This window comes from Triturus cristatus, chromosome 5_1, assembly GCF_964204655.1.
Source record: "Triturus cristatus chromosome 5_1, aTriCri1.1, whole genome shotgun sequence".
NCBI lineage: Eukaryota > Metazoa > Chordata > Amphibia > Caudata > Salamandridae > Triturus > Triturus cristatus.
Genome location: NC_140587.1, coordinates 776858821 through 776930909, shown reverse-complemented (window position 1 = coordinate 776930909; position 72089 = coordinate 776858821).

The window sequence follows — 72089 nt, the reverse complement described above, 5'->3', positions numbered from 1 at the left end:
ACAAAAGCAAATCAAGGCCTGAGCCAGGTCGTTGACTAAGGAATGCATACAATTTGAGTTATATCCTCTTCTATAGTTACAACGCTAACTATATTTCAAAATATTAGTAGAATACTGTACAGATCTCAGACTCATCAACAGAAAGAGCTTCGTTTTCGTCTGATGCCACTCAGAAAATCTCGGTGAAAACATCCCTATTATTCACAATTACTCATCCATAATTCTGCATGTTATGTATGGGTCCCAAAGCCATCCACTATCATGAACAGGCTTTTGGAAATCTGGGTATTTACTCACTGCCATTACATCAGATCAGAGAGAAAATAATCTTGTTTTGAACTTTGACCTCATTGTCTATCAGATGTCACTCGGAACCCTGCAGTGAAAAACATCCCCATTTTTTAGTAACCCATAAATAATTCTATATATTTCCCTATATTTGAAAAGCAGGTACATAGACCTCTAGCTCTTTGACACACTTTCAACATGAAGTTGAATCTCTCACCATGAAAAACATACAAAAGAATCAAACACTCCCTGGCTGCCCAATGCTCAGGTTTGTGCTTAGGAAACAATATTCACACGTGTGCAGATGCTGAGGAATTGTTTAGGAACAGATATAGCTGCATATAACTGAGTTGCAACAGTTGTTGAACTGAACATAAAATAAGTTATTTGTAAGGGTTAGGTGCAGCTGAACGGTACGCAGATGAGTTATAGGCTTCCTCAAGTATAATTTAAATATTGCACTTGAAATGGGTTTGTGTTTATTATATGTGATTGCAATATGTTTTTATTCTAAAAAGGATTACAGTAAAATGACCCACAGCAGTGAGAGATAAGTCAGTGAAATGTCCTTCTGGTCCTTTGATGCTAGGTTTGGAAAGGTAACCAGTTAACCTTGGTGTACTTTTTAAAACTAGGTTCAGATGTCGCTATTTGATAATCTACACAGAGAACACGGAGACTGGCATACCAGGCATGTTGATAATACACGAATGGCCTCATCCGAGTTGTTGGGGAAATGGGTGGTAATTAGTGCTCCCAGTAAATACTGACATTCGAGGATGTGGTATGTACTGGGTGCAGCAGTTGCCACCTCTTCAGTGATTCAGTGTTGGAATGACATATTACCTCCATGTTGGATCTTCCCTGTCACAGTACTAACGTTTTGAGCATTTCTGTATGTGAGATAACCTTTATAATAAGCAGAACAACATTTTCTCTCTGTTTATCCTTGTTATCTTTGCATCGAATAAACTTTTATTAGTCCTCTTTCTATTTTATCTATTTCCCCTACCCATAGTATAGATGTTTTAGTAGCTCGCTTTTTGAAAAAAAGATTCCTTTCACACAAGAGAGCAAATGCAGCAGGAGCAACTCAAACACCAAAACCATGACTGTACTGGGAAGGAGTGGTTACTTTGTTACTAGTGGGGGCACAAATAAAGCACTGGAGGAACAGGATTTCAGACGAGTGGGCGGTTCAAGTTGTAGAATAAGGATATCAGTTGGAATTCAGGTCCTCTCCTCCACTAAACCTTTACAGAGTGTCTCTCCCAAAAAGGAAGCTTAACTGAATGCAAAGGAAATTAGGATTCTATTCAATCCTGTATTCAGTAAAGAATCCCTCACGCAAATTAAGGCCAATGCTGGACTTCTGTAAATTGTACAAGGTTCTAAGGAAGACATGCACAGGCTTCCAGTCCCTGTCTGAGTGCCGAACCACAGCACTCAGACCAATCACGACGCTGCTTTCATGCTGGTGACAGCAGCGTCGTGATTGGCTTGGGGAACCTAGAAGCCTGTGTGCTTCCTGGCTGTTTCTACCAGTCGACCGAAGAGGACTGAGAGGCGGCAGCGGGCCAGAAGGTAAGTAATTATTTTTTCTTGTTGTCCCCCCACCCTGCCACCCCCGTTAAGTAGCAGACGCCAATGCTGATGACGCTTAAATATGAAGCAACAGGGCATAACCTGTCACATACCTTTACAAAGCACCTCAGATGTTGACATTCTGAGTCAGCCCGAACACAAAAGAGGAAGTTGCTTCATCACATAACATGTAAAAACCTTGTTTAGGAAGAGATAGGGGAAAGTCAAGTTCTTGTGAATTAGACATTCAAACCTAGGTTTGCATACCTAGATGAAGAAAATGTGACAATGAGATGGCCAACCCTTTCAAGGAAATTTCATCATTTCATTGCATGCATGGACAGGAGAGAGGAAGAGGTGGAAAGAAAGTAAGATATTTACAATGGCTCCTTTTACTAAACAAGCTGAACAAGGGTAAGCTAAAAATCCACTTTGCATACTTACATTTTCAAATCTGATTCACAGGTAGATGAATGCTTGAATTTTACAGGTGTTAAGTGAATTAAAGGGTCACAAATGAAGACATTATGTTAGAATCTTCACATGTGTAGATTTAGAGTTGGGGTGGATTTGTAAAGCATTCGGGGTAAGTCTGCTTTTAAAGGTAGTTGAACAATCAGAAACACGTAAACCTGTGGGTAATCACGTACCTCTAGCAGGTAATTTTTACCTTGCATTTGTATGCAAACATACTCCTGTATGGGAAAGAATAGGTGTGTGTCCAGAGTGGGGGTGGGAGCGAGCACCTCCCCACATAATTATTGCAGATGTAAGATGTTTCTGTAGCAGGAAAAATACTTTTGCTGCGGATAATCATAAAATAGTTAAATATGCACATATATTTTAGAAAAATAATTGTGTTGTTAATTTACAATTTTTCCAACTCTTTGCATAAACTGGCTCCTTGATCTTGTTCCCCCAATTAATGTTCTAACCGCATAAACGTTTTTTCAAACGTGGTTTGGCATGTATTTGCATCAAACGTATGCCAAATATATGCCTGAGCACATTTCCGTGTAGTGCAAATTGAGTATGAGTAAAGTTTGGCCATGTCAGTACTCCTGGGAGTAAGGAACTGTTGTAGATTCCTGGGAGAACTCTTCACTCTTCTTAAGGATTTCTATGAAAGTTGGATAATGTGTTCCAAAGGCTGAGTACTCAGGGAGAACTAAAGGCACATTTTTCAAAACCAAGGCTTTGTCTATTGACCAACAGGGGTCCTGCTTTAAAGTTGGGTGCTAATGAAAAGTTGTCCAATTTCTGTGAGAAGTGCTACATCTGCAGGTGATTCCACCTGTCAAATTTGCACCATGATCGGGATGGTATGGTGAAGGAAATCCCACCTGTGGATTCTTCCCCGGATTTAGTACCGCCTTCAGAAATCAGAGGATGTTTCTGTTACCAACAAATTTTAAATAGGCTCTAATTGTGTCATCAATATTGTGCTTATTTAGGCTCTATAGAATTTTTGTAATAGTGAAAAAAATCCTGCTTAGGGAATATTAAATTGAAGGCACAAAACCAAGAAAAATCCCTCTTGATGATAATCCAATTTAACACAAACATAAACTTAAATTTGTAACCTTGACGATCTAACAAAAATCCCAAGGAACAAGATATCGATACTCAGTGCTGCAGTGTGAATTCAAATATTAATTAAAAAATCACAAATCACCAGGCCATTCACAAAAGGAAGTGGTTGAAAAACATATTGGCTTAGTTAAAAATTACTAGATTGCAAATGTTTTATTTCAATTTCAGCTGCAGCTGATCATTTGCTATTAACAATTTATAATGCCGCAAGCTATGAGAAATGCACAGCGATTTCGGGAAAAAAGTAATCAGGCATAAAGCTGACGAAAATAAAAAGTCAAGGAGGAAGGGTGAGGATGGGTAATTTGTGAGGTGAAATGTTTAATTAGTTTAAAACAATATAAGCAGAAACGTGTGCAGACCAGCAGCAGAGGGCAGAAGGTCCATGGAAAAGAGATACATATGTGGCAGTTATATGAGGAGGGGGACCAGGTGGAAACTATTGGCGGAACAGGGCGTCAGGAAAAAATGGAAATAAAAAACAACATGTAGCCAGATACACAAAGATTTTGGGCCCAATTCACAATAGGTTTTGTATGAGGACACATGATTTACTCATATGGTACTTGTGGCTTTCCCCTACTCTACAGGACTATGCCACCTTACTTCTGGTTTACTCTGCAATTCAGAATTAAGCCAGGAGTACTCCAAGAATTTATCACAGCAAATGTTTTGAGAATCGCACCTCATGTATTTACTTAATGTTGTTGTTGTGGTTACTCCCTTGTTGCACCATGGAACACATGGACTAGCAGGTACGTTTTTCCAAATGAAATTTACTAGTGAAGATGAGTAGAAATCTGGAGCTCACCAGTCAGTTTCCTGCCCATGCATGTGCAAATCCACATCTCCAACTGAAACAAGTTGGAAATCTAGAATGAGATTATGGAAGCTGACCAGAAAAATGCATGAGGTATGTATACAACAATACATTTAAAACAGGATAAGAGAAATAAACACCAGAAAAAGCAATTGCATTTAAGAATACAACATATCCCTTCCTTAACTATATAAACAAAAATAGAATATGAACTTAATACCTCCTTTGCACAGTAAGGTTTTAAATTCATGCAAGTACGAGGTTTCTTGGACACAAGACCTACCTGGTGATAAAATCAATGATGTCGTTCTCACTAGCCTCACTCTCTAAACTGCTCCGAACCTGTACATTCAATTTGAGGCAACAAGCGGTGTAATGGTTCTGACGAACTTTGTGATAGTGAAAAATTAAGGAGGTTATTACGATGCTCGCCATACTGGCTTCCATGGTCCTTTCAGAGGCGGTTGTACTGCTGCGGTCTCGGAATCGGTCAGTCCAACCGCTGGATTGCGATGCATGCATCATGTACTCCTACCGACCGTTGACAGACCACTGACTCCGACAGCCTTCCTCCAAACGCTGAGATGGCGGTCAGAGAAAAAGCAGCAGCCATAGGGCAATGCAAGGATCTCCGACCACTGTCCGGATTACGATGTGGTTTTCTGGCGGACTGCCTCGAGTCATCGAAAACAAAAGTTATGGGGTGCATACTCACCCAATTCCATTTCTCCCCAGCAGTCTCCGCTGTGGATCCCTTACTCCAGGTCCCCCCTACACCTGAGCTGCTGCACCCCGATGTCTACAATCCTGTGGGGCCAGAATCCAGGTAAGTCCTTCTGTGGTATGAATCCCGATTGACTGGACTGTGCACATTCTGCCACTCTTCAGCAATGGGGTACATGAAGCACAAGGCATTTCCCCACATATGTCATGTATGTGTGTACAATCACATTTTTTCCGTGATTTTGTATGCCCGTTCAGCGACATATTCGGGGTTATTTGCACTGCCGTATATGAGACTGCTGCAGTAGCAGCGGTTGCATTGTAATACGGCAGGGGGAACTTTACCGGCCTCTGCGGTCGAAATTGGATTGCAGCTACGACGATGCGGAGAGTGCAATGTAAGTGGTTTTATTTATTTTTTCATTTCATTTTACCTATCCCGTCGCCTGTCGAATTCCCCTAACCCTCCCCTGCCCCACCCCACTGCCACACCGCTCTTACCTGTGCCAGCCGCCACTGCCATTAGAAATTAAATGAACACCATTATCCATAATAAGTTCCACTGTTTACCTTCCAAATAAAATACCCTAGATAAAAAAAAACTAAAGTTATTTGAGTACTCATTTCCCGGACAAAGGCATAAAATACCCACTTCGAAAAACAGTCAGTAAGAACTATTTAGTTAGGTCAGGTCGGAGAAATCTGCACATAAAAGGTAAGAGATACTGAAGCGTACACCTCTGAACAAAGGTATATGAATCTCATTTTGTAGTACTACTGCAGTTCTACTAAACATACTACAAAATGTAGTTTGTGAATAGACCCTACAGTGTAAAATTTGGTTGTTATCAAACTTTCAACACAAAGCACACTTTATGTGCACTCCCTGTCGCCCCTTGAATGAGATCTGCTGTTGTGTCATTTTAAGCATTTGTGGCGGAGAACTGCACCCTATTGAAAACTTTTTTAACATTAAGTACAATTTATTTTGAATTAGTTTAAATAATGTAATCACTGGCGTAACAAAACTTGCGGGGGCCTCCCTGCAAGACACGTGGAGGGGCCCCCTCCGGGCTCAATCAGGAGCTCTGCAGCCAGAGTGCTGTGCTGAGGGGGCCCCCTGGAGCTTGGGGGCCCCCCCGCACTGAGGGGGATGCGGGGGCCTGTGTTACGCCCCTGAAAGTAATTTATTTCAGTATTACTTCCTATGGGACCTTGTTTTAAGTCCCTACATCAATTATTTTTAATAGGATAGGATTGCAGTACCTTAGGCTGGCCATGTGTGATGTCAAATTTACAGCAGCTCTGAGATTGAGTATATTTATGACTGCTTGGGGTCCTTTTTGGCTGCAGTAACTATAGAAGGATGTTATGTGTATAGCACTAGGTTTACTTTTTAGTGGGTGGGTGCATGTGCTTTTCTAAACCCCTTCTAACCTTTCCTTAATACCTCTTTACTCCTCCCTTAACATCTCCCCTTTAGTAGCAAGTATTCCCCATTTTCCAGTCCCTCCCCTTAAAACGTATACTTATGTGTACGGAAATCTCTGCATCCAGGTCAGAGACCTCCACACATAAAAGATAGGAGAGACAGAGGCATACACCACCACCGTAGTGCAGCACATTACCAGTACTACAGTAGTACTACTAAATATACTGCAAAATACAGTTTGTTAATAGGCCTCATAGGTATGTGAGGAGAGTGACACTTTCACTTTAATGTACTTTTTTGGCAGTCACAAAACAGTCCCAGTGTTGCGCCGGGAAAGCTGCGCAGGGCTGGACTGGCCGTAGCGGGCACGGATCCGTTTTTGGGCCCCTGGGGGGCCGTTTTTGTTACCAGGCCAGTTTACTACTACTACTACTAACTTTACTACTCCTAAACCGAGAAAAATCCTAACTTTAAGAATTTCGGTATTCACAGAAGGCATTTAGGAGTCCTAAAGTTAGGACTCCTAACTTCTGTGAATACCGAAATGAGTAAGTGCCTTCTGTGAATACCAAAATGATTAAGTGCCTTCTGTGAATACCAAAATGGTAGTAAGTTTAGGATTTTGTCTTAAGTTAGTTCTGTGAATCGGGCCCACCTTGATCTACACACTCCCCATCCCCCTTTGCATGGCATTTACTATTGCTTAATTCTAAGCATTTGTGACGGAGAGTTATGGAGCAGTAAAACATTTTATGCCTGTCAGGAATCCTTGCTTGAATTCCTAACAGGTGGAAATGATGTTTCCGGTCACAAATCTATGTTTATGGCCCAAAAGTTCTTCATGAATCAGAGAGTCAGTGAGTGAGAGAGAGAGTGAGTGAGAGAGTGAGAGAGTCAGTCAATGGGAGAGAGAGTCAGTCAGTGAGAGAGAGAGAGAGAGTCAGAGAGTCAGTCAGTAAGTGAGAGAGTCAGTCAGTCAGTGAGACAGAGTGAGAGAGTTAGTCAGTGAGAGAGAGAGTCAGAGAGTCAGTCAGTGAGAAAGAGAGAGAGAGAGAGTCAGTCAGTGAGAGAGAGAGTCAGAGCGTCAGTCAGTCATTGAGAGAGTCAGTCAGTGAGAGAGAAAGACAGTGAGAGAGTGGAAGACCTGGGCTGGACTCTCTGGGTCACAGAACGGTCACAGCATCACAAACAAGATACATGGAGCATAACTTAATAATCTCCGTGCGACTTGGAGTCTCATTGTAAATAGCCCCAGGCAAACCAGTAATATTGCTCAAGAACCAAAGAAGAAACAAATACCACTACACCTGGGATGCAGTGTTGTGCTGTCATATACAGTGGGAAAACCAAGGTATATTTAGACACGGGTAGTCCACAAGGAATACAGAGCATAGTTGGAGACAAATATAACACGAACGACTGAGGGAACCGACAGACAAAACAATGAGGTAGAGGAAGCAAACTAGTAGGATAAGCGAGAGAGTGGTAAAAACCACCCCTGTTGCCAGACATCCATCCATATTTCAAGAGAACCTTAATAGGGATCCACAGCGGGAGGTACAATGAAAGAAACACAACTAGAAGGGAACTCACAACTAGATGAGAAATCATCAAAAGATGAATGAAACACATGATGGTTTGAAAACGATGTAAACATGCAAAAGCCTTGTTAACCCTAAAACGTGTGCCTCTTTGAGAGATGTGATGAAATTGGTGTTTATAGACTGTATAGAGGTTACAACGGGTAGAAAAGTGGACCGGCATGGGGGTTGCTTTTCTGTCTTTACTCTCCCTGCAATTCATGAACTGAAAGTAAAGGTCACACTGTTGGAATACATTGTCACTTTCAGCAAGCGCGGTCCGCGGTCCCTAAAGTGAAACCAGACCACGCTACAAAGAACAAACAAAGAAGAGTGTGAGGGGTACAAACATGGAGTGCAGGCTGCTAATTAGTAACCTGATCCACGACGAGAGAGGAATGCAGCTGCCAGACTGCGCGCCGCTGCTTGCGCCCGAGAACAAAACGCCATGGAGTGAATATTTGAAGAAGAGGTGGGACATTTGCGTGCTTTCGTTATTGAAAGACACACGCAAAGGCCAATCAGATGTGTGGGAGGAGTCCGACCCACACAAAGAAGTTTTGAGCCCTCACAATTAGCCTCCCATAGAGCAGCGCATGCGCGCTGCGCTAGGCCCGACCTAAAAATGCTTTTAGGACTTTAGAAACTGTACCTTCCTAAAATGTAAAAGGTTAGCCCAATTATTTGTATTATTGAATCAAATACCCATATAAGAGAAAACACTTTGTTCATCACCTGGCCGTTGAAGGTAAATGTTTTAGCTTTTGTGGACGACTTAGGCCCAAGAGATATTAGGTAATAGGACTTGGAAAAACTGGTTGTGAGGTCTAGATTTTACATGCAACTAACACATTTTTAGATTTTACATGCAACTAACACATTTTGAGCTATTTCCCATCCTAGACAGCCAGACGTCATCATCAGCATATAAAAGAACTGAAATAGAGTTTCAATTTAATCTGACCTGTCCAGCATCCCTCAAACAACACTCTAATTGGTAAGTGCAAAGCATGACCGAAAGAAGGAGCATAACAACTGTGGTTTACCTGGGATAAGGGGATAACGTTGAGAACAAAAGACTCAATTAGCATTACACAAATACCATTTGGCACACATAACATAGGGGTCGATTAGGATGGCGGTCGGAAAACCATTCAGACTGCCGTGGACGCGGAAATGAACCGTTCGCATGTACCGCGGAAACCCGGCGGTCCGATTAGGATCAACCACCAGAAAAATCCGACCGCAGCGGAACAATGCCACGAAAGACTGCCGGTAGCGTGCGGAGCAGGTGAAAATCCATCCGCGGCAGTCGGATTTGTGGCGGGAAAACCCAAAACCGCCGCACGGACAGCAGATTGACCGCACGTGAAATTAGGATACCATTGAGGTGACAGCGGAACGATCCGCTGCTTCCCACCGCCGTGATCGCACCCAGGGATGAATGGGAGAGCAGGCAGAATGGCGGTTGTATACCCACGGCCGCAGCTGCTCCGGAACAATTATGGCGGTCGACCAATGTAAAACACAACAAGGCCACCAAGTGTACCCATTAAAGTGTCTCAACCTCAAAAAACACCTAACATACCCCAATGACACATCCCCATGGCAACTAAAAAAATAAAAATCCCAGGTCAACCCACACAACATACCTGACAGCAATACTCCATTTTCACACACCCACATAGCTGAGTATAAAACCAGCCCCTTCCCTGACCAGAATTCTTTGCAATACTCCACCACTGAAGGAACCAAACCTACAGCACAAAGATGAGGCAAACCAACACACATCTCACCAGCACAACAACACACACACACACCATTTACATCACCACTACCACTCTCACACCTGCACCTTTAACCCTTTTGCACATCACACACCATGGCACAGAAGAAGATGCCAAAATTCACTGACAGTGAGTTGTCAGTCATGATAGATAAGGTAGTCAGAGTAGAACCACAATTGTTTGAACACTTGGTCCAACAGACACCATTAGCCACCAGAATTCAAATGTGAGGAATGATAGTCAGCAAAGTCAATGCAGTAGGGACTGTCCCGCGCACCAAGCAGGAGATTGTCAAGCGGTGGCATGACCTCAAGAGCAAGGTGAAAGAGAACAACAACAAGAACCGTCAGCTCGCTCAGAGGACGGGCGGTGGCCCTCCCATTCCACTAAGAACATTCACTGCATGGGAGGAGAAGGTGCTTGGCATACTGCATCTAGAGAGTCTCACAGGAATACCTGGGGGAGTGGAGGCTGGTAACTACCAACAAATGTCTACCATCACACTGCTATGTACTATCTTGCACAACTACAAAGCTACCCCTCCCAGGCCCAAATGCATTCATGTGCACCACACACTCCCCAACACGTCTCACAGATCCAACATTCACTCCCTCTGATTCATGATTCACCCCAAAGGTAGCTAGCAACATTACCATGGGGGCATGTGTACAGGCAGCCAGCACTACAACTCCCACCAGGCCCCCTTGTCCCACAGCTGAGTAAGATGGAGCACTCCCCCCCCACCCAGAAGCATGTGGCAGCTATTGTATTTCACTAACCAAACTTACAGGTAGGTAGCCATCTTCACAGGGAGGGGTGTTTGGGGGCTGGGAAGCCATCACTACCACTTCCACCAGGCCCCCTTGTCCCAAGGTTGAGCAAGATGGAGCACTCCCCCCACCCAGAAGCATGTGGCAGCCATTGTATTTTACCAACCAAACTTACAGGTAGGTAGCCATCTGAACAGGGAGGGGTGTTTGTGGGTGGGAGCTAGCACTACAACTCCCACCAGGCCCCCTTGTCTCACAGCTCAGCAAGATGGAGCACTCCACACACTCACAACCATGTGCCTGCCATTGTATTTCACTAACCAAACTTAAAGGTAGGTAGCCATCTTCACAGGGAGGGGTGTTTGGGGGCTGGGAAGCCAGCACTACTACTTGTTCCACAGCTGAGCAAGATGGAACACTCCACACACCCAGAAGCATGGGGCAGCCATTGCATTGCTTACCTTCACCTAACAGGTAGGTAGCCATCTTAACAGGCTGTGGTGTTTGGGGGCTGGGAAGCCAGCACTACAACTCCCACCAGCTCCCCTTGCCCCACAGCTGTGCAAGATGGAGCACTCCACACACCCAGAAGCATGTGACAGCCATTGCATTGCTCACCTTCACCTAACAGGTAGGTAGCTATCTTAATAGGGAGGGGTGTGTGGGGTCTGGGGAGCCAGCACTACTACTCCCACCAGGTACCCTTGTCTCAAAGGTGAGCAAGATGGAGCACACACCCCACCCAGAAGCATGTGGCAGCCATTGTATTTCACTAACCACACTTACAGGTAGGTAGCCATCTTCACAGGGAGGGGTGTTTGGGGGATGGGAAGCCAGCACTACAACTCCCACCAGGCCCCCTTGTCTCACAGCTCAGCAGGATGGAGCACTCACCCAACCCAGAAGTATGTGGCAGCCATTGTATTTCACTAACTAAAGTTACAGGTAGGTAGCCATCTTCACAGGGAGGGGTGTTTGTGGGTGGGAAGCCAGCACTACAACTCCCACCAGGCCCCCTTGTCCCACATCTGAGCAAGATGGAGCACTCCACACACCCAGAAGCATGTGGGAGCCATTGCATTGCTCACCTTCACCTAACGGGTAGGTAGCATCTTAACAGAGTCTGGTGTTTGGGGGCTGGGAAGCCAGCACTACAATTCCCACCAGGCCCCCTTGTCCCACAGCTGAGCAACATGGAGCACTCCACACACCCAGAAGCATGTGGTAGCCATTGCATTGCTCACCTTCACCTAATAGGTAGGTAGCCATCTTAACAGGGAGGGGTGTTTGGGGGCTGGAAAGCCAGCACTACTACGCCCACCAGGCCCCCTTGTCCCAAAGCTGAGCAAGATAGAGACCTCCCTCCACCCAGAAGCATGTGGCAGCCATTGTATTTCACTAACCAAACTTACAGGTAGATAGCCATCTTCACAGAGAGGGGTGTTTGGGGGCTGGGAAGCCAGCACTACAACTCCCACCAGGCTCCCTTGCCCCACAACTCAGCAGGATGGAGCATTCCCCCCCCCCACCCATAAGCATGTGGCAGCCATTGTATTTCACCAACCAAACTTACAGGTAGGTAGCCATCTTCACAGGGAGGGGTGTTTGTGGGTGGGAAGCCAGCACTACAACTCCCACCAGGCCCCCTTGTCCCACAGCTGAGCAAGATGGAGCACTCCACACACCCAGAAGCATGTGGCAGCCTTTGCATTGCTCACCTTCACATAACAGGTAGGTAGCCATCGTACAGGGAGGAGTGTTTGCGGGGCTGGGAAGCCAGCACTACTACTCCCACTAGACCCCCTTCTCCCAAAGCTGAGCAAGATAGAGCACTCCCCCACCCAGAAGCATGTGTCAGCCCTTGTATTTCACTAACCAAAGTTACAGGTAGGTAGCCATCTTCACAGAGAGGGTTGTTTGTGAGTGGGAAGCCAGCACTACAACTCTCACCAGGACCCTTGTCCCACAGCTGAGCATGATGGAGCACTCCCCCCACACCCAGAAACATGTGTCAGTAATTCCCCGCAACTGTGCCACAGAACAGGTAGGTAGACAGAGCATGCACCCTGATATTTCTCTAAAAAAACATGGAGTCATATGACCACACCAGCCTTCACATCCCACCCAACTTGGCATAGAACCAATAGCCACTTTCAGTGTGCAGACAGCTAAGCGTATGTAACCATCGCAAAAATGAAAGTTAGTTTGACTCACCAAATCACATGTTGAAGAAATTCAGGGCACAATCATGCACTGCAGTGAATGCTATCTGTAAGTGCCATGGGGGCAGAGCATCAAGGCCTATATGAAAACAAAACAAGGATGGTCAGTTGTAAAAAGAAAGCAAAGCACATGATATGACAGAGGGATGCATGAAAGAACAATGGCTAGTACATGCAATGAACGTCTTCCATGCAGAGTAAACAACAAAGACGCTTCACATAAAGTTGTTATGCTGCTAGTCGTTAGATGACGACATGTCCTTGTAATCACACAATCTGTACGTCGAGCATGGTGTCTATTGACATGTCACACCATGGACAAGTAATGTATGTACCTCCACATCTAGTCATGATGCTCAGTACCATGCAGCCATACAAAGTGATCTCAATGTAAACTGTGTGGTGTATAACATGTAACATCCAAACATCTAACACCAAGCTTGTGGGATGCACTTCAATGACCATTTCATCCCTGTCCTACAGGTGACCAAGAATTGACTGCTGTAGATGACAACACCAACCTGAAGAGCCAGTTCCCCCCCCCCCCCCCGGAACATGGACTCTCAGATGCAGACTCCCTAAATTCCTCGGATGCGGACCCAGGAGCTGGTCCATTAGGCCTGCCAGGGCGCACCAGGTCCCAGGCCCCCACTGTCCCCACCACCTCAACAACAACTACACTGACCCATGCTGTAACGAGCTATGCCGCCTCCACCACCACCACCACCAGTGCTGCCTGCAACACTGCCCCTGCCTCAGAGGATACCCACACCACCCCACAATCTGAGGAGGGCAGGGAGAGTCAGCGGGTGCATTGAGTGGTGATGCCACAGGTCCGGGACAGCAGGGCAGGTGGGAGGGCAACTGGGCGACAAATCCAACAGGACACTGGGACCGAAGCCCTGGCCAAAATCGCAAGAGTCCTTGGGGCCTATGAACAAACCCAGGGACAAATGGGCCAGGTTCTGGAAGAAGTGCATGAGGTCCACCTGCTGCTGAGGTCCATGGACACGCTTTTGGGCCAAATCGTTAGCCTCTTGGGCCAGCTTGTGGGTGTTCTGAGGGACAGGCCTGTGGCCCAAAGGACAGCTCAACCTCCCTCCAGCAGCCCAAAGGATGACAGTCCCACCACCTCACCTGCGGCCATAGAGAGGGGTGAACTGGAAAAGGATGAGTCCTCAGACACCCCTGAGCCCACAGCAGAGGCCCCCCCTGCCAAACGCTCAAGGGGCTATCCGAGGAAAAGCACGGTAGGATCATGTGGCAAAGCACCAGCCAAATGCCAGTCAAGGCGCCAGCCATGATGGCACCTCTCTTCACCTTGCCATTGACTTTGTTGACTATCCTTACCCACATTGCCATGTTGATGGCAGGCGTCTGTTGGACTGTGTCACCACATCAATGTGGTGACTACTCTATTGTTTCATCTACCATCACTGACAACTCATTGATTCACTTTGCGCCTTTCTGTAAATAATCACTTCCCTGTCACAAACACTCATTGGAAATAAACACTCTTTACACACCTATGTTTTTGTGTCAGCTCCATGTTTATCACACGATGTACAATGTTGACTCTGATTACAATGTACCAGGAGCACTGATTGTTTTGAGGCATTGAGAGGCTGAAGGGACCTAGGAAAACACAAGAGAACAACATTCCCTTGTCAGGTGATGGCATCACAGCCATTACACAACACTTGTTATCAAGGTACTCAAACCTGCACACATTACAATGAGCAACAATATCAACATACACATCATGTAGCTGTGCATAACTACCCTGTCACAGAAACATTAGCCCTCAGCACAGAGCCAACAACAGGCAGCAGTCATAAAGCTCTCTTAGGCCTTTTCAACAACAACAAAAACAGCAGACAATGGCACCGTTGTACAATGTGACTCACTTTCAAGGGAAGTAGCGGTTGATGAGCTGTTGACGCAGGTCGACACCCTCCTCCTCCTCTCCACTATCCTCTGGACATGTGTGGGTTTGCAGTCGGGGGCCTCGGCTGCTCATCATCGTCCAGGAGCAGGGGGATCTCTTTGCGCAAGGCCAGGTTGTGGAGTATGCAGCATGCAACTACGATCTGACACACCTTTTGGGGAGAGTACATCAGTGCACCTCCGGTCCTGTCCAGGCACCAAAACCGAGACTTCAGAAGATCAAAAGTCCGCTCCACCACACGACGTGTCCTCCCATGGGCATTATTTTAGCGGCCTTCACTTAGGGTCCTGGGATTCCTCAGTGGGCTCAGCAACCAAGGCCAGTTGGGATATGCAGAGTCACCTAGGTGTGAGATACACAGAACAATTTTGTACCATAACTGTGGCTGAGGATAGCATGTCACACATACAGCACGCTACTTGACTCTGCGTACTCACCCACAATCCACGCATGCTCTGGATTCAGAATTGCCATCAGCTGTGATACGATGCTGTTACGCAGGATGTAGGAGTCATAAGCTGATCCTGGATATTTGGCACAGACATGGGAGATTATCATATCTGCCTGGCATACCACTTGCACATTGATGGAATGGAAATGCTTCCTGTTCCTGCAGATGTGCTCAATTGCCTGTGGTGGAACCAGGCCAACATGTGTGCAGTCAATGGCACCAACAACATTAGGGATGTAGCCATGGTCACAAAATTCACCCTTAACAGCTGCCAATTCATGCCTCCTGTGGAAATGGATGTAGTTGTCCTTGTAGGTCATCATAGCGGACAGGACATCACGTAGCACCATGCTGAACATTGGTTGAGACATCCCACCTGCGCTGGACTCCGTGTACTGGAATGAACCAGTTGCAAAGAAATGCAGGGCCGCCATCACCTTACATGTTGGTGTCAAAGTAGTTGGATAGGTTCTACGAGGCCTCAGATGTGGCTCCAACTGACCACATGGGTCTTGAAGGGTAGGTCGATCCAAACGGAATTTACGTATAATGTCCTCATCCTCCATGTCCGCAAGCAATGTGAATGGATGATGCACATTTGATCGCCTCCTAAGTGAGATGAAAGGGGACATATGTCAATTCAATTCCCCTCTGAGATGTGTCCAATATCTTACGTTTTGACTGACACAGCACCGTCAATGACTGGCATGAAACTACAGGTTACAGCACAAGTAACATGTAGGGACACCTTGATCTAAACTAGTCATACACTTGTCCAGTATTCACACAGTGAGTACCCCCAAAACAGATTCAGACTATGGTAATGCCAAAAGGTACATTTCAACATCTTGTGTCACCAGCCCTAAGAGTAGTTGACGCAGCACATGTGTGAAACAGCAACACTGCTGGCTTCTACGTAGCTGCTGTACTTGCCACACCTTCTTGCTTAAGTCAGACAGGGCTCAAATTAACAACACAAGGAGCACAGTGTGTGCATAACGATCAAGTATGTACATGAGCTCAGCAATGTACACAGTGAAATAGGCACATTATGTAGTCAGACCTTCATCACTGTGGGTTGCTTAGCCATCTCACACATTGACATATGTGCATGTTGGAGAGTCCATCACACCACAGATCTGTGTATATACACACAATATTATAAGTGACATGTGAGAGAGTACATGCCAATGAATATGTAGTGATCAGTGAGTTAAATGTAACACTAGCATTGGTTTGAACTATCTGGTGGCATGATTCACAGTAAGTGTTTACTGTTCAATGTTGAGAACTGGCCATTGCCATTGCTACAGCATGATGTGTCCATAGGTGCCGTACGCATGCACCGCCACCGCAATCACGACCATAGGCACCAATGTCAAGCAGCCAAATCACGGTAGCGACTGCCTGGGCCCCGCGGTGTGACACCACCAATGCCCATGCCCAACCAATGGGAACCGCAATCGCGGTAGTGATATGCACATTGGAAAACAGTGGTTGGCGTGCTCCGCCGCCACAATCATGGCCATAGGCACCAATGTCAAGCAGCCAAATTGCAGTAGTGACCGTCTGGGCCCCGCGGTGTGACACTGCCAATGCCCATGCCCAGTCAACCAATGGGAACCACAATTGCGGTAGTGATATACACATTGGAAAACTGCGGTTGGTGTGCCCCACCACCACAATCACAGCCATAGGCACCGATGTCAAGCGGCCAAATTGTGGTAGCGACCGCCTGGGCCACGAGGTATGACACCGCCAATGCCCATGCCCTTACAGGCAATGGGAACCGCAATCCCGGTAGACAAATGCATATTTGAAAATTGTGGTAGGCGTGCTCCGCTACCACGGGGTTGGTCATTGGATGCAATTGAAAGAAGCACAATCACGGTAGCGACCGCCTGGCCCCTGTGGTGTGTCACTGCCAATGCCCATGCCCTTACAGCCAATGGAAACCGCAATCACTGTAGACAAATGCATTTTTGAAAATCGCGGTAGGCATGCTCCGCTACCACGGGGTTGGTCATTGGATGCAATTGAAAGAAGCATGATCGCGGGAACGACCGCCTGGCCCCTGCGGTGTGTCAACGCCAATGCCCATGGCCTTACAGCCAATGGGAACCGCAATCGCAATAGACAAATGCATTTTTGAAAATCTCTGTAGGCGTGCTCCGCTACCTCAGGGCTGGTCATTGGATCCAATTGAAAGAAGCACGATCGCGGTAGCTAATGCCTGGCCCCTGCAGTGTGTAACTGCCAATGCCTATGTCCTTACAGCCAATGGGAACCACAATCGCGGTAGACAAATGCATTTTTGAAAATCGAGGTAGGCATGCTCCGCTACCGCGGGGCAGGTCATTGGTCGCATTTGAAAAAAGCTGACCTGGAACACCAATTGTAGCAGCTGAGTACCACTTAAACAACCCCAGGGGGCTATATATGTGTGGGAGAGAGCCACACATATCCACTGCTTCCAGACACTGCTGACTGACACTCTTCACCACCAACTGCTGCTGTTCATAACTCATGGACTCCGTGATGGCGAGAACTGAGAACATCAGGGCCAATCCCTTCACCACAGAGGAGTTGGAGGTCCTGGTGGATGAGGTGCTCTCACAATAGGCGAGGTGCTCCTGATGTCATGGTAAGTGTTTCAGTGTGAAAGTAGGAGAGTGCAGGGAGTGCACACATGAAGTTGATCTGCTCTAGTATGTGCCTGAGAGTGTGGGTTTGTGTGATACACTGCCTAGCATGCTGACTTCAGGAAAATGGGATTTATTGCCTATTTTACCCTTTTCCCGGGCTGCATTTCAGGATGGGAGGGACGTGCAGTGTTTTTGCAGCCATGCAGTGACACTGCTAGTTTGGAAAATGGAAGTCAGACCAGACATTGCCTATGGTAATGGATGTCAGAGTCCATGAGGTTTTCACATGCTTATTAGTGACATTACAACGCCTTTCCGCCCAGAGGGTACTGATGGAAGTGTGTTTTACTTTGTATTGCCACCATGGATCTGTGAGCAGTATGTACAAAAGTGAAAGGCCTGAGGGTGACACTCTTGGTGAAGATTACCATATGACACAGCAGATTGTTGTACTTCAGAAACATCCCCCTTCCATTCTTTTCATTATATTTACTGATTCGCATGTGAAGGCACTGTTTGCCCTCTCATATTGTACATGCATGTGACTGTTCTGATGGCCCACGTTTAACCACAGTGTGAGCCCCCCTGGCCTGCACAGTTACTGCCCAATTTCACAGGGGCCCATCACTGAATGAACAGAGTGAGACATATGTGTTGTCTGCCACCCTATTCCTCAATGAGCTATCTTAGGCCTGTGGATTGCACAAGACAGACCTTGTGAGAAGGGTGTGAGAATGTAAGATCATGTCCCTAACTGTGACCTCCATGACACAGGTAACCATTCACAGGCCAAGGACATTGAGGGGTGTGCATTGTTGGACACAGTGATTCTGCCCCGAAACATCATTTACAATGTAATGTATGTCTTGGTCACTCACAACCTGCATTGAAGATGTGGGCCTTCTTCACATTGCTTTCTGTGCTGGCATTCTGCATGTGCATGAGATGGCCAGGTACTGTGTCCATCCTCATACCTGCATGCATTTAGGTACGATTGTCTTATGCTAATGTACTACGTGTCATGCTGTATGGCCTCTGCTAAACATATTTGAATAGCTGTACTAAGTTTGTGAATGCGCCTGTACTGAGACAAAGTGGTACATAACCCAGTGTTACTGATATTTCCTCCTCTTGTCTCCCATTCCTGCAGCTTAAAGTCCACCAGCGTAAGGCCTTATGGAGGGCCATTGCACGCAAGGTGTGGGCACTTGGTGTCTCCAACCGATGGCACACACACTGTCACAAAAGGTGGGATGAAATCTGCCATCTGAGCAAAAACGTGGCAGAGATGATAGTGGGGCTGCTTTCTCGGACTGGCAGGTTGGCGCGCACGAGCATGACACCACTAATGGCCCGCATCTTGGCAGTGACACAGCCAGAGCTAAATGGACGTTTGAAGGCCCATCAGCAGCAAGTTGGGGGTGAGTATTCTGCGAAGTGTGACTTTGGGTGTGAGTGACTGCATGTATCCCAACCCTGAGCCAGTGCGGAGCTCTTTGGTGTTTCTAGTGTGATCCTATGGCTTGCAAGTGGCCTCTGTATTGAGTGCAGCTGTCATGCATTTACGCTACATGTACTTTCTCATGTGTTTAATGTAATGGCCCTTGACATAGCATGCTGAGATGTGGCCTTATGGCATCTGCTGCATTAGGGGAGTAATGGACATCACTGGGCAGTGAACGGCAGTGTGCCTCATCTTAGTGTGCTGTCGTCGATGTGTGCAGTGCCTGACTTCGAAATTGTGTGAACTACACATCTGACACCAATGTGCAACTGTAGTTGTGCTTCACAAAGCACAACATGGTGGATAGCAGGAGCTTATGGTCATTGCAAAAGGACATTTTGGAGTCTGTGTTGTCCCCTTAAAGTGACTCCATATGTGACTGTGACAACATGTTGAGATGTACATCTTTTTCACCTACAGGCACATAGGTATGCTTACAGGAGTCTGTATGTCAGGTTACATGGAGGCACGAGCAAGCTATTTGGCTGTGTGAACATCACATGGGTCATTAATGCCAAGTATGCATGTTACCATGCATCTTTTGGGCTTTGCGTTAAGGTTGCACATGCAGACTGCACAGGGGTGTGCGCAACATGGAGGTATCATCATCTTGTTTTGTGCTTTGTTTGCATATGATGTTTGTGAGTATGGCACTAAACTGAACATACGTCTCTGTCCCTTGCAGCATCTACCGAGGGCACAGAAGGATAGGGGACGGACACCAGTGGTGAGGCTTCTGGCACTACTGCTACAAATGATTTCACTGATGTGACCAGCGCCTCGGAGGGGGACAGGAGTGCCCTTGAAGAATCACGCCCAGAAACACCAACCTCAACGTCATCTGACGCAAGCGGTGACTCCTCGATGTTGGTAGACACAGGGAGTGGGATATCTGCCTCTTCTTCCACCAAACATCGTCCAGTGCCCACCCTCCAAGCTACTTCCACTAGTGCTACATGTGCCCGCAGCAGTAAGAAGAGAAAAGTGTGCTTCCCCCAGGCACCGCTGCCCCAGCCTCTGTCTCCCCTGCTGCCGTCAGTGTTGAGGCTGTGGACCTTTTGTGCCAGCTGTGTGTGGGCCAGACTACTCTTATGAATGCCTTCCAGGATCATGACAAGAAGTTGGCACAGGTAGTTGCCTTCATGGAGGGCATTCATTCTGACGTGGATGGGCTACACAGACCTGTTCAGTCTTTGTCCTCCACAGTGACGGCAGCCATTCAGCTGTCACAGGCTCAGAGTCCAGCTCCAGTCCCTTCGGTGACCCCCCCGCCAGTGGCAACATCTGACGAGAGTGACCACACACCACAGCCTTCAGGCTCCAGGCACTCCACATGCAGCATGCAACAGCAGCATCCCAAGCGGCCCAGAGCGCAGACACTATCCCCCAAACAAAAAAAGTCACACAGGAGCGCAAAGGCAAAAGCCCTTCACGTGGCACTCAGGGGCATCAAGTCGAGAAGCAGGCCTCAGGCTCACATGCATCCAATTCAGCCCCATCCAAGGACACTCCCGTCCCAAAAGCGGCTCCCAAAGACAGACCCACTGGCTTTGCTGTTTGTAACGTTGGATGCCCATTTCCTGTGTAGGTTCTCATGCACACATATACCTCCTTTGTACTATGGACTGGCCACTGGCCTTGCTGTTTGTAACTTTGGATGCCCATTTCATGTGCAGGTTCTCATGCACACATGTACCTCCTTTGTACTATGGACTGGCCACTGGCCTTGCTGTTTGTAACTTTGGATGCCCATTCCCTGTGCAGGTTCTCATGCACACGTGTACCTCCTTTGAACTATGGACTGGCCACTGGCCTTGCTGTTGTCTACTTTTGATGCCTATCTTGGTGATATCTAATAAAGACAGTTAGTCCTGTTGTCTGCTTTGTCAGTGTCCTTGCTAAATAAAAGTGTTTTCTGTATGGATATGGCTGCATGTGACAAATGCTCTGTATGCCACTTTAACATTGCCAATTGCTTCTTTTGCGTTTTCAGGGTTTTCCAGTGGTGAGAGGCACTTTTGTTCTTCATTCTGAGGCTTGAGGGTGCAATTATGGGTGTTTGTGATGATCTACTATTATCATACTCATCATATGGTCATATTTGCTAAATTGTACACATGTCATGTTATGATGCAATACCAGAACAGAGGTGAATTCTATCCACAGGATTACTTGCGTGCTGGCCAGGGTCCATCATATCCATGTGATCTTTCTTGATGTGTGAACAGCAGTGTTGATGTATGGTCATCTTGAGATGGCCTGTCTTCCTAGTCACATGGGTCAATTTGAATGTGTGCACTTGAATGGTCATAAAGTGTGAAGCGGGTGACTTTGTCAGTAGTGTTGATGTGCGTGTGCCCCTGTAATGCCAACTGCACACATGTATGACCCAGAAGATGAGTGCCTGTGTGTTTCAATTGTATGCCATGTGCTTCTGATTGTGGGCACATGTAGGAGTTGTAGGTTGGACACTGTGTAGTGTGTTGGTGTGTCCTTGCACTCCTGGGGACACCTACTTGTTGTTGCTGCTAGTTGTGAGTATGCAGAGTGTGTGACAGCCAAGTCTGTGTTGTGTTTTATTGATCAGCCATGGGTCTTGTTACTGTTTGTGCACACTTGCTCAGCCACACTGACATTAATTGTGAGTTTTGTCATGCATTGCTGTCACTTGACCCATTTTTGTGGTATGTGGAATCCATGCCATCCCCTGTATGTGCTTCTGATGCATACACATTGTGAGTCACTCCTCTATGTGTTTGTGTACTGTACACTCCTCACCAGTCCACTACTGAAGTGCACACCACTTCAATCTCATGTCTTACACCCCATGGCTTACCAGTGTGTGAGCCTCCCCAGCACTTCATAGTGTGACACTATGCTGTGTGAGGCTGATCTGTGTACAGGCCCAATGTGCTACTCAGGACAGTTTCCCAATTAGTTATGTGTTATTTTCTTTTACTGGTTTGCTGTCATGGTTGCTCATGTACGGTGCAAATGTTTGGGCCGCACAGTCCTCTTGTCATGTTGTTTGCACCTAGGTGTCCCTGAGTTGTGCATCTGTGGGTGATAGCTAAGTTGTATATGTGTTTGCTGAGTTGCGGCTACCCTTCCTGAGTGTGATGTTCTCTGTGTGCTGTGCTGATTTGTGTTGTGGGAGTACATGGTGTGGCACTCAGATGTGTGTGCTACTGATTTAGTTGGTGTGCATCCCCATGATGTGCAGCTGACTTTGCAATGTGATGGATTGTTATGTGCATCTGTTGTGTTTTTGTTGTAGATGTATGCAGTGTTTGGCCTGTGTTGGCTCTTTCTACTGACAGATGCTATGTGTGTGTGATGTTCTATTTGCACAACGTTGTATGTGAGTAGTTGTTGCTGTGTGATACATTCAGATGTGTGTTGCATGTGTGGTGTGCAATACTTGTGTGTCTGTCACATGCAGCAAGGTGGATTCTTGTTGCTGGGCTTGTTTTGAGTACACATTGGTAGTAGTAGTATAGTTAGGACTCCTGACTTTAGGACTCCTAAATGCCTTCTGTGAATACCGAAAGTCTTAAAATTAGGATTTTTCTCAATTTAGTAGTAGTAAAGTTAGAACTCCTAACTTTAGGACTCCTAAATGCCTTCTGTGAATACCGAAAGCCTTAAAATTAGGATTTTTTTCAGTTTAGTAGTAGTATAGTTAGGACTCCTAACTTTAGGACTCCTAAATGCCTTCTGTGAATACCGAAAGTCTTAAAATTAGGATTTTTCTCAATTTAGTAGTAGTAAAGTTAGGACTCCTAACTTTAGGACTCCTAAATGCCTTCTGTGAATACCGAAAGCCTTAAAACTAGGATTTTTCTCAGTTTTTCTAGTAGTAAAGTTAGGAGTCCTAACTTTAGGACTCCTAAACTGAGAAAAATCCTAATTTTAAGACTTTCGGTATTCACAGAAGGCATTTAGGAGTCCTAAAGTTAGGACTCCTAACTTCTGTGAATACCGAAGTGAGTAAGTGTCTTCTGTGAATGCCAAAATGAGTAAGTGCCTTCTGTGAATACCAAAATGGTAGTAAGTTTAGGATTTTGTCTTAAGTTAGTTCTGTGAATCGGGCCCTGTCTATCATCCCTGTGCCTATGCATGGCTTGCCTTGATGTCTCCCTGTGTTGTTGCATGGAGGTCACTTTGGTTTAATTCCACTCACTGTGCCACCCATGTTTGATTTGATGGCCTAAGGGTGGTGTGATATGTTCCTTCTCTTGCATGTGATGTACACATGCTATGTGGCTTGCTCCATGACTTTCCAGCACTGTCCACTTCACTTTTGGCTGGCCCATTTATTATCCTCCATTGCTGCTGACCTATGGTATGAGTATGTGGCAGAGTGTCAGTGTGGGGTGTTTGTGAGTGACTTGACAGGCACTGTGAACAGTTCAGTGGATGTTCATATGCAGTGTGAGTATTCATTTTGTAATTATACTCAGTTTGCTTCACATGAGTGGAAGGTAGGTGTGAGGAGGAGGGTTGTATAGCCACTGAGCTTCTGTGCAGGGTGTTCCGCTTCACCCCCACCTTCCAAGACAGACTCCCTTGACCTTTGGTGTGTGAGGGGCAAGGTCTGGCTACACCTGGCAGATTAATTGTGCAGAGGGGGCACAGGAGGGGCACACAGCATGTTCCCAAATGGGTGTGATAAGCATAGTGTGTGCAGGGTGGAGGTGGAGCCCTGTTAATCTTTGTGGACTGCCAGTGCCTGGCGCTGGCCCTGCCTACTACATTGTGTATAGGTCTTCCTACATCTTCACTGCTGTGGTGACGTGACCGGGAGATTGCAGTGATTTCGCAGTTGATGGGTGACCCTGATGCGAATGGGTGAGTTTCTGACAGGTAGGACATGTGTGGGTACACTTGGGGATGTGTTCCTGTCCCCACTAGAGTGTCTACTGTGGACAGGAACTGTGTATCAGCACAGGAGTTGTGTGTTGTGGTTGTGTGGGGAGTAGTGTATTAGCGTACCTGCTGCGTTGTCCGCGACGGTGCATTATTTGCTGGTAGTGGATGAGGTACAGCAGCGGAAAGGCTTGAAGAGCTCGATCCATTGCGGTCTGGACTGGGTGGAGGGGACCGGAAGTCTGGTTTCGCGCTCCTCTGTCATGCTTCCGCTGTCTCCGGGTGGGTGGATGCTCCACTGCGGTCTGATGGGCTGTTTGGGGCATCGCGATTTGTACGGCGGACGGGACGTCATTCCGCATGGCGGTGGGTCTCTATTAGCTCCCTCCGCCGCTTTGGCGGGTGTAAATTTCTGGCGGTTCACATCGCCCCGCGGCGGACGGGAAATGGGCTATGTTTACCCATTTTAATATGGAAGGCATGAAGACCACTGCTAGAGTGCGGAAAAGGTCATTTTCCGCCAGCACCGCGGTTGTGCCTCCGCCTGCCATCATAATGAGCCCCACAGTTTGCTGACAGTCTAAATTGGAGAGCAACGAGCAAACCTGGTTCTTAATAGGTAAAGTATCTACCACTTAAGAGAAGCTCGTTACCTGCCTTCTTAAAATGTAATTTCAGAACTTGGATATTGGTAGCCCCTAAAAAATGTATTTCATTGAACCACCAATCGAGAGAGTAACCCAAATAAATAACGGTCTTTGGGTCTGCCATAGGGTGAGGGGAGCTCCTGATACAATATCAAAAATGTTTCATACCCATCAACATGGAAAACTTAAATCAACCATGTTTCTATAAAGATTATAATATGGTAATTAAATTTATCTGTTTGTTTTAACAAATTTGTAAGTGAAAACCAGTTATGTTTCAGGTATAATATTACGACTTTTAAATATGTTGCAGGCTTTCATTAACTTGTTTATATGACTGGAAAATTAGGCACACTGAGAGAAGAAGTTGTATGTCAATAATAATTGACTAATTGTCAATAATTGTTCTCCAGACCCTCCAGAGGGCAAATCTGCTCACAATTGGGCAAGTAATAAAGTTGTCGGTGAGAAATATTTTACGTTTATTGGAACCAAGCAGTGAAGTTCTAGAAGGGTGCTTAGCGTTAATATTATATCAAAAATATCATGTGACGTAAATATTGTCAAAAGATATTGTGGGGACAATAATATCATGATATCATGGTTCAGAAGATTACAGGTAAGAATATCAAACTTGGAAAGTGTTTAATATCGTTTTCTAAATATAGGTCTACATAATATCGATTTTGTATTTTGTAATGTTTTATGATTTTGTGTGCTTTTAATTATTACTAAGGGACTAACTACAATGTTGGATGGACTTGCGTCCACCCGACACCGTAGCGGTCTGGAACCACCCAATTATAGATTAGTGGTTCCGACCTCAAAATTTGGATGCAGCCACACCTAGGGCAGTCAGAAACATCCATTTTGCTACGGCAGCTTGTGCAGCAGGCAGAAAGGCCGCAGCACAAGCTGCCATACCAAAATGGATGTTTGGAAACATCCCTGCACCGTATGGCAGGCACCTCACTGTGCCAGCCACAGGGTGCAGGGATGTTTAGGGGAGGGCCAGGGGGGAAGGGGGCCCTGCTGTGGGCCCCCAAAGTCACTTTCCATCTGCATTTTCATAGCAGGCGGACTGCCATGAAAAGGCAGGCAGAAAGTGGCATCATAAACCTGACAGCAGAGCCGAGCCTGGTTCCTCCATTATTAGGGGATTATAGTTCCTTCCGATGCACTGACGGGCTCCTTGAGCCCGTCGGAAGCGCATTGGAATCCCCCCACAGGTTTCACTCTGATCTCTGTCATCCTAATACAGTGGTCGGACTGAAACATATTATGTCGGGCGGAAAGTCTCCAACAACTTGTCGGAGGCTTTCCTCCTGACAACATAATTAGGCCCTTTGTTATTATTAGTTGTATGTAATTGTTTTGTAGTTTTATTGATTTCTTTCTGAGCTTATTTAGAATGGCGTTAATTATTGGCAGGTTTTTTGTTGTGTAGAGGAGCAGAGTATGATGTTACTTTGTTGTAATGTTATGGGTATTTGTAAGCACACTGTCACCTGCAATGGTATACTGGCACTGAGCAGGTGTGTGTGCCTAGCCCTACCTCTGGTAGGTTGTTTGATTGAAAAGCCAGATCTTCAGCTACTTTCAGAATCAAGAGATGAGGAGGCTCTGATGTGGAGAGGGAGGCCATTCCTCGCTTTAGGAGTGGTGTGAGAGTATGCTTGCTCTCCTGATCTGGTTCTGTGTATACATAGGATTTTGGCGAGTAGGAATCCTGTGGAGCAGAGGTGTCTGGATGGTTGGTGAAAAGAGATATGACTATTCAGGTAAGTGGGGCCTGACTTGTGGAGCGCCATGAATGTGTGTGTGGTGAATCTGAATTGAGCGTGTTTCTGTTTTGGAAGCCAGTATAGTTCCCTGAGGTGTGGTGTATTGTGAGTTCTGTGCGGGAGGTTGAGGATGAGTCTGGCTGCAGGGTTCTGGAAGGCCTGTAGTCTTCTAGTGAGTTGCTTTGTGATCCTGGCATAGAGGGCGTTCTCAAAATCGAACTTGCTGGTGACTACTAGGGCATGAGTGACAGTCGTTCTTGTGTTGCCTGGGAGCCATTTGAACATCTTTCTCTGTGTCTTCTAGCTGTTGAAGCAGGTCTCAGTGACAGCATTGACTTGTGCAGTCATGTCTAGTTTGCTGTCAATGGTTTTAGTATATGTTTACATTTTTATAATATTCTTTTTACAATATGTACAATTTGAGTAGTTGATTAGATGTTTAATTATGCAAATTATGTAATTATTACATTATATAGTAATATTTTTTATTTGTTAATTATTGTTTCATCTTTTATATAGATTATTAGGTATGTAAAATATTTAAGTGAATAATTATTTAATGATTTTTGAGAAATTAATTATTGTTTATGCTAATTGGATAATTATGTATTAATAATTTAGTTTAATAAAATTACATTTAATTTAATTCGAAGTGGTAAGTTTTTATTTTAGTAAAGATTTACAATTTTTGTAAAAGCAATTTGCTATGGCAGGGCGGGAGCCGCGTGGGCACCCCGGGACACTGCAGGAGCCAGCCCTGGGGCGTGGCGGTCCCCAGGGCCATCTTTGGCTCCAGGAGGGGGGCCGCGCGGCCCCCCTCCTGGAAGAAAGAATATTCCTCTAAAATCAGCCGAACTACGAATTCCGATTTACTCACCTGTAATCAGGAGAGAACCCAGTGCTGCATCTTTTAGCCCAGCACTGACCCTGAAAAGTAATTCTAAGCATACTTACCAGTAACTTGTATTTCCTGCCATAGGAATCCATTGTGTAGTTTTCACCAGAAAATTTTCTAAGTGTCCATTTTTTAAATGTACAAATATTCCTCTAAAATCAGCCGAACTACGAATTCCGATTTACTCACCTGTTATCAGGAGAGAGCCCAGGGCTGCATCTTTTAGCCCAGCACTGACCCTGAAAAGTAATTCTAAGCGTACTTACCAGTAACTTGTATTTCCTTCCATAGGAATCCATTGTGTGGTTTTCACCAGACGATTTTCTGTGTCTATTTTCACAAACTAAAAATATTCCTAAAAAATCGTCTGTATGACTTAAACACATTCTTTCAACTGTTTACAGGAGGTTGGCCTATGCTGGATCCAGGATCCACCACTGAGTAAGAAAAAGTAACGATAACACTACTTACCTGCTAGGTGATTTTTCTGCTGTAGGATAACATTGGTGATTCTATGGGAAAAAGTTTCTAAGTGTCAACTTTTAAAACACAATAATATTCCTTAAAAATCACTACTGTAACCAAAGCGCTTTTACTCAACTGTTCACAGGAGATGTCCAAGGACTGAATCTAGGATCCAGTCATGTGGTTAGAAAAGTAATCCATAAAGTAACTAATTGCATTTAACTAGAAATTCACATTGAGCTCAATGTTGCTTTGTGTTTGAAATTGTGTTGCCCATTGCAACAACTGTAACTACTGTACTTAAAAGTCTGTTGCCTATTTGCCAAGTATTTAAACTAAAGTAATTCATTCTGAGAGAGTATATTTTGTATTGTAATGTATAATGTAATTAAAAAAATATATCTAGAAATAAATAGTTTAAAAAATGTAGTAAATCAGTATCAAAAAAATCAGTATAACTATTAATACATTCAAAATTGTCATTTAGAAAACCTTTGAAATTCACTGAAAAAACCATAGGTTTCAGGCCTGATATAGTTAGGAATTAGCATTTAAAAAACCTTTGAAATTCACTGAAAAAACCATAGGTTTCAGGGGCGTTATAGTTAGGAATTGGCATTTAAAAAACCTTAGAAATTCACTGAAAAAAACATAGGTTTCAGGGATGTTATAGTTAGCTGGACATTTCCCCTCGTACAAAACCCTAGAAATTCCCCTGTTATAGTTAGTTCAGCTAACTATAACTCGCGCCCCCGCAATGCACTGCTGATAACGTCACATATTACTTCACTCATGACATGGTCAGTGACATCACTGATGACATCACTGGTGATATCTGAAATGACATCACTGATGACATCACTGATGACGTCATCCATGTGATAAATTAGTGCATCTTCTCACACCCTTTGATATACTCAATCAAAATTTCAGACGTCCATTCTCAAAACCATAGATACTCCAATACCAATAACTACATACCCACTCATTGACTCTTAGATCTACACACACATCCACTCACTCACCTGTACAGTCACTCATACTTACAGTCACTCAGTACAGGACTATCATATGCATTTATACACCTACATAGACACTCACACACCACCAATCATCCATAGAGGTACTCACACCTAGTCAGTCATGCAAATAATTAATCACACTCCCATTTACTCACCTATGCAGTTATACACACACAAGATCACTTACTCATAAAAATAGTACCACATGCTTACGCTCTTATACAATCACTGATACAAGCACACACTCATCCATACAGCCACTCTCACAATCACACACTCTCACATATACCCACTTATATACTCTTACACACATATATACTGCCTTTCACATATGTAGTTACTCTGAGATATACATTCAATCACTAACACACCCATACATACACTCACCCAACCATACAGTCCATCACAGATGCACTCTTAAAACCATGCACCCATAGAATCACCCACTCACACATGTATGCACAGAGTCACACACACCCCACCCACACAAACACTCAGGCACCCAAACAGATACTCAGACAACCAATCAATAACCCATAGAGACACTCATATAGCTATTCACAAAACCATGCAGCCGCTTATACACCAACAGACAGACAGATACAAACATTCACACAGTTTAGTCACTAGTCTGCAGTAAGATATGTTTAATGACTCACTTATACAGTCAGTCACGCACCTACTAAATCATCCATTCACACACTTATACACCCACTCATTCTTCCATAGGTTTTTTCTCTATATATATATTAAACATATTTAAAATTTACAGAAACACACACTCACTGGATGACGTCATCAGTGATGTCATCAGTGATGTCATTTCAGATGTCATCAGTGATGTCATCAGTGATGTCACTGACCATGTCATGAGTGATGTAATATGTGATGTCATCAGCAGTGCATTGCGGGGGCTCGAGTTATAGTTAGCTGAACTAACTATAACAGGGGAATTTCTAGAGTTTTGAACAAGGGAAATGTCCAGCTAACTATAACGCCCCTGAAACCTATGGTTTTTTTCAGTGAATATATATATATATATATACACTCCACACGCCCAGAAGCAGGAAGCACAATGGCTCTCCTAAGCCAATCACACTGCTGCAATGCAGCGTTGTGATGCGTCTGAGCGCTATGGTTCAGCACTCAGAAGTGGACTATGAGCCTGTGAATGTTCTTCTCCAGGCTGTACATTACAGCCTAGTGGGGAACATGCAAAGTGTGCATGACTGTTTGGCAAACCCAAGACGGCCAGCCAAACCATCATGTGCACTTAGAGTTTGCCCGCCACTCCTCACCCTGTGACCCCAGCTCCACCCTAACCTAACTCCATGGCTACGAAAAATAAAATGATAATAACTATGGGGGTCATTACGATGGTGGGCAGACGCGAGTTCGCCCGCCATGCATATGGCCGTCCTGCACACCCAATTAGGATGCGACCGCCACCATGGCGGTCGCATTTTGCAATTTAACATTGCGGTGGGTGCGGCGACTGCAGCACCTGCCGCGATGTCAAAAATGCATGTTGTGCATTTCACCGCACTATGTGGCAAGCACCACACAGTGCCTGCCACTTGGTGCAGTGAAATGTAGGGGTACCATAGGTACCCCCCAAGTACACAAACACCTCCCCCAACACAAGGGGGGCCCACAACGGGCCCCCAAAACTAATCCCCGCCAGCTTTTCCATGGCGGTTTTGCCACCATGGAATGGCAGCTGAAGCCAGCATCCTAATTTGGAGGACGGTGCCTGCTAGGCACGCCACTATTTTAGGGATGCACACCTCTACGCCAGGCAATCATAACGATTGCCTGTGGCGGATACCTGGCGGTCACGGTCACATTCCCCCGCCATCGTAATGTGGCAGGGGGAAAATTGCTTTCCAATAGCGAAGGCCCGCCGGGATGGTGGGCCATCTGCCGTCGTAATGATCCCCAAAGTTATTGTCATTTAATTTTTCCTTTTTCACTGCTCTCAGAGCAGTGGGGCGACGCTACTCCGCCTTAGCGGAGGAGCCGCACCTGAATGTGCTAATCCTATGCTTAAACATTTTGATAGAAAAGCAGACATTTGAGGTGAGCAAATTCAGAGTGTTGCTGGCATTGTAAGGTGCTCTATACAGGAGCTGCTCTCCACCCGAACTTCCCAGAGTTCTCTGCTTCTTTTTTTGCATAATTTATGCAGCACTCTATGTCAGAAAGGGTATTGTTTTGATATATATATATAAATAATATGTATATATTCACACATTGTGATTATGACCTTTTGGCCAATATGCATTGGAGCTGGTATCGCATTGAACACCTGTTGGATTGGAGTGAGGGCTTTCTATGTATCAATTGCATAGATCTTTTGGCTGACATGCTCCTCCAGTCGAAGGGCTACACCACTGGATTGGTTAAGGTTCAATGGGAGCCCTTTTTAAAAAAAAAAATTAAATAAAATTTGAGCTACACATTCTTAGTTTGTTTCGTTTTCTAGAATTACAAGTCCCACAGCAAAGTATAGAGCTGGTTACACAGAGATATTGCTACTGTATGTCCATTCAATATTATAGTTAAGCATAGAACCACCTATGAACAAGTTATTTACATACTCCAGACATCCTTGTTCAACAAAAGTGAAAAGTCAGATTGGTGAAGATCTATATCTCCGTTTTCTCTCTTAACTCATTACCCTTTCCCCTTTTCTATGACAGGTCTGCATATACCTGTGTGTGTGGTCACCGACAGAGGTGGGGAGAGATGCAATGTTTTGTGAATCGGTCGTGTCACCATACCTTTTTCCCTGTATCGGGGGAAGAAAGCCTACCAGATTCTCTCAAGTAAAGTTCCTCTACTATGTTAACCTCTTCTGTGCCCATGACGAGATGGTCTCGTCATGGAGCACAGTCACGCTGTGCCCATGAGGAGACTATCTCATCATGACACCCACCCACTAGGGAATCGCCAGGCACAGGAGGGGGAAAAGGCCTGGCACCCAAGGGTTAAACTCAGAATCTTGAGCTAATATCCGGTGTGCATGTTGAGGGTGTGTATGTACAGAAAGTGTGTAGTGCATGTGTTGTATCAGGACCCTGTGTGTTGTGCGAGTCTGAATACTGAAGCCAGTGGGATCCATTTTGGATGCCCCTGGTTTAGCAGGTTACAAGATGGAGTATTGGGACTGCTTCTCCAAAGTATTTTCACTCCATTCCTGTGGCTGTATGGTGAATACACAAACACTGAAGTGAGGGTGGATGCTTTGTATCCCACTCAATATAGTTTAGAGAGGGACACAGCACTGAATCAGCCCTTATTAAGGCAACTGAGGAGATCAGGAAGCTGTAGACCGGGGTGGTAGAGCGGCCTTGGTCCTACTGGATCTGTCCGCGGCCTTTGATGCGGTCCATCACGATCTTCTGATCGACCGTTTAAAAGCCTGTGGGATCCAGAACAGAGCGTGGAAACTCCTTCATTCATTTCTTTCGGACTGAGTTCAGGCGGTGTCTCTGGGCGAATACCACTCTAAACCATTTGTGCTGCCTTGCGGAGTCCCACAGGGGTCTTCGCTTAGTCCAACATTGGTTAATGTATACGTCTCCTCACTGGCCCCACTCATTAATGATTTTGGGTTTGATCTTACCTCGTACGCAGATGACACCCAAATTGTGGTCTCCCTGCTACCTGGGCAGGAGGTTGGGTTGGAGAAACGTTTTCAGGACTGCATTGAAGCAGTAGGCAACTGGATGGGGGACAATTGTCTAAAGCTAAACTCTGACAAAACAGAGGTAATTCTATTCGGTGATGACCCTAACTTTTGGACCCCCAACTGGTGGCCGTCATCCATGGGCTCCCTTCCTGTACCTGCGAAGAAGGCGAAGAACCTAGGTGTAATTGTTGATGACAAACTTAACTTCGTAGACCAAATAAATGCAGTTTCATCTAAAACCACATTTGTCCTTAAAACAATAAAAAAAAATCTGCCTTTTCTGCCATTGGGCAGTAAAAAGATGGTGGTTACCGCTTTGGTCCTATCAAAGCTTGATTATTGTTACAGCTTGTACTTAAACATCCAGGAACGCTTTATGAATAAGCTCTAAATGCTGCAAAATGCTGCAGCTAGGCTTATTACCGGCATACCAAAGTTTGTCTCAATTTCTAGAGGAATAAAAAAACTTAATTGGCTCTCAGTGAGAAATAGAGTTTGCTTCAAGGCGTTGTGTGCGGTTTACAAGGCACTACATGGAATTGAGCAAAACCAAAGGAAATGATGGACGGAGTGTTGAACATTGCAAGCACTCACCCCCAGTCAACTGATCTGGGGTTAATCCATCACCGTTCTTTAGCCCACTCTGCCACCCCAATTCAGACATGGCCATATGCAAATCAGTCTGACCCTGTGCCTCATGGGAACAGTCCAGCCCGAACTGCCAAGCCATGTCTTCCCTGGACCGGAAACAAGCTTCCTAGGACCGGTTTCTGGCATTTCAGCCGTCTTCAGCCAGGCTTGCTTGAATCCAGTGGCAAAGTGAGCAAGGGACTCACGTCTGAGCATACCCTGCCAACTTATGGCGAACACAGCAAAACCAAAGGAAATGATGGACGGAGTGTTGAACATTGCAAGCACTCACCCCCAGTCAACTGATCTGGGTTTGATCCATCACCGTTCTTTAGCCCACTCTGCCACCCCAATTCAGACATGGCCATATGCAAATCAGTCTGACCCTGTGCCTCATGGGAACAGTCCAGCCCGAACTGCCAAGCCATGTCTTCCCTGGACCGGAAACAAGCTTCCTAGGACCGGTTTCTGGCATTTCAGCCGTCTTCAGCCAGGCTTGCTTGAATCCAGTGGCAAAGTGAGCAAGGGACTCACGTCTGAGCATACCCTGCCAACTTATGGCGAACACAGCAAAACCAAAGGAAATGATGGACAGCTTGTACTTAAACATCCAGGAACGCTTTATGAATAAGCTCTAAATGCTGCAAAATGCTGCAGCTAGGCTTATTACCGGCATACCAAAGTTTGTCTCAATTTCTAGAGGAATAAAAAAACTTAATTGGCTCTCAGTGAGAAATAGAGTTTGCTTCAAGGCGTTGTGTGCGGTTTACAAGGCACTACATGGAATTGAACCTGAATATCTGATGAAACAATTCACATGGTATACACTGAAAAGGAATCTTCGCTCTTCTGGAGCCAACCTGATTACAGTGCCAGCCATTAAAAAAGCCACTTTGGGAGGTCAAAGCTTCGTACTCAGGGCAGCGAAAACCTGGAATGACCTCCCTGTCTATCTCAGACATTCCACTGATTTAATATCTTTTAGGAAAAGTCTGAAAACATGGCTTTTTGACAGATAGTTCTGTTAAGTGATGACACATTCATCTCCCATTACGTCTGCTGTTTTATGTAATGGAAAGGTAACTAGCGCCAGGACACCCCTGTGTAATCGAGCGCTATATAAGCTGCCATAAAATAACATAACAGGGAGACTCAGCTACGTTTAGAAATTCAATGAAGGCCTTGTTACAAAATGACTGTTAATTTGTTCTTTTTTTAGGACTGCCATGGGGTAGATGGTAAGTTTGAGTGTTGGGACTGCAGTGTTGGTTGTTCAGGGTGAGGACATTTCAAGTCAAAGTCTTCTATTTGTCTATCCCTGATTACTGCTTCAGGAAGGCTGCTGACAGCCAGGTGCAGGCGTCTCACACTTCATTTTGCCCTTGTTTTGGATGCTCCTGTTTGGAACCAGTCACTTTGCTACCTTCTGTGGGAACCATCACTTTGCACAATGGCTGAGTCTTTGGAGAAGCCTGAAAATGATATTGGAAAGAGAACCAACCAAGACTAGGTAAGGAGCTTTAGTCTGTGGAGCCACATCCCCTTTTTGGAAAATGTGTACAAAAGAAGTATTGAAACCACACTACTTTATGTCCAGTCGCAAGTTCATAGAGTATGTAAAAAGCTGCTGTGTAGTCAGGGCAGGTGTGAAGGAACATCACATGAAGTCTGCACTTTCTGCTAGTGGAGCTGAGGGTCTTGCAGAAGTGCCTAGAAGCCTGCCTTTCTGCTGAGAGAGGGCAGGAGTGTCCTTCAACATACAGGAAAAGAGATTGGCCGCAAGAAAGTGCCCAGCATGTTCCCAGCATGTGGAGCACCCAGAGAAAGCTGACTATTCCTCAGAGCAAAACCAGGATTGACCCATTTAGTGAAGGGGTTTCTGTGGTCTCTCAGCATGATTCCTGTGGCAGCTACATAGAGCCTGTTAAAAATCAAGTACCATTGTGATGCCTGATATCCCACCGATGGCTCAAAAGATTGGTGCTGCAGCTACTGATATAAGGAAGAGTGAAGCTGTGTAGCTGCCAAAGTAAGAAGCTCCGATCTGCACAGAGGTCGCAATTGCTGAAGGTTTGCCACAGTAGACAACTTAGCCTGGAGACCACAGAATCTGAACTCCTGCTTGTAACCAGCTGGGAAAGCTTCTAAAAACATAGAACTGCCTCAACAATTTCACCCCATGACCACTTTCCAAAGGTGAAGCTGCCATGCCAGCACCCCACACACAAGATCCGCCATGGGGAGGGCAGGAGCACAAACCTCATCCGCTACACTGCTACAGGAGCATCAATAACCAGCAGGCAAATGGTGGGGTTAATGTGACCAGTGAGTCTGCCACACATGATTGCTACATTTGTGGGGTGTATAACAGTGTATCAAGTAAAACAATATCAACATACACAAAATTGCCCAAAATACTGAAAACCTATATATACTATAACCCTATACTGGACCTGCAAAGGCTCAAATATCGATCACAAAAATATTGCTGAAAAAATATCATAAACAAAAATAAAGAAATACAAAACATTGTCTACACATGAAAACTAAGGAATCATAACAACAATCATGAAAACCAAAGTATTGAACCCTGGAAAATCAACATAATTCTAATAAAATAAACTATTACCTGTAATATATACATAGAGATAAATATAGTAAAAACTAAATTAAAATACATTAAATAACAAAAAGGCTCATTAGCATTTACCATAAATGTTGCAAAAAAACATTCAGACTAGTTTCAAACCAACCTATCAAATTAAACTTTAAAGCAGTTAAAAAATAAAAGTATTTCTCCAATTAAAATCAGTATAAAAAGGCCACAAATTCCATAACAAAATGCTCACTGAAGAACAATTGCAGCACGACAGCATCACTCTGCCACACTGCAAATTTATTTAAAAAATAGACTTCAATATTTCCAAAAACCACTAAATACTACAAATAATATAGGTTTGACCATAAATGATAACCAACAAAGATAATAAAAAAGTATGTTAATATAACAAAAGACACACAATTGATGGACGGAATGCAGAACAAATCAAAACATTCTCCCCCAGTCAAGAGGTCTGGGTTAAATCCATCATTCTTTTGCTCACCATGCCACCCCAGTTTAGACCTGGCCATATGCAAATCAGTCTTGACCCTGTGCCTCAAGGGAACAGTCCAGCCCAAACTGTCAAGCCAGGTCCTCCCTGGACCGGAAACAAGCAACCTATGATAATATGCTGCTTGCTAGAAATTATGCCCTGCTGGCCAGTATGTTCCCAATTTTAGGCATCCTTCTTTTTTCTGCAGTAACACAAATAGCCTGATACATAACATTTAATTTTTACATTATTCCTGTGAATTTGTTTTGTATGAATCACTGTAGACATTCGGGTCATATGGTTTCTAGTGGTCTTAATGAGTTTGTTGACATGATTCAACTATTTGGTGCCTGAAATGTGATGATGGGCACGTGAAACCACATTTTGCCAACTTGGACTTCATTTAGTAAATTTTATGCATCGTCAAGACGCTGTGTGTGGGTCATCATCCGCTTTTCTTTGGGATATATAATGAGGGAGATTGCATGAATGTTAAATTCATGATTATGATAATGATGACCATGCTCTACCCATATAGATCATGGTGGATATATATCAAAATATTTTAACTCCTGGTGATTGCACAGGTTATGCGTGCATTGATAGTACCACATATTTTGCTTTTCACTTAGTCTGCACATCTATGATGCCTCTTTGGACCTATAGCACCATTAACTACACTTCTGCTGGAGTATAACACTGACTTTTTCAGACACATATTTCGTACTGTAATTAAAATTTTTCTGATCATTTTTCTTTATTTCCCTAATATTTTCGTTAGTAATATATAATGGAACGGGCTAATTCAGTTACTGTTGCTGCCTGAATGCATACAGTGGTAGTACTTTATTATGTCTATGATTCACGTTTGTATATGTTCTCACTGGTTGATGGGAGTCATCACTTGACAAGGACTCTTTGAGCCGAAACACGTCATCCTTGCACTGTAAAATAAACTGATTAAATAGCAGTGGAGTGCGCTTTTGTTGTTATAAACCAGACAAAAATAGAACATGCTATATGACTCCAGTAATCCAGGGAATCCTTCGAGAACCTGAAAAACTAGGAAAAAAATAAAAAACACTCCAGGAAAACAAAACATCAAGGAAAAGCAAGACTAATTTAGGATTCAAAATAACTAATTTTTTTTTCTTGAAAAGAAAATATATATATATCAAGTAAAAATAAACTCCGACACCCGAAAAAAACTTATAAAGGAAAGAAAATCTACACTCACCCAAAAAACACTTATAACACCTTTATAAAATAAACCACAGTGAAGAAAGCATTAATTCAATGTTATGCAGAAAGAATACACAGATAAACTGCAAATAAGCATTACAATGTGGCCTTCCGCAGTTGAGTAAACTAACCGACACATATTACACTAAAAAAGAATGCACTAAAACAATGTCCGATAACAAAGACTAGCCTAATTATGTCTAAACACCTTCCAGCCATGAAACCATTACAAAATAAGTTTAAAATAGCCTTACCTGAACTGCAGAACAGCAACCTGTAAGCACAATTGCATACTATATCAACAGATTAAAATCACAAAGAAAAACTAAAAAATCAAACAACCTATAAAAACGGTAGTAAAATAAAAATACAAATGTCGATCCAATATAAATCAATGTAAAAAATGTACTTTTTTAAATTAATGTTTATAAAATAGCAAACAATGTGTTAGGATGTTACAAAAGACTGTGATAAAAACAATTATAAAAATAATTCATGTATAAATATAAATTAAACAATATGTGATAGAAATATAACACTGATTTGTAAGTACTTTTTAAAATATACTTTTTTAAATATAAGTAATGTAAAAATTACTCTTATTAAAAATTACTGTACATGTTTTGAAGCTGTATAAATAAAAATAAAAAAGTATGTATACTACAAATATAGTATATGTGTAATGCAAAATGGGCAAACTGCGTAAAGCAGATAAAACTGGGCAGGAATGATTTTGTGTGCACAGAAGCTATATAGAAACGTATAAGGGAGCCTATGATCATTAACTGCTAAAAAAAAAAAATTACAATTAGGAAAAAATCTATATAAAGATTTCAAAATGTAAAACACAAACTCACAGTAATGTGTACCATGATATTTTGCTTTACTATCCAAACAAGTGCTCGCTTTTTTAAACTATTGAAACCTAAAAAGTGGCCAAGATACCGACCTGCTCTCATGAGAAAAAATTATGATTAATTTTTAAATATTACAACAGCCCAGCTTCCTATCGAGCAGTCTTAACACCCTTTAGCACTATGTGGCCTAGGCAGTGTGATATTGCATTAAAGTTCATTGGTGAGTGAGTGGAATGGACTCTAGAAAGGAATGGCCATGCCCACCAAGAAGTGTCAATAAATTCAGCACAGTAAAGTAACTGTAAGATTACATGCAGTAGTTTACAAAACTTTCAAATTACAAATGTTATCTAACACTTGCCACAGATGCATGTTTTTCATATTGATCTAGCAGTTACTTTTTCTGTCTATTTGTCCTCAGTTAATCTCTAAATTCACTTTAATAGCCCTTTCCTCTTTACCGCTGCCTGTTTCTATTTCTCATTCATTCTCACCTCCTTCTCTCCTTACCTCCATGTATGCACTATTTATGTCTCGTCATTCTGTATTTTCCTGTTTGTGTTTCTTCCTCTTGCCTATTTTTGCCTTCCCCATCCACCACTTAATTTTAGTTCCTGCTTTTCTATGACTCCTCACTCTCTTATTTTGGCTCTGTCCTAAATATTATCCAGAGTCTTGTTTTTTTTCATGCTATTGTCGCTTTCTAATTTTCTTCATACTCTCACTCTGCTCCTCACTCTTTGTGGAGACACTCTGCTGCTATTTCCTCTTTCCACAGCATTATCCGCATTACCTTTTTCTCCTCATTATTTTACTCTTATATTTTTAGGCCTGGTTTACCAGCGCAGCTACTTTATATGATCAACAGAAAAAGAGCTTTATGAACTACTATTGAGAGAAAGGCTTTGGGTCCACCTAAATATTGATTACCTAGAGTACATATTTTGATTGGGCTGAAGATATGTGCTTCTGCTGCAAAAGATTGCTTGTATTACACCTTTTACCTCATAAAAAAGCTTATACTGACAGAGCAGAGCTGGGTTTATGGTGATAAACCACTGATCAAGGCTATATGTCTTACCTGTTTAGTATGAAATGTTTTGTCAAAACACAATAGGCCAGGGTTAGTTATTGTGACAAGCATATGTTGAATCCATAGGGCCTTAAAGGGTGGATTGCCATTGCAATGTCAAAGCATACATACAGGTTTTTTGTTTACTGTAGGTGGTAAGGATTCTGTTGCTGGTTAGCCCCATGACACACACTTGGGCAGAAGATTTGCACTTTGAGAATCCAAGTTAGTTCTGTTTTAAAAGGGTTGCATATAGTTTTGCCAACTGTAATTTTCTACGTTTGTAATTTTATGATCATTGAGAGAGCAGCTGTGGCGCCACATAAATGTTGATTTCCTTGAGTACAGATTTTAACTAGGTAGACACATTGTGTTCTTTCACTGCAAAAGAGTGCTTGTTTGCCAACAAAGGCAGTATACCCTGCCTATTTATAATGAAACGCATATGTTACAGCCAATAAGCCTTTACGCGTGGTTTGTTGTTACACTGTGTTAAAGCCTGTAGACAGGTATTCATGTACATTGATTCTCACAGATTACTGCAGTAGGGATTTGGTGGTGTATGTTTGATGCCTGCCTTGTTTAAAATCTTATATAGAATTCAATGGGCCTTAGTTGGTTATGACGACAAGTCAATGATAAATGCTATATACCTGACTGGCTCTTTGGGAAAATTATGACAGGTGCCATCGGTCTGATATATCTATTGCAAAAAGTTACAACAAAGGTAGTAGACCTGACCATTTTATTATGGAATCCATTTAATAAAACCAGTAGGCATTTAAGAATGGGTTTTTATTACTACACTGTGTTAAAGGCTGTACACCCACATTTTGTTATGTTGGTTACCCCTTTTAAAAACTCTTGGAGTTTCAGATTGAAGGTGTTATAATCCGGGTTAGGCCCTTTTCAGAGTGGTTGTATATTGTTTTGCCAATTGTAATTGTATAAATATGTGTAATACAAATTTTGTAAATATTTTCCTTTTTTTATATTTGACTAGTTATTAATGGCTGAGTGCCTAATGGTTATAAGTTTATGTGCACCGAAAGCCTCAGTTGATTATGTTAAGAGGTCAATGATAAAGCCAATAGGCTTATTCATTCATAGAAAATGTTATGCTAGATGCCATAGGTATGAACTGCTTATTATGAAAAGTTATGACAGAAGCACTAGACCAGGCTTATTTATTGTAAAAATTATGTGTTAAAAGCAATAGACCTGTAAAGGTGTTTTTTACACCGTGTAAAAGTCGTTAGGCAGGTATTGGGTTACATGGATTGTAATAGATAATTATATTAGACAAGAGCTTCTGGTATTGGTTATCTCTCTGACAAAAACCTGGGTTGAAGATTTGCACTGGGAAATTCCTAGGAGGGGATGTATATTGTTTCCCGAACTCTCAATTTGCACATATTTTTAATTCTATGACTGTACTGTGTAAGTAAATGAATGCTCAATGTAATAGGGGGAATTGGTTATGGTGATGAATCAGTGATAAAAAAGTATAGGCCTGATTGGTACTTTAGGAAAAGTTATGTCAGATACCAAAGGTCTTCTGTTTATTATGAAACATTACAGCAAAGGCAATATGCCTGACTTATTGTGAAAATCATATGTTATCGCCAATAGGCATTTAAGATTGACTTGATATTCCACTGAGTTACACTGTGTTAATGCATTTTGGGAATTTTGTTTCATGGACTCTCACAGATTACTGTAGTAGGCAAGGATTTTAGCGTTAGTTACTTCCTTTGAAACATACTCCATCTAGACGAATTTAACTCTGATAGCTGTTGCTGGACCTTCTTCAGAGGGTCTGGCAGGTGTAGTATGAAAGAAAAATTTAATAAAAAAACATTAAAAACTTCTACATGCATATACATATATAGATGGTCTTTTGGCAGGCCCTATTTTGTCTGTTCACTTGTCATTCACATTCTCCATTGGGCAATGGGTTTGCCCGTTTCTGCCGTTGGCTCTGTTTCCCTGTGTGTAATAGCATTTTACCTGATAACATGTACACATCTGCCTAAAGAAAGGGAGCGTGATTTAGTATCTGAGCTGGAGGCCGGACCTTTACTTTTCCATTTTTTTTACTTTCATATATTCCCTTTCATTTCTTTTGTTCGTCTTCTCACTTGCTGCTTATTTCATCAGCAGTATCATGCATCCTGTGCAGCCACTATTTCTACGTAGGAAGTCATTCTGATCCTGAAATAGTATTGTCCACAGTGTGTCACTGTTTTACCATTCCAAGATGTCCATCATTTTTAGAAGCATTATGATGGCCGCCGTGGAGCAGTACAACAGGAATATACTATAGACGTTTGCATGCTAAGGTGGACTCCCAGTGCAATGTTAACTGAGCAGCAATTTTGTTCTGGTGTTGTGGCTTTATTGTTCCACAATGGGCAACACATTTCCTATAAATATGGTAGTTACGTTGGAACTTGAAAGTAATAATATGCTGTGCACAATCCATTGCAAGATGGCCACCCATTGCTACGTTTAATCTTGTATTGCAAGCCTAAGCCCATCGATTTAAGGTGCTAACGTGTTTTCTTTTTCCCACTTTTCTTTTTTTAATTTATGTTCCATATGTTTGTTGAGTTTGTGTGTCCTTTTTATTGTGGATGAGTAAGTGGGTGAATACAAGAATAAGTCAATAAGAGGATGAATATAAGATATTTGAGCACAAGGACGAGTAACACAGTGCGTGTATGACGACTTATTGAGTGCCTGAACTCATCAGTGACTGACAAGGCACTTTCAGTTAGAAATCAGACCCAATGGTATCACCAGTACTTGTATCTACTTCCTCTATGTCGCACTATCTTTTTTGGCCTTTTTACCATCATTCTCACTTACTTTTTCAATTTCCTTTTTTTTAATATCACTTCCGTTTAATTCATCTCTACTGCCTTTTCACCACCTTAAGCTCAATACTCTCTCGGCAGTACCTCCTCACCCTGAGCAATATTCTGCCAACTGCCCCCCTGCTTTCTGAATGCATGCCCAGTGCAATACTATAGCAATTTTATTCAAAATGACAGTCTTTGGCAGTGTTTTTAGGTCTTGCGTGCGTTGCAGCACAAAGCGCTGCTCCGCCTCTGCGAGAGATTTTGTGAGAGAGGACTTTGAGAAGAGGGTTTGAAGCCCCGCCCCTCATTTCCATTGGCTGGCGTCACCGTTTATGCTAAACGGTGGCCTACCATTGGAAATGAGCTTTCCGGGTTGCCTGGCTTTGGCTTTTTGGGCCGGCCCACCTGGACTGGCTCTCCTGCTTCACGGCTGTCATGAAGCAGTTTCTTATCGCAAGAGGTGTGTTATGTCAACAAGCCCTGCGATCCTGGCCGGATGGGCCGTCTCAAAAGGAGACATGGCGCCGCGTGTTTATTTTTGCATCGCGCTTTCACTTTAAAGTGAAAGCGCGATGCAAAAAAAACAGTGGGAATGGCGAGCGCTTGTTTTTTATTGAAATGTGATATCTAGTCCCTGCTTTACATTAAAAGGTACAAGGAAAGCGCAGGATGTGCACGTCCGTGGTGTGCTGTAAGGAAGTTTTGCTTTCGCTGACATAAGTGCAGTTACACGCTCCGGCGTGAGCATCAGGCAGACTCGATTAATGTACTTGCTACAGAAAGTCCTCGGTGTGGCCTGGCGTTGCAGGGCTCCCCTGAACCTGCTGTGAACTGCTGAAGTCCGCAGTTTGTCCTGCATGGCCATCTGTCTGCCATGAAGGACAGGGGATGTGGGTTGCTATATTCATTCGAGCATGCAATTGAAACACAAGGGAAATCCTGCTTTGTTCCCCACATTTAAGAGCGAGTGATTTATAGTTGTAAGCATCTGCTTGCTAGCATCCCCTGAAAGCCGTGGAGTGTTGCCAAACTTTTTTTGGGGGGGGGGGCAGCTTTTAATATCGTGCAAACTCGACAGGGAGGGGGGTGGGGGAATTAAGCGATTTGCCCGAAATCACAGGCTATTGAGCTGTTTCCTCGTTGCTCTCTGTCTCCTAGCGAGCGCTGGTGCTCAGGATCACACCTATTTCTGTTGGCAGCCAGGACACTCCTATAAGGCTCCTGTGGCAGGTGCGCTTCCAGAAATGGTGCACAAGGTCACCCCGGCACCCCTCAGGGCCAGACAAGCTGCCAGGATGTGTTTCTGCCATGGACAAAAAGTTCTATAATATGCACAAATTAATGTTCATGATATTAACGTTGTGCTGCTGCTTTAATTTCTGTAAGCAACTCAATCAAGGGCCTTACTGTTAGGGAAGACATTTCTTTCACTGAAATATTGATGTGTAAACAGACCCAAATAATGCAATTAATGTGATATTTGTACAACATAGGACCACCATTCTCACGTGTTCAAATTCGTCTTGGATTCTGAAACTGAACTGATGGGCGGCACATCCAGTTAATGATGCAAACAAACACCTCCTACAAACAACGTCCTTGCTTGCGTTCGACAACGCACCTAAAACCATTTTGCACTCCTTCAGTGAAGGATATTTTTCTGAACTAGGCACGGCGCTTGCGGCTAACGCCTCCCCGGCCCCGCCGTTCTTCTTTCAGAGGGGCTCAGCTTTGATGTGAACATGTGAAAGCGAGACGGTTCCTAATAGCACCCCTTCTGCATGGGCCCCACAAACTCCAACTTGAGACAAAGACAATTGTGAATATGATCCAAGCCTCTGTATTGCCAGGCCAACAAAAAGCTGACCTGTGGCTCGCCATGTTAATTAATTCAGACACATCTAATTGCGTGTTTGTACCATTTTCAACTGTGTTCTTTATAGCAGCACTTCAGTTGTAGAAAGAGAGAGCGCAAGCCTTCAAACCCGTTGCGATGATTGGTTTTGAAATGGGCATCTTTAGCACACATTCCTGTGAAGTCTTCATTTTTTATGTTTGTTCACTTGCCTTAAAATATCATACGCTGTGTCCACTGTTAAAGCAAAACTGTATCTGTTCCCTTCGATGATAGTTACTTTAATGATAAGGCTCCATGCATCCTACTTCAATTTTGAACGTGTGTGCGCTGAATTTTTCCCTACCAGGGCAGATGAAAAAATATTTTTACATGGTTATAGGCTTTTTTTCTTTACATTCTGTTTGGACAGTCAAACATTTCCTACAAATGGCTTTTGACTTTCCTTACAATAATTTAACTGCAATATCAACTTCAGCATCTGCCTTGCTCATTAGAGCCTCTGCATAGTTGTATGCTGAGAATACAGGTATAAATAGGAAGCTACACAGGGTTGTCTTTTTGCTACTTTCTCTGTGGTGGACAAAAATAACATTGCTTTACATTTGCCTAGGAGTGTCGGAGAGTATTGGTTAAAGCACAATTTGTCGAGCAAAACGTAAGAAAATGTCACAGTCGTACATTTTTGTGTCTTACAGTTGTTTATGCCAACCTTTACTTGTCAATTGCACCTAAAGTAAACTACCACAGTCATTTTAAGTGTGGATTAAGAGCTCAGTTATGCCTTTTATATTTGCATTTCAAGTACTCCAAAAAGTTGTATGTATGGACTACACTTTTCTGTATTTGTACACAGAAATACACCCGCAGAAATTCTTAGCAGTACAGTATTAGCTGTGCACTTGAGTCTCAACTCTGATTACATGATTTTTGCAGAGCCTTTTGTATACTGTAAAAAAGCAAGATTTTAGTGTATATTTAGTGTATATTTGTGATATGTATAGTTGTATGTAGTTAGAATTGTTTTGTTAGCTGTGTAGTAGTTTAAAGCATAGCGTTAGTAGGAAAAGAGCAGTGTTTCAGATTTGTGAGGTGAATGAATTGAAGAATAGTATGTGTGTTAATTTCATATAGTGAGGATTACAATAGCATGAGGCAGACGAAAGGGAGAGCAAATACATGCAAATATAAGCACATATCACAAATATACACTAACTAATGCAAAGCTAGAATACAATACCATTAGCAAACCAAATGGCTTTAACTTTATCAAAGGCGAGACCCATTGCATTTTCAATGCTTGTTTTCTTGTTTTTTTCCCCTTTGTTTTTTCGCTGCTCATTATGAGGCAGCTGCTTTGAGAAGAGCCAATATCTCCTGCGTTCTGTCTGTCTAGGAAAGGTGGGCTGCCTCTGCAGTGTCCGTGTGGGCAGCGTCGGGGGAGTGCTTCCATGAGTTCACGTCTGTCATTGGCTCCGAACATTCTTCACAAGTGTCTGAGTGACATTACACAACACCCCTTCCAAAACGGCAACATGGGCCTTTCTCACTTCTCGACAAGCGCTCTCCTGGTAGCAGTGTTTGGTTTTAACCGCGCTCTCAAGCAGATTAGCCCGTGTAATTTGACTTATCAGACATTAGCCCCGAGGCCGGTTAAACCAACACAAGCATGGGGGGAAAGGATTACATATGGGAATTTCGTTTTATCTCCAATGCAGATAAAACATTTGTGAAGGAGACAGATTCCTGCGACAGCACACGCTTGACACTGTGCAGCGCTCTCCTTCTGTGACACGCATAAACATGTTATTAACGTAACGATGCTTCAAATGCATCCAAAATGCCAAAGCTCTGTCAGATTTCCACCCCCACCGCTGCCCGCACCAAGTCAGAGAGACGTGTACAAAGCAGTTCAATGCAGTGGAGAACGTTATCCGGATATTAATGAGCCTGGAAGCGCAGAGACGTAAATGTAGGAGTTTAAATTCCAGTCATGCTAACGGGGTTTGCAGCACGGGCCAGCCCCGGGCGTCTCAGACATCCAGCGAGGCTGACTAATCCCTGGGGTTGCAACATCTGCATGCAACGGGGGTTCACGCAAGGCAAGCAAGCCTCATACGTTCACCCACGGCGACAGGTAAATAATATAGCTAGGGATTGTAACTGACTGATAGAAAACTGTCTGTACTTCCGTTCAGGCGTTTCAATGGAGGCGCATGCAATGTTACTTCAGGCTTATCAAAAGGCAGGATCTCTGAAATAGAGGGAGTCGGCTGGCACACTGCCACGTGCTCACCTGTCATAAAGTCGCTCGTTGTATTACGTGGTGACCTCCGCTCCCTCCTGCGCGACCTCGTTTAAACTGTGCGTGGCATGAGGTTGTATGCCCCGTGTTGTGCTGTTTACCCGTGAACTTCGGGGACATCTTAAGAACTTTGGGGGCCCGGAGCCAAACTTGTTCAGGGGGCCTCTGTCCGAAAGAACTTTGAATTTATCATCCATTCTCAGCCCACGTATGCCCTCTTAGGATAGTTCATGGACAGTGGCATCATAAGAATGATTGCGCGGTGGCGGCTCCCCCGCTTAGGCGCAGGAGCGTCGCCCTACCGCTTTAAGAGCAGTGAAGAGGAAAAAATAAAATGATAATAACAGAACGTTATTGTCATTTTATTTTTCCGTTCCTAAGTGTGAGGAGGGCGGGGCTGGCCAGAGCAGGGGCCAGGGGGAGGAGTGGTTTTCACTCCCAAAGTGCGCAGGACAGTTTGGTCGGTCTCTTGGGCTGGCCAAACAGTCCTCCGCACTTTGCATCTTCCCCACCAGGCTGTAATGCACAGCCTTGTGAGGAACATGCACAGGCTTCCTGTCCCCATCTGAGCGCCGAACTACGGTGCTCAGACCAATCACAACGGCTTTAGGGAACCAATCACAACGCTTCATTGCAGCATTGTGATTGGCTTAGAAGAGCTTGGGTGCTTCCTGAGCCAGAGGAGAGGCGGCGGCTGCGACCGCAGGTGAGTGTTCTTTCTTTTTTAATAATTTTCTACCCCCACAAGTTCACCCCACCCCCATTCCCTATCAGCCAACACTGATTATTGGGTCCCTAGGCAAAGACATATTTTGGGTACTCCAATCAGAACAATTTACACTTAATAAGAGTAATAATTTACAGATTTACATGACGAAGTTCCTCATACCGATTCTTGGTTAATTTTAAGCAAGAGGGACTAAAATTTGCAAAAGTCTTTGCAATAGTGCAAGTATAGTTGATCAAATGTAGGACAGAGACTTAAAAATCAGTAAAGTTAAAACCAAAGAAAGGCGTTAAAGATTAAAAAAAAGAATTAGGGGCATATTATCAAGCACCGTGTTAAAATTATCGCCGCTTTAGCGGCAGATAACTGCCACTAAAGCGGCGATAATGGGCTTGATAATATGCCGCAGAGAATTCCCATAGAAGCCCATGTTGACACCAGAACATGGGCTTTTATGGGAATTCTCAAGGGCATATCATCAAGCCCATTATCGCCGCTTTAGCGGTAGTTTTCTGCCACTAAAGCGGTGATAATTTTAACGCCGTTTCTTGATAATATCCCCCTCAGTTATTTAAGATAGATGTGGAATCACGCTAACTCTACACGTTTCTGGAACTTCAAACTAAACTATTCTTCACCTTTATTGAGACATTGCTAGTTGGGATCGGCACAGAAGTCATAGATTCCAAATTTAGGAAACTGAGCTTTGCTTATATAAAACAGATCCTACACATTCTAGCTTTCATCAGAAAAACAATTCTACAGTTACACAGATATTAATACAGATGCAGTCGTCACATGAATGTATTCGCACATTTACACATGCTTTATAGGCTTTCGAAGCAGCTCCTCAGGGTCCACAGATCTTATAAACTCAACCCTCTAATCGATCCCCCCGGTTACAACAATTGTGAAAAATCAGACCCCAAAGAGCAACCTATTGCATATGTTACACATATCTTCCAGACTCAAGCTCAGGAACCAAGTCAATCTCTGAGGCTATAACTATCTTTTGAGTAAGATATCTGACAGCATCAGCTTTCCTCAAATTGCACAGATCTTACCCAGTCAACCCTCTAACTGCAGCTTTGTTCAAGAAGCTCTTGTGATGGTGGATTGCATATGCCAATTTCTGAATATATAAATGTGCTGAAATATGACGTTAGTGATTAGTATACAGGAACAAAAATAAATATGCGCCAAACACCACTCCGTGTTTCAAATTTGGTTTATATCTATCAGGAAATTTACTAAAGTGTGACACAAAGCAGAACAGCAACCAAAGTTGCTGTGCTGTGTTGTGTCAAAGGGAGAGTGAAAAACAGCACCCCATCTAATAAGATGTAGTTCTGTTTTACTCTCGCTTACTCGTGTACGCCAACACACACACCCTTGCACTACAGAGCAAGGATCTGTACCTTGCATGATAGAGCGAGGATGTGTTGGTTCTGTCAACTATAGGTTTTGTACTGCAAGGCATCCCTGCCAGTACAGAAGTATGCTTTAATACTTAATATGCTTTGTTTGTGTACTATACAATGCAGCACACATGTAGAGTTAGAAAGGTATGGAGAAATTAAAACATTTCTCCTCTGTTACTCCTGCTTTGAGGAGGTGTACGGTTTTGGTGCAAATTAGTGTAAAATCATTAGTAGGTAGGGATTTGCAGAAAAACCCATGAGTGGCTGCATGTTAATGCCTATGTAACACCCATTGTATGTCACCTTGACACAAGTACTTTGAGTTCCATCTTTCCATTACAAATCCTGATTTGCGTTGACAGTAAATACCACCATAATGCTTTGCACTAGGTTTTTAAAAAATATATATTTTCATCTTGAACAACCATACTAGGTTTAATGGCATATAAATCACAGGTGAGGCAAGTGTTGAACAAGTAGGGGCAGCACCAGTGACCTTATTACAGAGCATACACTCAGGTGTGCAGTTATGCATACGTAGAGTAAATCACAGCAAGGGCCGAAACACTCACCAGTAAATAATCCACACATCCCCTTACTTTCATCCAAAAGAACTGATTACACTTTCCTTCCATTGGGACAGGGATGCAACTGATTGCATTCACCAGTCCCTCACACCGCTCTTCCTATTGAGCAGTGCACACACTAAGCAGCCCCAGAGGTTTAATTTGCTTACTGCACCTCGTTCCTGCCATTGCTGCTTCACCCTCCCCCACACTGTCAACACCAGAATTCCCTGTCTGACCCAGAGAAGCCTGATAAGGTCCCCAGATATCAGGTCATGATATGCGTCATGATAGCAATACGCAATGTCCACATGCCAACCCTTTAGCGTTGGGAGCATACCCTTCGCCATACACAGTGCTATTCTGCACCTCGCAAGCTGTAGTCTCAGGGCTATCAACCTCCTGTTGGACTTCGGCACGTCCTTGTCATAACCTTGCAGTGCCAACAGGGGGTACACCTCAATTTGCTCACCTGTTATCTCCCGCAACTCCCACAGTACTGCATCCCAGTAGTGCTGCAACCCTGGACAGAACCATGCTACATGGACAACCCCTGCCACTTCCTCTCTGCATTGAAAGTAGTAAGAACTGTCCCTCAACCCGTAATGGAACAGGTGGACTGGTGTAATACACCCTGTTGAGGTATTTAAAATGTATTGAGCGGTAGCGTCTATTCAGGGAAATGGACTTGCTGACCGAACAACATTAAGTCCACTGTTTGTCGCTAATGAATATTCCTAGGTCCTTTTGCCAGTCCAGCCTACCCTTCGCGCCTCCTGATGGCATGCATCCAATTTTGCTGTAATGTGCTGAGGCATACCCTTCTGTGGAAGGTATGTCAAAGCTGGCAACTCTGGTGGTTCCAGCAAAATCCTCCTTCGTCAGTTTGCTATTGTATGTCTTGTCCTGTGGTAATGAAAATGAGCCATGCCAGCATGCGTGTCGCCCTGCATGCTCACCTGCTCCCAGCTGCGCATCTCCCCATCCTGGAAGAAGTCACCCATGCATCTCAGCACCATCCCCTATAATGCACCTGCCGCTCCTTATCCTGACCCAGAGGTAATCACATACACCATTCCAGCGGTATCTGTGGTGATTAAAGCATGACCGAGCCTGCACCTCAGCAATTCTCTTCCAGGAGTATGACACTATGTTTAACAAATCAAAAGTATTGTACCGTGCGTCAACTTGTTGAATAGCATTTCAGACAAAGAAAGGGGGAGGCAGCGTCTCACTCAAGCCACAAGTCTGCTAAGTCACTTGGGCCGTGCACCCAGTACACTACACTGCGCAACTTTATGGGAAGCCTCCAGGTCTGGGGCATTCAACCTGCCCATATCACACAGTAGAGTTAATGTGTCCCAGCTCACTCGCTGCTGCTTCCCAGCCCAGGCCAAGTGCACCAGGAAAGTCCGCAAGCTACAGAATACCGCACGAGGCAGGAGAATCGAGATGTTTGTGAATAGAAACAAAACCACCATCATCATAATGGCGATACACCCACTACGCGACAGAGGCAGCCTTATCCAGAGGTCGATCACCTCTGTGAGCCGCCGCACAGCATTGCCATGTTTGTCCAGCAACACCACCAATGGGTCAGTGCGGACCTGTATCCCTAAGTATCACACTGAGCCAGTCGTCCACTGCAACAGGTACTCCAGTTGTATTGGTGCTGTGGCCGCAGTGAGTGAGAATATTAGGGACTTGTCCCAATTGATTCGCAAGCCGGAATGCCCACCAAGCCGCACAACCTCCCGAAGAACAGTAGATAAGTTATGCTCTGGATCCCGCACATGTAGGACTGTATCATCCGCATATGCAGAGATGATCAGGTTGTAGTGCGGAAAGCGTATCCCCCCGTGCATAAGATAATCTCGGAGGGTGTATGCCAGGGGCTCAGCCACCAGGGCATACAACAGTGACGATAGAGGACAACCCTGCCTTGTGCCTTTTCGTGATGTCTATGGCCCCCTAGACTAAACCATTTTAGGCACAAGATCCCTTTGGCCTCATTGGCCACCAACAGGTCTCTCCTTCAGCCCCAGGTCCAGCTGCCCCCTGCACACTGATATGCTGGACCTGGGATGCTTGCCACTAGTTGCTCCTGTGTTGGGCCCAGGTTCCTGCCCCACCCCCCACACCCAACAGAGGTGGACCGGGGACCCCTCACCGCTAACAGGACCCTGTAGCTTCAGCCTCCGTGTCAGGTACGCCATTCACTTCCGCTGTAAGCAGGCCACATGGCTGTCTCACCAGCCCGGCCTACTACGTCACCAGAAGAAGACCTCAATAGGATCTTGTATAGGGAAAAATAAAACAGTTATTACATTTTAGATGATTACTAAAAAAAAAGTGGCTTGTTAAATATTAATGAAAAATGTTTATTTAGCTAATAATAAATAAAAAGCTACAACTCTATTATCTTAAAAAATGTTTTCAAAATGTGTGAATTTAAATATATTTAACTCATTTATGAATATTTATCTAAAGATACATTAAAAACAATCTATGGTATAATATTTATTAAACATTACAAGAAGGTTTAGGTAGAGCTAATTTTAATGATTTTTAAAAAAGTTTATTTAAAATGTATAATAAATTACTATTTATTTTCCAAGGGTTGGCCATGTGTGGTGCTGGACTTACCCCAAGTCTGAGCTGCACTACCCTCTCCTAAACCCACTGGCACATTGAATGAACACTGGGACTTTAAACCACTCATGGGCCATGTTAAATGTGGTAACTGTGTCGCATGTAAATTTACAATTGAATGCAAGGAATTTTGCTTTGGTACGATCAAAACACAGTTAAGGTAATTTTCTGACTGTAACATCTGTAATGTTATTTACGCCATTCCATGTCCTCGTAACAAAATTTACATTGGGCAGACAACACAGAAAGCACGCATCAGGATCTGTCAACATCGCAGCCGGCTACTCTGCAAAACACCAAATGCCCCACTTGTAGAACATTTTATAGCCACTGGACACACCGAAGATGACATCAGGTGGACCATCATCTGTGTGATTAAACCACCACCAAGAGGCGCGGACATCTCGCAACTCCTTAACAAAGAAGAACTTAAGTGGATCCTACGCACTGGAAGTATATGTACTGGTCTCAGTCGACTTGAGGATTGGACCACTTTGCCCTAAACCACACTGTATTTGTCTTCCGCAACATGGATCTGTCTCCATACCTTAAAAAAACTTTCTAAACTAAAGGCCCTCTCCTAATTCTACCCCTTCTAACTATGCTTAACCTTTCAATGAATATTCAGCGTTTCTGTCGCAGGACCTTGCACCCTGTGATACTTTGCATCTATTCTACATTATGCATATTGAAATGCCATGTCCACAGCACTAATTACTACTGTATATATTCAAATGTAATTGCTACAGTACTTAATCCAACTTACGGGGTTGTCCTTCATGGAACCAGTGCTTCTTTCTAGTTTACTGCACTGTAGCATTAATCACTACTGTATACATTCTAATGTATTTTGCCACTGTACATAATCTAACTTGTGGGCTTTTCCCTCATGGAACCAGTGTTTCTTTTCAGTTTACTGAACTGTTGTCTTAACTCAAGCAAAACATATATCCCTTTCCTTGTGAGCGGTCCCTTGTGACACTGCTTCGTTCTCCTAGTATGAATACTGATATGCAGCAATTGTTTTCTGGCTTATATGCTTTCCATAACAAATTACTTTATGCTCCTTTTCCTTTCTACTTGTATTTATCATGAGGCACTCTTTGCCTTCACCCTCTAAATATGGCCGCGGTAGTAACCACAGTACAGCTAGCACTTGGCATGTTGGTCTTGTGACCGATCACATGACCTACCACTTCTGGCACCTTACGATTTAGCACAGCGGAACAGACAGGCACTCACTCACTTTCCTGAAGATGACTACACTGAAGACACTTTGACTCCGGCCATTCATACTGACGAGGAAAGCCCTATCCACGATACCGCCCAGGTGCACTGCTTATGGCCATGCGCTTCAATGCTAATATTCTCATTAACTCGTTCCCCCCTAGGTCCATCAAGACCTATTCAAGCAACCCGACTGGTTAAACCGAGGACGCAGTTCACAGTATCTTTAGATTATAACCATATGATCACGGTATGGTTCCATCCTTTTCCTTGTATAGTCACCCCGGCAACTGCCTCACTCGCAGCAATGTCTTCAATGTTCGTTTCCTTTCCAGGTTAACCTTCAATTTGGTTTACCCGGTGCCCTTTGGCACTCCAAGCACAGTCGGTGCGATACCGCCAACGCGGTTAACAGATACATCAGTGGCTTTGGACTGATTTAAGGTACACGCATTCACTTATTTTTTTTCACTATGCATGAAGTAATGCGGCTCACTGCATTGACTCTTCACTCCCTGAAAGACTTTTCTGGTTTAAACGATTATCAGCTCTACGGCATGATTCTCGCACATGGCAATACACGGTCCAAGTGTCACCTTCCTCTGAATATAGGTGTGAGGTTTATCGCATTAACCTCTCACTTCCATTCTCACCAGCCCCGCAGCATGATCCCCGCATGCTAATTTTCTAGACGATGGAGAATATCGTTTTTTACCCCAAATGTGCCACATGACACACCGGCTTTCACCCCACATCGACTCACCACCCCATTTCTTGTACACACCTCTTTTTGTGACACCGATATAGATTGCAATATTACGCCGAAGATCTCACCTCCCCACATGCATTGCATATTACTTCATGCTGTTTTTACCTAAATTTCCTCATTCTTATTATGTTTTCCTTCTCCCTTATTCTCCATTTGCAAGCAATTGTATTCAGGTATGTAACATAATGTCCTGGTGATGATCCCAAAAATGTTTAAAAGGGATCAAAACGTCGTTGACTTAATGTACACCATAGACACTTTTCTATTGAATATTATTTATGTGTAACGGTGTCCCATCGCATTCCTGTTTGTTCTATTTGTGTAACATACAAACAAGTCGCTTTTCCTGAGCCTTTTCTTGCTTCTATATTTTGTATTTTTTGCTCTTTTACGTGTTAAGTAGGATTCAGGCTTGTGTCCCACTTTATTGTTTTCGTTCAATTTTATAAATTAAAAGCATTCCTGTCTGTCTGGACAGCTTTAAATATAGCACTGACTCTGAGTCTATATTCATCCTTCTCCTTGATCATTGCCCCTGTTTAGGGACCACTGTGTTTAAAACTTGTAACTACCCAAGGTCCCTGACCAATTGTATTGGGTTCCCTTGTCCTTCAAACCAAGTGTGAGTTGTAGCATATTTACAGATGTTTTGGGACCTTTTTGGCTGTAGTAGTTTTAGAAGTGCAGTTTGTGAATTGCAATGGGCTTACTTTTTTGTAGGTGAGTGTCTGTTCCTCAGTAATCCCCTAGTTAGCTCTCCCTATAACCTACTTATTTGTCCCTAAACCCCTCCCAATTTGTAGTAAGTATTCCTCACTTCACAGTTACTCCCCCATTCCTTCAATTTTTACCGCAAAACATAGGCTTACATGTGAAGAGATCTTCACAGTCGGGGCAAAGATCTATGCACAGGAAAGATAGGAGAGGTGGAGGTGGACGTGGAGGTCGATGCATGTAGGTTTGTGATTAGCATTTTGTAGTAGATGAGTAGTACTGTTGTATTAGTACTAACCATACTACAACGTTTGTGAATAGGCCCCAGAGAGCATTGAGTCATTTGTGACTGTTTAAAACCATTTAGATGATAAGGTCTGGTAAGGTAACATAATTTGAATACACTAGGTTGTAAATACATGGTGGGTTTATTAATTAATTACCAAAGGCCAGTGCCATTAAGTGCAATGTAAGTGAAGGGTAGCAGTTTGAAATCTGCTCTGGCTTGCACAGAGGACCAATTAACGTTCATAGCATTCTATTGGTGTGAAACATATTGCTTGCTCTGACATCTATGTGGGAGGCAAGGTTTTGTAGTTGCAGTCATTTTCTAAGGATATACTGTGGAGCACAGATAGAGCTTGTGACCAACTGAGGCATGGGCTAAGATGATCTAGAGCCCCAAAATGTTTGTTCTTATGAAATAGACTTGGGCAGTATTATCTGGTAAGCACAACATTGCTTTTCTTTGCCTTGATTAATAAAGTCTTAAAAAAAGGCATTACAAATGAATATTTTGTCCTGGTTATTAAGTTTGGTACCAGCTGATGTTATCTTCCTGTGCCTGGTGGTAGGTGGCACTCCTCAGTCCCACAATTTTAGAACTTCCCACATCAATTAGTTATTTTTTAACCAGCATTTTACTGTGTCAGTAATTTGGAAGTTTTCTAGTTTTATAGCCTCAGAGCTCTGTTGGTAACACCTTGGAATTGATAGGCAGTGATGGGCGCATCAAATCTATGTCCCTGGGTTTCCACCGCCAACCACAGGTAAAAGCTGATACCTACCTCCATTTGTATTATATGTCGCTGGTGAGTAAATCGTAAGTAAGTAAGTGGAAGTGGAAAATTGACCTGGATATCATAGCAATAGAAGTGAGAGGCAAGCATCGCTGAAAGAGAAAATGCTGATGCCTAAATGAAAGTAAAGTAACTAAAACAAGACTAAACAAAAATTAAACTAAAGTACGATGTCACATGGAGTAAGCGTTGATCCTGAAGATCATGATGACCCCAAGAAAGACGATGGAACGTATTATATTCCTTGATGTCGGTCTGGTCCTGGTTACTTCTCGTGCAGTGCCAGAATGACAGTAAGGAACTTAGAATATTGTGGGGGGTTGATGACGCGGGATTGTTCAGCAGTTGGGGTTTCTTAATTCTATGCGAGGCTCTTTCTCGTTTACGGGCAGCTCTCTTTCTTACATTATAGCCAATAAATAATTTTTTTGCATCGTACCTGTGTGTGGTCGTTCTTCCAAAAACCACAGAACTCCATGAGCCCAAGCAGAGAAATAGGAATTAAAGTTGGCATGTATCTTCTGGAAGGTAGCCCATACTCAGCTTATAGATAGATCAAATTCCTAGTCCATTGAGTGCAATTCATGTGGCTGACTAACAATGTTAAGTCCTTCTGCAGCTAGAGTAGATATATTTTCCCCATAGAAACGAATGAAATACTCAGCCCAGTGTCTGACCCTCCAGTGTAAGTCCTAATTACGACCTATTCTCAAAGTTCGGACACCTACACAAACTCCTGTTTTCGCAGGTTTTTGAATTATGAGGGGTGTGATGTTTACTGCACTTTGGAACTGCAAAATCTAATAAAGTCCCCACCTTGCAACTTTCCCTAAGTACCTATCAGCTGGTCATTATATACCAGATGAAAAATAAATGCCCAGTAAATAATGAGATGTGAATTTCGTGCAGAAAACACCAACATCTTCATGTTATGCCCCATTTTGAACAGCTAGGTTAAACTGGGAATACAGGAACAACAGATCCCAGTGGAATTGGATTTCCTTAGGTAGACAGGTATACTCAACCACTCTGGGGCACGGGTAATTAAGACCGTAGAAACAGTAGACATACTCAGCTACAATATACAAAGGTTAGCAAAGGACAACATTCTGAGCTTTCTTGGGCAATTCAAAGAACAAAAGTAAACTTTAGACGTAGAAGTGAAAAATGCAGAAAAACCATTGACTGTCAGAGACAGAGAGTCTCTTCTTTCACAACATATCCAGCAAATGTATTAAGCAAGTCCTATGTGAGTTATTTTATTAAGGGAAGATTTATTAGACTCTAGACAAAGAAAACATTCTTGCATTTTTCAAGCAGTGACTAATGTTGAAGCAACTTTGAAAAGGTTCACAAGGTTGTTGGCAGCACCAACTATATGATTTGGCAGTTTGCAAATAATTCAGCAAGTTTGTTTTTGTTTTTGTCTTGGCAATGTATTCCAAGTCATATTCTGCAGGCACATTACATGTGGAGTACACCATGTTTTCAGTGCTTCATCTGAGAATGTGAATTGTAATATAACATCTTTGCTTTACCCTTTACCCTACATGATATAAACACATATTTAGAAACGGTTTGTTCTGGGAGTGTAAAGTACACAGCTTAGATGCTGGATATAACAGCTGAGGGCCTTTTCACAAAGGTATTTTTGAGTAAGGGAAGTAGTTCTGCAGGAGTAGTACTTTCTGTTCCTACAAATGTTATTCTCGAGTCTCCAGCCGGAGATTCACTCCTCAGCCTCTCTTATGTGGGTAGATCTCCACCCCAGAAGCGGTGAGCTCCCCAAACAGGCATAGAGCAGAAATCTGACTGTAAATTCACTAATTGTAATTTTACAGTCATAAATACAATCATAGCATGCACTGCACTCTCATGTTAGGTGGTGGAGACTCGTAAGTCCACTACGAGGAGGATGTCTCTGCCTGGAAAGGATGGATACCATCTGCGCAGAGATCTGCAACTAAGTGTATGCAGATATCTCCATCTGTGGACATCTTTGCACCAGAATTTCCCTTTGTGAGTAAGCCCCAAAGTTTATAGAAAAAATCATGGACCCTAATCATGAAAGAAGTAGTTGTGCACACTGAGAAATACGCCTATGTATGACTGTAGATATACAACTTTTTTGAAAATTTACAAACCAGGAAACTGCGACAGGTACAGGTTTCGGGGACTGCTATTCCCATGAGCAAAACGCTACACAGCATAGATTTGAGGAAAGGGAGATTGGAGAATGGAGACGTCTATGCAAACACTAATTTTTCTTATTTTTTTCTAGAGGGAAAACATTTTTACCCATGCAGAAAGTCCTTCTCCTTCATACCTAGAAAATCTGGGGGTAGATCTGTTCACCTTCCTATTTCGTTATGGAGAGTTACTTCAGCCTTTTGCTGGAGTAACTTTCAGATCATTTTGAAGGTGGCAAAGGGTTCGATTTTGGTTTCTGAATGTCCATAAATGTTCTTGTTTGTGGGCGTTCACAAGGCTAATCAGTCCCATTAGCATCCCCTTTCCATCCCATTTCACACAATTTATTATTACCAATTTCTTCGTATCCATAGTGGAGAAATCTAAAGTAATATATTCATTCACGCCTGCCATAAATATTTTTGTGGATTGATGATGACAGGCATTCATAGTTCTATTTTTGGCTGTAAACATCTGTTTATGGACATCAATGCCCTTGTTAATTGGGTGCCAGAAATACTCAACCATCATTTAGTAATTAACTTTTAAATATTATGTATATTTCAATATTCCACAGTTCGTAGCAAGTTCAGAAGTTTTTATTTTGCAACAGACCCACATTTACATACAGAAAAGTTAAATAAAATATTAATTTCGGTTACTTACTGTGGCCATTGTGAATTATATGTGGAGGGACAGACCTCTGGAGTTAAGGTTGCATGAAAAATAAATTAAAGATGTAATGATTTGATGTTATCATTAGGACTGATGATGCTTTAGCCAGTAACACTGTTATTTGAATTAGGACTTACTGTTCACCTATTGGAAATTGTTGAGTTATTTTAAATATCTTCACTTGAAATATTATATTTGTATGATATTATCGCTACTATCTTCCAACTATCTATAATACATGGTTTCCTACATATTGTATACTATCTTTATCATCTCCTCCCTAGTCCACCTTTCCTATTTTTTCCTTTCCAGGTTTTATGAGTACCTCAACTATTGTATCTTTTGATATCTGTATTATCTGTTTTATATTTAGAAATCTGAGAAGTTACCATTTCATAGTAATTTATTGTGTGCCCATAATTTGATTTGTTTATACTCCTTTTTTTAATGTATTGTTTATAAACTGACATGTTCTTCTCAATTAAAATATACCCAGAAAAAGATGTAATGATTGTGATGTTTCTTCTTGAGGAAGTTTGTGGTGCAAAACATTTCAGTAATCAAAGTGTTACATAAATCAGTCTGAGATGATTGCAGAGTTAGCAAAACGTTTAAGGAGATGTGCGAGGCCTTAGCTTAAAACTAGTCTAAACCTCAGAATAAAGCACATCATGTCTTCTAAGGAGTCTAATAGCGTTATATAGTCTGCAGGGTTTATTGTTCCAACTCAGCACCCTCAAAATATAGTAATTGATGGATTTTTGCATCAAATCAGCTTTGGGCTCAAGTTCACTTTCATTCAGCTACCCTGTAGGATGGGGCTGCTTGTGTTGTTTTCAAAAGGGGACCTAGTTTTACAGTTCAGAATGGACTGTTCACAAGAGCAGCAAGGTTAGTAAAGATTTGCATAAGGCAGGTCTTTGTCTAGAGTGGCACATTGGGCAACAGACGATTGGTGGGTATGTTACGGTGGACAGTTGCTAGTAGTTACCGTGTTTGCAAGTATTCCTCCCATCACCTTTTGTGTGTTTGATTTAACACCCTAAAAGGTAAAGGGTTTTCTCACATGTGGGACCCTTACGCCTTGTTCCATAGGATCCAAGCTATACCTCACTAACGAGTAATTTGATTGCTATAGCTGTGTCAAGGTGACACACAGGGTCTGTCTCCAAATAATCCCTGCAACACAAACAGGTATGTCACTATTCTATGATCGTCGCTAACACACTATAGTGGATTTATATACCTTTGTTTGTTGGAGCATAACAGTCTTTTGTTTTGCCTTTTCACTTTGATGAGTGAATTTACCCAACTATAACCTATACTTTTTATTTGTATTAACTTGTAAGGGCTTGTGTTGTCATACCATTTACTACCTGCCACCACCTCTACTTCTGCTTCTAGCACTGCACCAAAACTGGGCCACACATAGCAGACTGATGTTATAGACTGGTAAATATATCATCTTCTCTTTTGGGTTTGGGTCAAACATATCTTTCTCTTCATAAATGAGAGGATAGTTATTGTGTTTTCTGTTGTCCGCATATCTACACATATTCCCGTTTATTCAATTATTGACGTAGCATCCTTTGCAGTTTTGTTAATTCTATGACATGACAATGTTAATACAATAACCATTCCTTTAGCCTAGTTGCTAACATCTAGGAGAGGGCCTTTTGTGTTTGTTCCATTGTGTAACCAACACATCACATTTCCATCAGAATGTATTTATTTGGATGTCCTTTTACTCCTAATATACCTATCTTATCTGCTACAGTGAGACAACAGCTTGTGGTGTCAACAATGCGACCAACACCACAGATGAAATCAGGAGACATCCTAGCATCAGCAATTCGGCCCTCTACCCCTTAATCAAGTAAGTCTGTGAACACCTAGAATCAACTACTATATCTCATCATGCATATTTTCTCATCATCATTAACATGTTCTTTCAAATATCTGCTTTTTACTTTTTATTTATTTGTTATGGATTATTGCTCATCTTTCACGTATATAATTCTGCATTGACATCAGTTTGCATCAAATAAAGAGTTATCCATTGATTTATAACTCCTTATTACAGATTTCACATTAATCTTCTCTCTAGCTACAACATCAGGGGATACCTTGCCACCGCTGTCTTCAAAGACATTAGTTCAACAGCTGATGTAAATGGCGTCCATCCACAAAGCAAGCATCCGTGGCTGAAGCAGGTGAGTTACCATTAAAAATATATATGTATATATTTAGTTGTTCCATACATGTATCAACCCTTGCATTCATACATACATATAACTAAGTTATAGTGTGACTTCTTTCAGAGATCTGCTGTGAAACATGTCTGTTGCAGTATTGAGCACAAGCTTTATTTTATGTATTTCAACTTTTATCATCTTCCTCTTGCAGGTAGTGGGGATACTGATCCTGACAATGATTCTGCACCAACTACAAGTAGAGGACTGTGTGCATACCTAAGACAACAGCCCCTGAGAAATTCAAAACACGGGGCTAGAGGGGAAACCAATTTGAACTGACGAACATGGAGATGCCACAACAGCAGGTTTGGAAGCCTGTGGAGGGAGACAAGACATAATGGCTGCAATCTAGGATGTCAGACAGGAACATAGTGGGTTATTTGGAATTATGGTAAGTGCATGTCTTTCGTTCAGGGGCAGAGGTCATAAATCATAGTGGATTACCACCTGGTGTATGTAGATATCTTTGCCTGCCTGGCTGAGACCTCTGTACCTTCAGTATTTTAAGTTTGCTGAGTGGCCACAATGTTTCATGCAGTCGCTCAGCAAACATTTTGATTTTTCAAAAAACAATCTTCCAAAGTATGAGTTTGTGTTTGAAAAAAACTATTGGTGGCGGGGTGATTGTTATTATTTTTATTGGAAATACGTACGACAGAACATCCTCTTTCAATAGGAGAGACAGTTAGAGGTTCATAGACAAATAGTCCAATGTTCATCAGGCTGTCAGTCTAAGGTTTCTGCAGGAAGAACCAGCTGGGGAAACCATTTCGGTTTATCCGATTCTTAACAGAGTCGCCGAACTGTCAGTTTGGTGGACAAGATACCCCACCATATTTGTTGCGGGGTACCCTGTCTGCCAAAATTAAATGACCCCCTGAATAACCCCTACAGTTACCTATGTTGGTCAGATACTGACTCCTGGAAGGCTTTCACTTCCCGTGTCATCTGCTGCACGTCTCGAGATCGCAACCTGATCATCTACCATGGGCGACCTGGCCTCCTTGAGAGCAGCCATTGAGGCATATTGCGGGGGAGCAAAGGCAACATATGGAACATAATAAATATACATTATTTAAAAGAAGAATAATGTGGAAACCGAAAACAATGATTCAATGTATTTCACAGGACAACACATGTTATGGACAACATAGATATAATAAAAATACACTAATCTGGGCATGGAGGGTGAGGCAGGCAGCTTTAAGGACCCTTCTGTGCCGTGTTGTGAGGTGGGACTTAAAAAATGGCCAGCATCTCAAGTCCTCTCAATGCGGCACTCCTTTCCTCTGCGGGTGTGAACATTCACTGCACTACAGCATGTGGAGATCCTCCAAATCTGGGCCCATGTTGAAATGCTTAGCTGGGTTTCTGTCCCCTCACCAAGCAGACCCTCACAAATCATCTCAAATTCTTCTTAAGAAAAACTAGAGCCCTCTCTTTCTGGCCACCCGTCATTTTGGGGGTTTAGATTGACAAAGGAGCAGCAGGGGGGAGTAGGAAGGCGTTGTGATGGAAAGATGGCTTAGAATGACCAGAATATGGCTGCCTTCCTCTTCCTGTATTATATTTCTTGTTGTAGTAGTAGACAGAGATCTTCTCCCTAAATATGGAGGACATTGCCCACACATGGAGTGCTCTTCACTGCACACAGATGTCTCTTCAGTGCATACGCAGGTGTCAGTAAACATAGAGAAGGAGGTTGCATGGTGAAGTAACTGGCATCTCTTTATGTGGAGCAACATTTAAAGGCTAAAACAAGTATGAATGCCTACTTATAGATAGTATGTAAATGATTAAATTTTGAAAAAAGGTTAACTTGATGAAATGACTGGGAAAGTGAAATGAAAGTGGTTTATTGAGCATAGCATGTTTGATTCAGACACTGAGGCAGTGAAAAGGTATTATCTCAGGATAGTGGAAGGTGACAGGTCACTGTCTGACCTCAATAATGGATCAAACAAATTAGCAGCTCTTATGAAAAATTAGGCTACTAGAAGATCACACGCAGCCAGACCCTTACTTTGATCTGTGCTCGATCCTGGGAATCTGGATGGGGCTGTATGTAGTTCATGAGTGACATCAACATGTACACCCTGTGCATGGTGATATTGTGCCAAATAACACCAGCCTACTACTATCTTGCACACAACTGTAGAGGCGTGCAGTAGCACCAACCTGAATGCTTATGACATCTGAAGTGCAACACAAGGATAATAAAAGTGTGTTCAATGATGGCTCGTGTATGTATGTGTGACCTATTGTACTTCTGTTGAGACTGTGTGGTTAGATGTTGGAAGTGTGTGAGAAGATGGGGAGAGAGCAGGCATCAGCTGCAGCAGACATGGGATTTTCCTAAGATGTGTTTCAACTCTAAATGTACTATAGCCGCTCGCCGGACTAACCTGGTGGACCTTGAAGCGGCTGTTTCCCCCACGCTCGGGGCTGCTGAACCTACGGATCCTGAACTTTGGGAGGCTGCTGAACTACACCGCTGCCCCGGGACTGCGAGGACCAGGGTGCTCGCTGTTGCCTTGAGCCGCACACCTGTGTCCTCTTCCCGGCCCCTCCCCACTCAGTTCATAACAACTCGCGGCCCCCACTTCGCGGGTGCCGCTCGCCGGACTAACCTGGTGGACCTTGAAGCCGCTGTTTCCCCCACGCTCGGGGCTGCTGAACCTACGGATCCTGAACTCTGGGAGGCTGCTGAACTACACCGCTGCCCCGGGACTGCGAGGACCAGGGTGCTCGCTGTTGCCTTGAGCCAGCACACCTGTGTCCTCTTCCCGGCCCCTCCCCACTCAGTTCATAACATCTCGCGGCCCCCGCTTCGCGGGTGCCGCTCGCCGGACTAACCTGGTGGACCTTGAAGCCGCTGTTTCCCCCACGCTCGGGGCTGCTGAACCTACGGATCCTGAACTTTGGGAGGCTGCTGAATTACACCGCTGCCCCGGGACTGCGAGGACCAGGGTGCTCGCTGTTGCCTTGAGCCAGCACACCTGTGTCCTCTTCCCGGCCCCTCCCCACTCAGTTCATAACATCTCGCTGCCCCCGCTTCGCGGGTGCCGCTCGCCGGACTAACCTGGTGGACCTTGAAGCCGCTGTTTTCCCCACGCTCGGGGCTGCTGAACCTACGGATCCTGAACTCTGGGAGGCTGCTGAACTACACCGCTGCCCCGGGACTGCGAGGACCAGGGTGCTCGCTGTTGCCTTGAGCCAGCACACCTGTGTCCTCTTCCCGGCCCCTCCCCATTTTTCCCATCTACCGTGCTGCTTAAGTGTCCCGCCCTTACGCGCCAGCGGAACGCGCCCGGAGCGAAGACCGGGCTAAGAGCGGGCCGTTTGAGGCCGTTCGAGGACAGGCGAGGCAGGGCCAGGGCCTACCTTCTTTCGCCTCTACTGTGACTGCATCAATGGCGACTGTGAGAGAAACTCGGAGCAAAACAACCCAGGCTGCTGCCAAGCCCACAGGTACATTGGACTTATATTTTGCAAAGGCTGGATCCCTGTTGATTGACGACATATCCACTCTAGAGAAGCGTATTTCCCTAGAAATAGACTGGATTAGAAGATCGTCTCTAGGCCCTCTCAAACATGCTACCTCCCCACCACAACTGCTAGAATGTGTTGACCATGTTAAGGGGGGACCGCCTGGATTACCGGTTTCCTCGACATTAGTGAATCCTAGCACTACGACTTCATCTATTACAGACTGTGATACTTCTACTCCAATGGATTTTATTACACTATCCCTCCCGCCTCCAAGGCTCTCTACTGCCCCCACACCCTCCAGTCTGGATATAATTTCTGAGACAAATAAGAAAACTAATGATATTTCTAGTGTAGATCCAAATCAAGGAAATCGTGAGGGAGCAATACCTAAGAGGAAGGGAAGGGCCCAAACTGTAGGAGGGCGCAGGCCAAAGGATATGATGCCTGCCTCTAGGGGGAAAACAAACTCTCCATTAGTGGGACGGAAGGGAGTGGCAGTACCCCTAACCAAAAGACCAGTGAGTCCAATAATTGCTGCACGGGTGGAGGGCCCCTCACTTGTAGACATAAAATCGCTCTTGAGCGAGTTACTCACCCCCTTAATAGATCGCCTTGCTAAACTGGAATCATCTCTAATTAATCTGCATCATGACTTGGCTCAGTTAGGGGTTAACCCTAGACCAACTAAAACACCTATAAACTCCACAGCTATACCACTCTCTAGGGACAGTCATGGTCTACAACAGCTCCCCCATTTACATCTGCCCAGACCAATTCCTTCATCAAAACCTGGACCCACGATCTCTCCACAGAATACCGTCCCCACTTCCAGTGGCACACCGTTTCCTTCCCCATCATGGGTGCAGGAATATAATAGTAGACACAGACCAGTCAACTTACCGCCTGAGTCAGCCCCGTATACAGTTATCCTAACGGGTATCCCGGAATTAAAACCATCTATCAGCGAACCAGTGGTGGCTTTGAAAAACAAAGTCATCCACTGGCTCTCAAAAAATAGGCCTTTACCAGAGGGCATTAACAGTGAGGTTCTCATGGTTAGGAGACTCCCGTGGCTGGGTAAAACTAAAAAAACTATCCCGGGAGACTGTGTATTGATTAATTTTAGGGACCCCCGAACAGTTTCTCACATATGTAGTTGGCCACATCCAACTACGGGTTCTCTTATTCAATCGCTCCCACTCTCCTTCTTCTACCCTCCCACAACAACCACACAAGCTGAGGACGGGTGGGACCTAGTACCCTGGAGAAATAGGTCAAGGGCTCCACAGGCCGATAGGGAACACTGGCTGACAGGGTGCCCTAGACATGACCAAGTACCCACTCACAATCGTTTCTCTACTTTAGATATGGTGGATTGACCGTTTTTGTCTGTGGGTGGGGCCCCTCTGAACACAACTAAGAATAGACTACCAGTATTTCCTAAGGACGAGGAACATTCTCCGTACACTAAAGTCACTGAAGAGGGTAGCTCAGAGGTGGCCTTTCCACCTTGGAACACCCCACCCGCGAGGGTCATGCAGGGAACTGATTACGGCCCAACCTCTCCACAGGGGTCGGAGTCGGAAGTGGTCTTACCCCACAGCATACCTTGCACGGCTCCAATTTCCTCACCACTTAAAATTCCTTCCTGGAACATTGCGGGCCTCTCTAACAAATTTGATAACCCGTCCTGGTGTTCTTTTATCGAGCAAAAAGACATCTGTCTCTTACAAGAGACGTGGGCTAGAGAAAATATTGTTCATAAGGGCTTTGCAACCTTTTCTAAGCATGCAACGTGGGGGGGCAGGGGGCGACCTTCAGGCGGCCTCACAACTTGGGTGGCCACTGATTTAGGTTGCAGGGCGGACATTTTACCCACTAATTCAGCAGACATCCTCGCTGTGCTGCTGGAGTGGCCAAAATGCCGCTAGTCTGTTGTTGATTAACATCTACTCACGCCCAACCAATATTTCCCAGGAGTCATCTACTATTACGGAGCTCGCTCTGGTCTTAAATGACATACCAGAGGGTACTGCCTATCTCGTAGGAGGGGACTTTAATTGCCATTACGAGCCCCTCCCTGGCTTCATGGAGGGACTGGCCACGGAGGAGGATCTCTTCTGGCATATTCCTCCCACTCAGGCTCCGGCTCCTAAGACATGGTCCCCCCTGGCCCTGCAAATTAACTCCCTCTCGTTGAAATACGGCCTTCGCGCCTGCAATGGCAGGTCTAAGTCCGACGGTATGGCAAGATGTACCTTTAATAGAATGGGCAGTGAATCCAGACTGGACTATGTTTTGGTTCCTGTGTGTTCTTGGTCCTTTGTAACAGACTTTTGGGTTACAATCAGGAGTGATAGCGACCATAATGCCCTTGAACTAAATTATAGGCACCCTGGCTCCCCAGCCAGGGGAATTTGTAGGGGTGAATCTGAAGAATGCCGGGTACTTGAGTCCAATAGACGCAGAATAAAGTGGGAGCATATATCTTCCCATCCGGAAAAAATTCAGAACTTATATGCTCAAGCACTGCCCCTATTGGAGAAACTCCAGGCGTTAGCAGAGAAAGGCACTAGCGAGGTCATTTATACTGATCTGGGACAGCTACATGCCGACTTCCTAATAATAGTTTCTGAGTGCCTAACGAAACCAATAACCAGGACTAATAGAAATTCTTTCGGTCCATCATGGTACAACGGCGCTTGCCGAAAGGCGAAAGGCGAAAGCCGACCTCCTGGGTGCAATCAAGGAAGGTAGGTGTGCAGTGGACATCAGGGCTAGACGAAGTGTCTACAAGTCCATGACCTCAAACGCTAAAAGAGAATGGGAACATGATAAGTGGTCTAATCTCACTAATTTTCTGGCCCGTGCAGACTCGCGCAAATTTTGGCGCTGCGTCAACACGGGTTGCGAGGAATTAATACCTGCCTTAGAACCTAATATCTCAGCTAAGGTATGGCAGGACCATTTTCAGTCTCTTTATAAACTGCCTGAGGATGTAGGGGAAAATTCTAACCATCCCCACTGCTCCCTTGAGACTGGTGAACCATTCACTTTTAAGGAGGTGCGAGCCGTTCTGACTGGCCTTGCCACTGGTAAGGCACCAGGCTTGGATGGGCTTCCGGGTGACTTGTTCAAGCAGGAGCCAGACGTTTGGACCCCCTATCTTGCGACCCTCTACAACGCCATGTTAGCAGGTATGGCTATTCCGGGTACTTGGCTGGGGGCGGAGATCGGACCAATTTTTAAAAAGGGTTCCCCTCTGCTCCCAGCCAATTACAGACCCATTAGCCTAATAGATGTACCGCAGAAGATTTTTGGTAGGCTCATTCTAAATCGCCTCCAGGACTGGATCGAAGAAATGGCGATTATGAGCCCTTACCAAGCGGGTTTCCAGCGTGGTATCTCCACCACTGACCAAATCTTCCGGTTAAACCTTTTATATTGGAAGACGGTGCTGATTGAGGGCGGCAGTCTTTATACAGTCTTTGTAGACCTTCGTGCCGCCTTCGACCTGGTACCCAGAGACAAGTTATGGTCGGTGTTAATAAAGATGGGGGTCCCCGGAGATATCCTCTCAATTTTGAGAAGGTTGCATCAGGGGAATTATGCAAGAGTAAGATGCGGAAGGGATGGAACATTGTCTGATGCTTTCCCGGTCGATAGGGGGGTTAGGCAGGGTTGTGTCCTCGCCCCAACTCTCTTTTGTCTATTCGTTAACGGGGTCGTAGATCACCTTTGTACCCTGAACGATATTGATGCCCCTAAGTTGGACGGCAGCAGGGTTCCCGCTATTATGTTTGCGGATGATACCCTGCTGCTCTCCAAATCCCCCATGGGACTCCAACGGGTCTTGGATGGCTTTGTAGGTTTCTGCGAGGAGCGTGGGTTGGAGATCAATGCTGCTAAAACTAAATTTATGATCTTCAACCCACCCCCGACCACACGGTCGTCGCCCAGTATAGGATCCTCTAGGCTGGAGAGGGTTTTTACCTTTGAATATCTGGGTATAGTTATTAACGAACGCATGACCTGGGAGCCACACAAACTAAGAGCGAATATGAAATTGACCCAGTCTGTGGGTGGCATTGCCAGGATGACAAAGGGCCTTACATACAGACCCCTAGGCCCACGTATACAAATATACAAGGTTCAGGCTCGGGGGGCCATTACTTATGGTGCTGAAATCTGGGGACATACGCCTGTGCAGAAGCTTCAGGTAACAGAGAACACTTTTCTCAGGCAGCTGACAGCTCTACCGGCCAGTACTCCTCTTATGCCACTCAGATTAGATCTGGGCTTAAGACCACTTTCAGAGGAGTTGGGCTTAAAACCCCTAACCCTATGGTGCAAAATATGGTCGTCTCCAGAACATTCCAAATACAGAGCAGAGCTGCAAGAGATTTTGCGCCTTTGTAACAACACACAAATACCTTGGTTAAGTTACATAAAGCATACCTGTGAGACATTGGGTAGACCTGACTTGTGGTATGATCCAGAGGTCACATGCACCAGGAATTCCCGCAAACTTATCACGAAGGTATTTCGGGAACACCACTTACAAGGTGCTATAAGGACAGCGAGGGAGGGCTCTCATATTGCCCACTTCTTGGCTTTTAAAGATTTTTACCACTTAGAGTCAACTTATAATGATATGGGTCCCACTCTCACAAGAAAGCTTTACATGCAATGGCGCTATAACACTCTCCCTCTGAGGGCATACACTGCCCAGTGGTCTCACTCAGCACACTCGGCCCTCTGCCCTCTTTGAAAGCAGACACAAGAGACAGACCTGCATGTTTTATTCTTCTGTCCGGTGTACACCAGAGCAAGGAAGTTTTGGCTTTGCCCATTACTTAGAAACATGGGTTTCAAACAACACCTCCCAGCTTTTAGAATACTTAAATCTGACATCTCACCACCAATTGCCTTTGCTGTTGCCAAGTTTTTAACGTCTATGTGGTTCACACGCTCACGTCTTCTTAAAACCATATCAAATAATGACGTTGGACTGAGTTAATATTTTTATCACAACTGTGTATTGTTTTATTATTGTTATGTTTTTACTGTACTATGTTGCTTCTTTTATGGTCGTAATGACCGAAATAAAGATATTTGATGATGAAATGTACTATATCCTCTATCCATGCATGCCCTCAGGTTAGAGTAATATGTGTATTTTTTGTTGTAGTGAGTAATGTGTGAGTAGTTTGTTTCTGATGCTATCACCCCGCCTCACATGCATCATCAGTTTGAGATATAATAACCTACCCATGAGCCACATGTCACTGAAATTCCCATCAAACAACCGACATGAAAGAGGTGACTGTCAGAATATGTAGCTGTTACGTGTCCTTCCAGGCAAGGCAATGTATATGTAAGTGAAACGGCTCCTTGCATTGCAGACAACTTGCACATTGAATGAGTATTTGCAGTGAGGGTTGCGGTAAAGGTGTTTCTTGTGGAAGGTGACTGAAGTGCCATATGTGTGCAATCTGTGCCACCTATTTCACAAATGGGCAAAAGTGTAGAATTACCTTTGCCTTTCCACCAGTGTCTGTGGCATGGCAATAAAATGTCTCACTCTACTGGCAATGCACTTCAGTATGTAGTTCAAGTATCAAGACTGGCTTACCTCTGAGATGCCTACATTGGTTAAACTGACCCTTTTGTAAGACCCAGTAGCCAGGAAATGTAGACAATGGAGATCTTCAATGTGCCTTTTCTTACTTCTGGGCTGAATATGCACTGCAGAATCATTGATATCTACAAACAAAACCTTTTTCAGTATTTTGTCATGTGCATTACAATTTACTATTTCTAATAAGACATATGCTATACCTTGTGAAAATTTCTGAATAATCGGCTGTGGGCCTGATTACGAGTTCCCCCGTAATATTCCAACCCATGCGTTAACTCTGGTTTATGCATGGGTCGGAAGTAAGAGTTTGAAGGTATGTAATGCATTGATAATTATCAGATGCGTTAAGTAACTCAACCATCTTCACATTTCAGCTGGTCAAACATATAGGTGAGTACAGGCTATCAATAACCATAGCCACTAGGCTCCAGGCTTATCCAGATGATTTCTGTAGAATTCTTGTATCAAGTAGGGAGCATGAAGATTACAGGCCGAATCTCATGATTGCTCATCAGAGTCAAACCCCTTCAGATCCATTTAGCATTGTAGTTGCCTTCTAACAGGTTGTATGTATTTAGTATTCATTCTCAGCATTCACCTGAATAGGAGTGTCTTATGGCTTATACTTTCCCAAGTAAAAGAGTGCATTTGTTGGACAACATAAATGTCAGAACTCTGCGGTACTGATTCTGAGCACACCATCAGGATATATTGGCCTTAGTTCTGCTAGCCTACAGTGCACCACCATCTGCACCCCTAACCTGACAAGGTAACAAATGTATTGTGCAACGTCAGTGGATGACAACCCTGAATCCTCAAGGAAATTGTGCGAACAAATCTAGAAACCTTTTTGTTTGGTTACTCATGCATACTAAAAGAGATACACAAGAAATACACAACATGATGTTTTAATATTTATTGAAGCATTGTGATTCTTGAGTAAAATATGCGTTCTGCACTTATCAATAGAAGGAAACAGAATAATGTGATTAGCATTAAGAGAATGGTGAAAAAGATAAACAGTTCAACCATTTGCTGTTTACATCAAATGTATGCCTACATACAAGTGCTGTAATATATGTCACTCCTGCCTAGTGCTCCCTAACCTAGTATGCCTAGGGTGGGTAAATCTGCCAAATCCATATAGGGTGATCTAACTCCCCGTTACCTGTGGGTAAATGTCATCAGGGTGCCTGTCTTGGAGGAGAGCTGGGCAGCATCGAACCCCAAGAAGTAAACAGAAATCAACTGGGCTGGAATTCCAGCATGGAGGTGGCCTCTCAGTGCCAATGCTCCTTGGTCTAAACAAGAGTGATGTAGTTTAGATAATGCACATCATCACTGTTGCCATGCTAAAGTCCCAGTCAGGCCGCTAGTGTTTATTCTATTGTGATAGCTCTGTCGTAAATAGACAATAAGAAATAACATCATTTTACGTAGTGAGCTTAGCCCTTGTACAGGAGGTTCAAGGTATTTAATCATGTTCCTATAAAGTCTAAATGTAAGCAAAGCTTAGTACAGAGAATAACATCCTGCACAGTCACGCAAACAAATGTGTGTCAAATGTCATTTTGTTAAAGAAAAGAAGGCAATTTAAAAACGTGAGACTGTAAAATGGTAGTGTTTCTGACCAGCTAATTTAACCACATGACAGGAGCAGGATTTACAGCAAGACATATTATTGCTGAAAAAAGTTTTATTAAGGATACATGAACATTAAAAGAGTCTTTATACAATGTGGCAATTTTAATCAAACTGTTACAAGATTCACAATGTGTTCAATGGTAAAAGTACCAGCAAACTTGTGTTGTAACTTGGAAGCTTTCTTCACAAACAAAATTTGTTGGGATTAAACCTTTTGACTTTTTTATAACTCTGTGATAATGCCCAAGGATGTTGTGTGCCATAGTCTAGAATGAGCAGCTATTAATTAAAAAACAGACAAATGTTTGTTATGAATGAACTGTTAATTTGGGAACATCTATCAAATGTCTGCACATGTTGCTTAACATCTCTAGATAATTTTGACCACCAAAAT